At 34.3% G+C, this 72,089-nt stretch overlaps 2 protein-coding genes, 1 long non-coding RNA gene and 1 pseudogene across 8 annotated transcripts in view; 1 reads left to right on the forward strand and 3 right to left on the reverse strand.

Moving 5' to 3' along the window:
- Window positions 1–4,607, reverse strand: part of LOC110810737 (Gut esterase (DUF1350)) — a 13,887-nt gene extending 9,280 nt beyond the window's left edge. The window contains exons 1-7 of one of the 3 annotated variants that reach the window (XM_088210238.1): window positions 4,320–4,595; window positions 4,138–4,207; window positions 3,616–3,740; window positions 3,228–3,336; window positions 3,008–3,071; window positions 2,875–2,930; window positions 2,445–2,552 (exon numbers count right to left, since the gene is read on the reverse strand). In XM_088210238.1, coding sequence (XP_088066364.1) covers window positions 2,445–2,552; window positions 2,875–2,930; window positions 3,008–3,071; window positions 3,228–3,336; window positions 3,616–3,740; window positions 4,138–4,207; window positions 4,320–4,540 — 753 coding nt within the window. In that variant the 5' untranslated portion in view covers window positions 4,541–4,595. Of the gene's footprint in view, window positions 1–2,444; window positions 2,553–2,874; window positions 2,931–3,007; window positions 3,072–3,227; window positions 3,337–3,615; window positions 3,741–4,137; window positions 4,208–4,319 lie in introns of all 3 variants that reach the window. The other 2 variants (XM_022037008.2, XM_088210239.1) reach the window with 2 other exon arrangements.
- A 29,962-nt stretch (window positions 4,608–34,569) lies between these two features.
- Window positions 34,570–35,397, forward strand: LOC148241947 (uncharacterized). The gene is made up of 2 exons (XR_015813994.1): window positions 34,570–34,902; window positions 35,298–35,397. It is a non-coding gene; the product is annotated as an uncharacterized LOC148241947 (long non-coding RNA).
- Window positions 35,398–35,792: 395 nt separating this feature from the next.
- On the reverse strand, window positions 35,793–40,596 carry LOC110810749 (acyl-CoA-binding domain protein). 4 transcript variants are annotated; one of them, XM_022037031.2, is made up of 5 exons: window positions 40,141–40,596; window positions 39,234–39,466; window positions 38,666–38,777; window positions 36,961–37,026; window positions 35,793–36,293 (listed from the first exon to the last, which is right to left on the reverse strand). In XM_022037031.2, the coding sequence occupies exons 2-5, from the start codon at window positions 39,359–39,361 to the stop codon at window positions 36,195–36,197; spliced, it is 405 nt and encodes a 134-aa protein (XP_021892723.1). In that variant the 5' UTR covers window positions 39,362–39,466; window positions 40,141–40,596; the 3' UTR covers window positions 35,793–36,194. The 4 variants fall into 4 exon arrangements, with proteins under 4 accessions (XP_021892723.1, XP_021892722.1, XP_021892721.1 ...); XM_022037030.2 differs by having other exon boundaries at window positions 39,234–39,473; XM_022037029.2 differs by having other exon boundaries at window positions 39,234–39,922.
- Window positions 40,597–47,010: 6,414 nt separating this feature from the next.
- Window positions 47,011–48,120, reverse strand: LOC110810742 (protein S40-4 pseudogene; annotated as a pseudogene).
- Window positions 48,121–72,089: the final 23,969 nt, after the last annotated feature.

Here is a 72,089-nt window from a genome sequence, read left to right on the forward strand (position 1 = left end):
ACTAAATAATTGGTATTTAAGGAAAGAAGAATACACAAGAATTCAAATTTTGGGACTCTAATATTGAATATTTTCATCATTCTCCAACTAAACCTATTCAGTCTCTAGAAAACATAGATCGAGATGAGACATCTAGATTTGAATCTACTCACCACACTGAGAAACCTCAAGTTTACGTTTACACCAGAAGGAACAAGAACAGAAAGAGGCACAACACCTTATTAGAATCATGAATCCAATCCAAATTCAGATACGATATCATTGAATACTTCAGAAAATCAAGAGTTTTGAATATAATCAATGTCAAACAAATCATAATATATTTGTGAAGCATGATCCTTCAAAAAAAAGGAGAATCCTCATCTTTGTATATGATATAATAATTACAAGAAATGATAAAAAAGAAATACTCAGACTAAAAAACATCTTAGCTTAAGGATTTGAGATTAAATGCCTAAAAAATCTCAAGTACTTCTTGAGAATGAAAATTGTTATATCAAAGAAAGGAATTTCAGTTTCTCAGTAAAATATAGTTTGGATCTTTTAAAAGAGATTGAAATGTTTAGATATAAGTCCGCAAACACCCATGGAACCTAATATTGAACTGGGAAGTAACATTGACAATGCTCCAGTTGACAAAGAAAGATACCAACATTTAGTGATAAATTGATTAACCTCTCGCATATGAGAGCAAATATGAGTTTTGCTGTCAATATGGTAAGTCAATTCATGAAAAACCCAACTGAAGAACATATAAAAACAGTGTTTCGGATTCTCAAGTATTTAAAAATGACATTTGAACAAGGATTGTTTTTTCAAGAAAAATAGAAGCCAGGTAGAAATATATACTGATGGAGACTGGACTGGTTCTATAACTAATAGAAAATCCATCTCTGAATATTGTACATACATATAGGGAAATCTAATTCTTTGGAGAATGAGCATTCCATGGTCTCAAGAGTAGTGCTGAGGCTGAGTTTAGAGTTTTAATACGTGATTATCTGTGAAAGAATGTGGATACAAAAGGTATTGGGTGAATTGAGAATTTTCTATTTCGAGCCTATGAAGGAGTACGTGACAATCAATCTATAATAAAAGTAGCAAAAAACTCATTCATCATGGTCGAACTAAGCATGTGAGGATTGATAAACACTTTGTTGAAGAGAAGATAGAGTCAGGAGCATTATCCTTGTGACATATTTAGTCTTGCCATCAAATTGCAAATATTTTCATAAAGACATTACACAGGCGGGCTTTCAAAGAACTGAGTTCCAGGCTTAGTTTGCTCATGATTAGGGGGGAGCGTAGGAATCCATTTCTCACATAAGTCTAATTCTTATACAGACTGATATTTTTAGAGAAATCTTTTTATCAAGCAGAATTATAGTCGACTTCTATAACTGAATGTTCTTTTTCTTTTATGGGGACTAATTTGTATTTAGTTTTCTATTAAAACTCTCTTTAACATTCTTTCTATATATTCAATTGTTGCAAATAAGTATCATGAATAAAAATTCAATAAATAAAACATTTAATTAGAAATTTTCATATACAAATGCAAAGTGTAAAAGCCGAAACCCAGCTAGCTTAAAATTAGTGTTGATGGCTCGGTAGTTGGTGATCCAGGCAGGAACATGGATGAAGATGGGTGAAACTCATTTAGATATAGGTCACTGGTAATGTATATAAAACATGACCAGCTAAATTTTAAGCCATTTGCATTTTTTTTTTTTAATTTTTAAGCTTATAAGCTCTTAAAACATAAGCTGATCTATTTTGAAGTAATATCAAGAGTAAGAGCTCTGATTGAGTTAGCTTAATTTTTAGAAGTTATTAAGATAAAAGAAGGAAGCAGATAAAAGTAGCTTCTTGTTTGGGACTAATTTTCAGCTTATACACCAAAAGAACTTACTAAATACTTATAGCAGTCTATTTTTCTCAAACTCAGACTATAAGCTCCAAAAAGAAATAAATCCAACCAGGATATATATATTGGTTTAAGAGAAGAAAACATGTGCAAATTCGTTAGCAAATGCAGATTCATTAGCAAAAGGGAGCCAACATGTAAAACCAGGGGCTTTTAATCATGTAAAGATATCCAGTTCCAAAAAACTGTTTAGCAATATGATTTGATTTAATATGAATGGAGTACCACTTCAATAATAATAATAACAGATAGTTCTAGACATAGAGTATAATAGTGTTTGTTCACATAGCCTTGAACAGGAAACAGGAGGACTTCTATGCCATAATTAAACTCCATTTTGTGAAATGATCATATCTCCAAATAACCAGTACAGAATGAATGCATCATGATATGATGAACGGAGACCTGATGATCCAATAACAAGAGGTAGATGATTTTCATATGTGCAACTAAAGTACCATGCTTCAAAAATATTATTCTGCGAGTCATAAAAAGATGCTAGGGCCTTAAATCTCACCCCAAGGCGAACTGTTGGTGATGATGCAATCTGGGATAGAAGTGGTCCAATCCTTTGGGCCATTGGGACAATAACAGGTGAGAATAAAGGGATAGCTAAACTTGCTTCCTGTGCAATCATGATAGAGCATGATCATCCTCAAATCCATGGGGAAAATAAAGAGTCAAATGGATAAAATGAAAAACATAAAATTGCCTGATTTAATATAATAAGCTTCCCTGAGAAGAGGAAAACACAGAGAAAATTCAACGCGTTCGTATGAAAACAGGGTAAGGAGCAGATAGGACCTTCCCCACTTAACAAACTAGGTGTATACTCTACCTTAGTGTAGCATTTCATCTCACAAGAGACTCCATGCAAAACCTATTATGTGGCACACCACTAGAGGCAAACTTCTCTGTCTTTGAAATGTACATAAGAACTCAATTACCTTGTTGTTGAATGCCATGAACACATTCCCATTTCTTTGCACAGCATATCTTGATCCTGAACAATGAAGCCTTTAATCTAATAAAACCAGTGGCACCCTTAAAAGTAACAAAATATTTGAAGATTTCCAATACCAATCAAGAGGTGGATGACAGATCCCAAAGAATGGCCAATTCCAAAAGTAGGAAGATCTTGTACCTGTATAACGAAACAGTCTTTAGACTCCTATGTCTCTTTGTTCCTAGTTACACATAAACCATCAGTAAACTATTTTTCTATATATATTTTCCTCTTTTGTGAAAAAAGAATTCAATGCAGAAATGGCATTTTTGCATATTATATTTCCAAACTCACTGTTTCTTGCAGAAACCGGCAACATCTATCAAATTTAAACTGTACTTCATCTGCAATGAGGAAGTGGTCAAATCCACTTGCGTAAGGAGTTGCAATTACCAATATACCCCTGGTTGACCAAAAAAAATTAAATGGTTAATTTGTTCTGGTCTTAGCAACAAATGATTCTAACAGTCACTTTAAAACTAAACTTTCTAGGACACAACCAACAGCAAAATTGCAGCTTAAAGAATTAAAGGTCATAGTTCAAATTCTAATCCTAAATTATTGAAAAAGGAAATAGAGTTTGAGAACCGAACAAATACATCCATCTTGCATGCATACCAATGGACTGGTATCAGGTAACACAATAAATGGGCAATCACCCCTTCATACTATAACAACTCACTTTTCTGAAAGGCGCTCAAGGAACAAACGGTAGGTAAGCTGAGGCGCTGCTCCAACAAATATACCACCAATAAAATGAACAACTGACTTAGGACTCGAGCTTCTTGGCTTGAGGATCCATGCTCCCTATAAGAATTTGATGAGGAACTCATCAGAGAAGATTAGAAGGACCAACTTTTTTTTTCTCCAAACTGATAGATTACTAAAATGAAGAAAAATATATGCATCCAGATTCTATATGTTCACACATTAATCCTTGACAACAGAAATAACTCAACGTACACACGTTAATTCATCTCATGCCCTTCTAATTTGCCCCTGCTAAAACTAAGTAAATGACACTAGGTTCAAAATTCATTCTCAAAGAGAAAAATATGAACTTGTAGAAACAATGTTAAAACAATTCTTAGTTCCATAATAATGAGTCAGGAATTCTAACAGGAAAATACGACTGATGAGAAACAAACGGGGCATTACCCTAAAACAAAAAGGTAATCGAGAGAGAAGTTCTATCATAGATTACCTCAACCTCAGTCCAGTTTGTGGAAGGACCCCAAGGACCTTGGGATTGTTTTACAGTCTCCGTCAGTAATCTGAGAATTCACAGAGATACCTCTCAATCATAGAGTACCGGTTTTTAATTTATGGGTAACGATCAGTGATGAGAAATTGAAAAGCTTTAAGGGTTGCAGACGGGGGCCATACCTCTCAATCTCAGCATAAAGTTGAATACCCGTAGGTTGTGACTGTTTCTTATTCGTATCATCGTTGTTGCAGTAGATTCTGCCATTAAAATTCTTGGTCTTTACAGAACGAAGACAAGGAGGATGAAGGTGAGTAAAGTCAGAGGAAGCAAGAGCGTTGAAGAATGGAGTCAGGGGCTGAATAGACGTGGATGGTTTCCATAGATAACTTGAACTAGGCATCTTCCACTAACAAAATTTGAGATCCTGGTCTTGGTCTATTTATCCTTTAATTCGCAAGGAATATGCACATAACCACCTTGTTTGGACAGGAACAGGATAAATGGGATTAATTAATCTTAATTAATTATCCATGGAAGATAATTATTCTCTCCTTAAGTATTGGGCCCTTAATTAAGGAGACCCAATCTAAGTTCTTTTCGTCTACTTATTATTTGAGCCTAAGTTAAGATCCACCTAGAAAATTTAGGTAACTTCAATTAATTGGCCTATAAAACAATTGATTTTTTAGTTACTTTATCCTAAATACAAAGTAATTAATTAAATAATTTAACTAATTGATTTAAATTAAGGGATTTAATTAAGTTTATCATATTTACTTCAATTAGTTTCATTACTTAATGTTTATATGATAAACTTAATTAATCGTATAGACAACATATTAAAACTTAATTTGATTTTTCTTGATCTTCAATTGTGTATTATGATGTGCATGACACATGAAAAGTCTTAATGTATTGCATTGATATGTTGCATGTGACACATCGGTCGTGATAGATTTACATCTCTTATTGTATTGTGTTGAAATATTGTGCATGACACATCTATTGAGATACATGACATACTATATATTATGATGATATATAGTGTGTTACACACATTATTTCTTATATATAACACTATGTATTCCATGTAAAAATTTCCTGCAGAACATGAACTATTTTTCGTTACAGTAATATATTATATAGGACACATGCAATATGCCACATGATTTTCTTTTAAAAGAACTTCAATTCTTATTTTTTTATTTTTTTTAGAATTTTAAATTTATTTTTAAAATATTTTATGAAAACATCACAAAATTATTCGAAAATATTTTTCTTTAAAGATATCAAAATTTCATGTTTTAATAATTCTATAACTTAAACCAAATTATTTTATTAGAACTAAAAATTTTTTTATGAATATTTTAGCTTTATTAGAGTAACCATAGTTATCAAATTGTAGTTGGAAATTAATCATAATCAGTTGAATAGTTAACAATTAACTGTGGTTAGTTATAATTACTTTATTATTAAGATATTAGATGTAATTAGCCAGCTAATTAAGCACATTAATTGTGTATGTATAAATACCAAGATGTTATTAATGAAAATACAACTTTCATTCTGATCTCACCAAACCCAATGAGCTATTTCTCTTTGTGCTCTCACAACTGTTTCTTTTTTCTTTTGAGCATCTCTCCAATTTCTTCTTCTTGAGCTTCACATCTTATTTAGATTTTTTACAAATCTTTAATTGCTTCATGTTTCGTTTCGCAATATGGCATCAGAGCGATCTTTATATTCGATTGTTCAAGAATATTTTTGCTGATTCAAATATGGTTCAAAGAAATCTAGATTGATATATTTCCCGACACTTCAACAAATAAAGATCCATGGAAACGATATCTTTCGTTGCAGATTCCTCAAGGAATGAAGAAAACCTAGCCAACCCCTTATATCTCCACTCGAACAAAAACTTGTTGTTGCAGATCACATCGGTGCTGTTAATAGGAAAAAAAATTTCATTCATGGTCTAGATTAATGAAGATGATGCTAATTTCAAAAAACAAGCTCAAGTTTGTCGATGACACTATTCAAGTTCCAGACAAGAATGATCTTCTGTATGAGACCTGGGAGAGATGTAACACAATCGTCCTCTACTGGATCATGAGGTTGTTGTCTCCATTGATCGCTCAAAGCGTAATTCAGATCGATTACACCAAAGACTTATGGAAGAATCTTAACAATTGCTTCACACAAGGAGCTTCGGTAAGAGTATCTAACGATTTTGTAACTAAATACTATATAAAATTGAAAATATTATGGGCAAACTATTGAACTTGCGTCCAACCTGCATGTAAATGTTAATGTGTGAGTAGAAAATAATAAGAAGAAGATGAGGTTATTAGATTCCGTAAGGGATTGAACGATTTATTTTCTGTAGTTAAATCACTTACTTTAATTTTGGAGTCATTACCGCATCTATTGCACTTTTCCAACATGCAATTTCTGCTATTTATTTATAAGCAAAAAGTATGGAAATAGAGTCAAGATTATTAAGGTAGGTAGTGAAAAGCTCATATCATTCTAGAGAATAATCGTTTTGATTTGGAGGTTGCCTAAAATTAGAACGAGTGAATCGACGTGGTAGAGGTGAAGTAGGAGAAAGTGATGCTAGTGATTGAGGAGTCGGACCTGGGGAAAAATGATCAAATTGAGGCATTAAAGACTTATTTTTACTTGTCCCTGATAAATCAGTTTTTAAATTACTCTCAAGATGAATATAATCATTTGAAAATGAAGGCATAAAAAAAAATAGATTCACTATGGAAAGTTGTAGAAAAATGAGAAGAAAAATAATACACATTTTCAAAAAAGGTTACATGATGAGAAATGTTCATTCTTTTTGCTTCAAAATCATAAGAACTATAACCTTTATGTTTGTTACTATAACTAAAATGTTGGATTTTTTCTAATGTGTGGGATTAATGTGGACATTGGTATGCGTATTAAGTTATCAATTTAATGGGCTCATTTAAAGTATTCAAATATGGTTAAACAATATTAGGTCTTAATGCATCAGTTTTAAGTATGGGTTTGTAATATGCAAATATCATTTTTGTAATATTCTTATTTTATGATGAGTGAAATGAAAATTACAAAAGTTTGTCGATATAAAAGGCGATTATGGTTTCCGAATCACAAAGTTGTTATTTTATTTTTTTTAAATCCTGTCGTTAGAAAAAACTAGTTTTAAAGCGCCATGTTGATTCGGAAGATCCTACTGTTAGACGCAAACAAATCTTCTGCGATGAATTTTGGTACACTTCTGTTTATATTTTTAATTAATTCAGCACGAGACTGTATGTGTAATTTTTACAGATTTATGAATTTGAAAAGAATTTTTATTCCAACAATTGGTATCAGAGCAATTTTTGGATTTTATTTTTATTTAGTTGAATTCATATATATATGCAAATATATATATATATGTATAAGGATTAGGAATATATATATGAATATCAGAAATATATATATGCAGAAAATTAAGAAATATATATATGTATATATATCAAGAAGTTTAGTATTATATATGTATATATATATTTTAAGGATATATATATATATATATGAAAGCAGAAAAATAAGAAGGAAGAGCAGTGGCTAACCGCCATTACATAAGGAAGAAAGTTTGGCGGTTATGCAACTACTTCGGCTACCGAATTTCGTGCGTAACAACTAGAAATTTTCAATTGTTACTATATCAATTAGGAATGTAGTCGTTACAAGCTACATGAGAAAAGAAGGAGGGAAAAAAAGTAAAGGGTTTCGGGTTTGTTGGGTTTTTAATTTTTGTGTTTTAAAATTAATTTATATGGGCTTGGTCCACAAAAAGAGAAGAAAAAGAAGAAAAGAAAGAAAACGAAGAAAAGAAGGAAAAAGGGAGAGGTCAATTTAGCTGGGCCAAAACCTAGGCTGGTCTGGGCTAGGTCAACTTGGCCCAGACCCAACCCAGCTCGAATCTGACGGATGTTGACCCGACCTAGTCAACTAGTTAATCTGTCAACAGTCAACAGTCAACAGTTGACTAGTCAACGATCAACACTTACTTTGACCGGTCAACAGTTAGCTTTTGAAAAAAAAAATATTTTTTAAGGATATTTTTGGTTATTTTGTAATTGATTGTCTTTCTAATTCAGTTTAAATTTGGTTTTAATTTTAAATTTTAATATTGATATGTGCATACACATATTGAAATAAATTAATTTACATAACATATCTTTAAGTGACCTCTTTTATGGATAATTTATTTATTTCATAATGTAAACAGTTGTATGAGTGTAATTTATATGAATATTAATCAGCCCAAAGGAAGGTTAATGTTTAATATTATTGCATTCTATTTTTGTGGTAATGAATACGTGACAGTTATTCAGTATAATATGTGAACTTTAAATCGGATTAAAACTTTATTGTTTGATGTGTTTCTACTGTCTGTATTTAATTACTATTACAGGATACCACTTACAAGTTAATATTCTATCCAAAGATAAAATGTTAATGGAGTGCTCGATATCTTGATATGAAAATATACCTTTATTTAAAATTCATTATTAAATTTTATGATTTACAATTTTATGTGAGTATTACTTACTTTGTTTTTGTATGTTCTTTGTTAAGTTCATTTTACTGCTGAAAATATCACCGCGAATATTGATTACATCCCAATGTTGAAAGTTACAGTCTTTTTTACACTTTATTTTGACTCTTGTTTCGATGAAATATAACGGAGAAGGAAATATAAAAGAGTACATCAAGAAGATGTATGATATTCAAGTTAAGCTTAGGGAACTCAGTCTAGATATATCAGAAAAAATGTTGGTGCACATTATTTTGATCTCTCTTCCTCCACAATTCAATAATTTTAAGGAGAAATACTACGGTCAGCAGGAATCGTGGACTCTCAATTAGTTAATTTCACACTGTGTTGAGGAAGAGGAAAAACTAAAGTTTGATCACACAAAGAGTGCTAAGTTAGCAGTAATTTCAAAGGATAAGAAGAATAAGAAAAAGAAAACAAATAAATCTATTGCAGCTCCAGTACAATAGAAGAAGCAATATAAGGTTCAGACTAAAAATGTTTGTTTCTTCTGTAAAACTCCGGGACACCAAAAGAAACAATGCACTAACTATCATGCGTGGCATACAAAAAAATGTATGCTTCTTAATTTTGTTTGTTCTTAGATTAATTTAACTTCTGTACTGATACACACCTGGTGGATAATTCTTGTGCCATAACTCACATCAATGTGTCTATGCAGGGTTACCTCTATTACCACCAGCCAAGTGATTGTGTCATATTCATTTATGTGGGTGATGACAAACAGTCGAGGTGGAAGCAATTGACAAATTTAAATTGTTGTTAAGGAACATAGTTTATTTGGATTTAGAAGATACTTTTATTATATCGTTGTTTAGACAAAATATGATTTCTGTTTCTGTATTGGACAAATTTGGTTATTCACATTCATTTAGAAATGAAAAACTTAGTCTTTTTCTTAATTTAAATCTGGTTAGTTTTGGTTCTTTATCAAAGAATGATAATTTTTATTTTTTTGATACAATTGCTTTTTATAATAAATTCTTACATGTTGGTACAATAAGTATAAAGAAAAAATTAACTAAGGAGAATTTCACTTCATTATGACACAAGAGATTAGGTCACACCTTCCAAAGGAGAATTGAGAGACTTTTGTTAGAAGAAATTTTAGATTCCCTTGATTTTATAAATTTTGACATATGTGTCCATTGTATCAAGAAAAAATAGATAAATATTAAGAGATTAGGTGCTAACATGGCTATAGACATATTAGAATTTATTCATACAGATATTTGTGAACCGTTTCCTACAGCTTCTTAGAATGGTCAACGATATTTCATAACGTTCATAGATGATTATTCAAGATATGACTACCTACATCTCATTCATGAGAAGTCCAGTCCTTGTAAGTATTCAAGAGTTTTAAAGTAAAATTTGAGAATAAACTCAACAAAAGGATTAAGGCTATTAGATCTGACAGATAAGATGAACAATGTTTAGGGCCATTTACTCGATTTCTAGCGGACTGCGATATCATCTTATAGTACATCCCAGGTTCTCCTAGCATAAAAGGTGTTGCTGAAAGGCAAAACAGAACACTTAAAGATATAGTGAGGAGTATGATTAGTCATTCTACTTTACTTGAATCACTCTGGGGAGAAGCATTAAAGGTCACAACATATTTACTCAACATAGTTATAACTAAAGCAACTACAAAGATCCCTTATGAGTTTTGTACGAGCAAGAAACCTAGTTTTAGATATTTGCATATTTGAGGATGTCCAGCTGAGCCTAAGCCTTATAGACTATAGTAAAAGAAACTGGACTCCAGGATTGTTAGTTGCTATTTTGTTAGTTATTTTGTGCGATCCAGGGGTTACAAGTTTTATGATCTCACTGCTAAGATAATTTCTGAAACAGAAAATGTTAAGTTCTTTGAGGATATTGAGTTTACAGAGGGAGAAAGAGTTCGCAACCTTGTTTTTGAAGAAAAATGGGTTGATATTCTTATTCCCTTAGTTGCTCTTGACAATGATTAGGATTAGGTTCTTATACTTAACATTGTTCAAGAAGCAACTCCAGATCAAGACAATATCATAGTAGCTCCCATTCCTGTTCAAGAAACTATTCCTAAAGCACAAAATTCACACCCTCAAGAGCTTATGTCATTAAGGAGATTCATTAGAGAGAGGAGAAGTGAAATTTCATATAATTATATTATATATCTCCAAGAACATAAGTTTGACGTTGGCACGGTGGAAGATGATCCTATCAACTTTCATTAAGCCATGGAAAGTTATAACTCTCAAAAGTGGATTGATGCCATGAATGAAGAGATAAAGTCCATGAAGGACAATGATGTTTAGGACTTTGCCCATTGCCTAAGGATGCGAACCCCATTGGTTGCAACTAGATATTTAAAACCCAAATAGATTCGAAAGATAATGTGGAGAGGTACAAGGTCTGTCTTGTCGCTAAGGGCTTTACACAAAAAAAAGGTATGGGTTATAAAGAAACTTTCTCTCTGGTTTCATCGAAAGACTCTTTTAGGATTATAATAGCTTTAATGGCACATTTTGATCTTGAGTTACACTAAATAGATGTTAAGACAACATTTTTCAATGGTGACATTGATGAGACGATTTATATAGTGTAACCAGAAAACTTTGTATCTGGAGATGCACAACAAATGGTTTGCAAACTAAAGAAATCCATCTATGTACTTAAGTAGACTTTCCGTCAATGGTATTAAAAATTTCATCAAATCATCATCTCGTTTGGTTTTAAGATGAATTTAGTAGAAGATTGTGTATACCACAAGTTCAGTAGGAGTAAATATATTTTTCTAATTTTATATGTCGATGACATACTACTTGGCAGTAGTGATATAAGTTTATTGTATGAAATCAAGAGATTTTTAACAAAGAAATTTGAGATAAAAGATATTAGGGATGCCACTATTGTATTAGGGATCCAGATACACTGGAATCACTCTCAGAGTATTCTTAAATTATCACAAAAGATCTATATCGAAAAGGTTCTTAAAAGGCTTGACACGCAGGATTGTAAACCAGGTAACTCCCCTGGGTCTAAAGGAGACAAGTTTACTCTAAATCAATATCCTAATAATGGTTTAGAGACTACTAAGATGCAAAAGATTCCTTATGCTTCTGTTATAAGGAGTCTTATCTATGCACAGGTTTGTACACATGTAGATATTTCGTACATTGTTGGGATGTTAGGTAGATACTTAAGCAATCCAAGTATAGATAATTGAAAAATAACCAAACATGTCATGCGGTATCTATAGAGAACAAAAAGTTATATGCTCACATATAAGAGGTCAAATTAGTTGGAGATCATGGGTTATTTTGATTCTGATTTCGCCAGATGTCAAGATAGTAGAAAATCTACATCAGACTATATTTACTTAGTTGCTGGGGGAGCTATTTCCTGGAAGAGTGCTAAACAAACACTTGCAGTCTCTTCTATTATGGCAACAAAGATTGTAATTTGTTATGAGGCATCCAATTATGGAGTATGGCTATAAAATTTTGTCACTGGTCTGCGTATTATTGACGGCATGGAAAGACTATTAAAGTTATTTTATGACAATAAATCTTCAATTATATATTCCAACAATAATAGGAGCTCGACGAAATCAAAACATATAGATATCAAGTTTTTCATTGTTAAAGAAAGAGTTTATAGTAAATAGATATCAATAGAGTACATTAAAATAAACTCCATGATTGCAGATCCGCTCACTAAGAGATTACCACCTAAGATCTTTCATGAGCACACTACTCATGTGGGTATTGTATCTTTAGATGATATGTAGTTTCATTGGGAGTTTTGTACCATAGTTGCATTTATTTTATAAGACATGTTATAAACTTTGTACTATGATTTTGGTTATGTATATATATATGGTTTTATTCCAATTTTTGTGTTTTGGTGTTATTTATATATATTGTCTCTGAATTTTCTTACAGTTAATATCACTAAGGTTAAGGCAGGGCTAGTTGGAAATAAGCATGCTTAGATCACATAGCATATAACTTTCATGCTGCACATCCATATTTGATTCATGTCGTTTGCTTATACTGATATACATGACCATTAATGGGTTTAACTACGTTAGTTGTAGCAAAATCCGCTTTGATCTTATGTCTTTATGATCGATGGACGAGATTATTTGGTGATTCATTCAGGTATTGATAGCATAGTTCTGAGTACTCTTACGATTATTTAACGCATAGTTAAGATGTCACATAAAATTCAAGTAGGAGATTGTTGGATTTTTTTCTAACGTGTGGGCTTAATATAGACATTGGTATGCGCATGAGGCTATCAATTTAATTGACTCATTTAAAAGTAATCAAATATAGTTAAACAATATTGAGTTTAATACATCGGGTTTAAGTATGATATGTAGATATCATTTTTGTAATATTCTCATTTCATGATGGCGAAATAAAAATTGCAAAATTTTTTAGATATAAAAGGCGGTTATGGTCCCCAACTCATTTTATTTTTCTGAAAACTGATCACCAGAAAAAACTAGTTGATTTAGAAGATCCTACTGCTGGATGCGAACAATCTTATGCGATGGATTTAAGTACGCTTCCGCTTGTATTTATCATTAATTCAGTACGAGACTATATGTTTAATTTTTACAGATCTACAAATTTGAAAAATATTTTTATTCCAACATAAAAAACACATATTTAATAGGCTTGAGGGATAACTTTGTCCATTTATGCGGAGACATTAAGATAAAATAGACACAACCAAAGACTCTAAGATGTGAGTACTTTAGTGCTTTATTATACAAACAAAACCAAGATGTTTTATTTTTAAGTACTGGTGTAGGTTGTCAGTTGATAAGGAAAACAACAGTATAAATACCTTCCACACAAAAACTCTGTGAGACATGAGAATCAAGTAAGAGAGTACGGGTAGTTTTAACAACATGTCAGTGTTTTTATTCAACTACTTTATCCTATTTTGGAGTTTGACAACATGATAGTTTATGTAAAATTTCCTTTTCTTAGAAAACATAGTAAGTTGTGAACAACAAAATTCTCTCTCAGAGTCAGACCGAAAAGTCTTAATGAGTTTACCGAATTGTGTTTCAATCATATTGATGAAGGCTTTTGCTATATTTATAAGATGAGATTTAGCACGTAAGAAAAATACTCAACTAAAACATGTGTAATGATCAATAAATAAAATAAAATATCTATAACTCAACCTAGATAAAGATGGTGATGGTCCCAATAAATCAGATATGAATAAGATCAAAAAGTGTATCAACATTATAAGAACTAGGTGCAAAAGACAGCCTTATAGCCTTACGAAGAGAACAAATTTCATAACTAGACTTTAAAAAAATAATTGTCAACATCTAAATGAACATAAAGAAGACCTAAGTCAAACATATTTTAAAGTCTACTTGCATAAGAATTTACAAGGCATCGATGCCAAAGACACCACTTTTAAGCATCGTGTTTCGTCAAATTGATCATCTTCCACTCAACTCTCTCTCTCTTCACCAAATTTTGCCACTTCATGCAAATTCGACGTTTTCTATTTTTTATAAATAAGGACCTCTTTCTTCCATTTCCTTATCACTTCCATTTCATTCTTCCATCTTTCAAAAGCTTAGAGAGAGAGAGAGCGATCTAGAGCGAGAAGGAGAAAAGAAGAAGAAGAACTGTATAGGAAAACTTAGAGGTTTCAGTAAGGAATTTAGTATTTACTTAAACATCTTAAGAAGAAGAAGAATTGTCTTTATGTTTTGCATGTTCCTTGTTTAGTAGTTCTAATAAAGTGATTTGTTCTTGATTTCAAGTATGCTATGTGATTTTATAGAACTACATGTGTTTTTAGCATCTTCAAGTTCTTTAAGAAGATTGATTATCCAAGTTCAAGTAAAATAACTGTCCTTGTTTATGCCCCTTCCCAATCACCTTCCCATTGTGAAGGTCCTATATAGAACAACCAATAGGAGAAAAATTAATTGAACAATTTTGATCAACTAATTGACCATAGAAATTAAGTTCGTAGTTAAATTTGGGATATAAAGAGAATTAAAAACTAGAAAGGATTTATTTAATGAAAATGTTCCCATGCCCTTGACATGCCATTTTTCTCTATTAGCAGCAATAACAAATTGATTTGGTGGATAAGACTGAATTTTTGAAAAATTGTGTTATGGTTGGACATGTGGTTAAAGGCTGCAGAATTAAGGAACCAAAGAGATAAATGACTGGTAGTACCTAATAAAACAACAGTAGGAAAGGCAAAGGAAATAACATCTAGTAGAGTTGTTTGTAAGGTAGTTTTAATCATCTGTTGTATGGTTTCTTGAGTGATGTTCAAGTTTTTACTAAAGGAACCACCAGCCTTATCATGTTATTCAACCAAACCATTGGCGAAAAATGCAGATTGATTTTTTTGTTTTTTTGCAAGAATCGACAGTTAAGAATCACATGTCCTTTCTTCTTATAGTAGTTACATTCATTCATCTTCTTGCAATGAGATTGTTTGTGTCTAATACTATTACAAAATCGGCATTGAACTTTACTATAATCTCCATCTGATTGCTTAATTTGAGGTCTGCCATAAGAAGCTAAAAAAATAATATCAACAGAATTAGTTTTAGCATCCAAAACACTTTAAGTGCGTAATTTAGTTGCCTCACAAAAAAGATCAGCTAAAACTAAATCAATATATGTTACTCCTTAATTTATTATATTGGCTCTAGCATTCTCATACTCAAGTATGAGTTTCATGAGAAATTGTAGTACTCTACTCCTATCTCTTTCTTTCTTTAGCTTTTGATAGGCTGACTTTTCAACAAAGTTCAGAGACACCATACATAACTTTTTCCATAATAAAAAAAATTCAACATAAAAAGTTTTTATATCCCAATCATCTTGATTGAGTCTAGCAATAACATATTCAATTTCAAATTGTCTAGCTTGGTTTGTTTGTGAATACACTTTTTTAAGGTGATCTCATGTTGAACTACCAGTACAATAGAATCTCAAGCTCAAATCAATATCTTTCTCAACATAATTCAAAATCTAAGTAATAATTCTAGTATGATTTATTTCTACTTTGTCTTTTCTTTATTGTTAATAGGTTTTGACAATGATCCATCTAAAATTCCAAATGATTTTTTCCATTTTATGAACATTTGAAAATGAAACTCCTAAAGAAGATAGTTTTTTCCACTAAACTTAACAGAGATAGTATCAAAAATTTCAAAATCCATGAGGTGATAAGAGACAAAATATAGATTACACCTGAAAAATGATTGAAATTGAAGACAAGCACTGAAAAATACCGTATGATTGCCTGTAATAGTTTAGAAACCAAACCAAAAAAAAAATTATGATACAACAAAAAAATTCTAGATTATCACAACTCTGATACCATGATAATTTAAGGAGAAAATTGCATGTCTTTTTCATTTAGATTATTACATGTATATATACAAGACGGGGTCTGTTACAGTCAAATCTCCTAAATTAGGGGTCTTCTTAGTTTGGGTAAAATTAGATCTCATTGATTTATGCTCCTAACACTTTCTTAAATATGTGCAATCATATCTCTTTAATTTTATACAATCTTATCTCCTTAAGTATATGATTATAGGAACCTATTAAGGAACATAATCTATTATAAAATTAATATCACCACAATTATAGCTAATTATATTGACACCTTGTAGCAATTACATGCAAAATTCAATGGTTATAATATTTATGCAACAATTTGCAAATTTTTCCATCAACTATTGCACTTTATTGTGATAATCTTTCAGCAATCGAAATTGCAAAAAATCCAGTCTTTTACAAACGCATTAAGTATATAAAAATTGATTGCCACATTGTTAGACAAAAAGTATCTGATGGATTAATCCTCCTTCTGCCTGTACCATCAACCTGCCAACTTATAAATTGTTTCACAAAGGTATTACCATATTCTGTATTCCAATAAGCCATCAAAAAGCTGGGTATACAAAACTTACATACTCCACATTGAGGGGGATTATTAAAGTAATCATAATCAACAAATTGTAGTTTGAGATTAACCATAGTCAGTTGAGTGGTTAGCAATTAATTATGGTTAGTTATAATTACTTTGTAATTAAGAGATTAGGTATAATTAGTTAGTTAATTAAGCTTATTAATTGTGTATGTATAAATACCAAGATGTCATTAGTTAAAATACAACTTTCATTATGATCTCATCAAACTCGAAGAGCTCTCTCTCTCTGCCCTCACGACTGTCTCCCTTCTCTCTCGAATGTCTCTCCACTTTCTTCTTCTTGAGCTTCACAGGTCATCTAGATTTTCTACAAATCTTTAATTACTTCTCGTTTAGCTTTGCAATAAGCTTAAAAAAATATTTAAATCATATTTCAATTGTTTTATTATTTAAGCAACGTAATATTTTGTTTCGAAAGCTCCAAAATAGTTTTTGGACACTAAAAAATTCTTTTCAAGAGTATTTAATTTTTAAGTATTAAAGTCATCTAAACTTAAGCCAAAGTAAAATTTTTTAATTATATAATTACAAACATGGTGTTCGTTCCTTCTTCTAGTCCTTAAGCCAATCATCATTCTCTTTTATATTTAGTTGTAAGAGATAGCATGTTGTGTGATTTCTTCTTATAATGGTGCAGACCAAAGTTTGACAATAGAATTGAGTTTTAACAAAATTGAGAACTAGTGATACTAAACAAGAAAATAATTTAGGCACTAGTGTCATGTATGTATGTTTACTTGACATATATTATAACTCCTGTAAGTGTCTACTTTTTTAAATCAAATTAATAAATTTATTCTTGGAAATAAGTTCTTAAGTAAATATCATGGTACCTATCATAACAAAGTTTACTTATAAATAATACAATATTTACTAATCTATCAAGTTTAATTGCATTAAAGTCACATTAATCTTTTTAGTAGAAAGTTCTATATACTTTGTTTAAGTCTTATTATTATGATATCATTATAAACTTTGTTTAAGTTAAATGAACATTGGTACTTGGTATTTACAATAACATGATAAAATTTGACATTTATTTTTTTAATAATATAATAAATCATTACAATATTTAGTTAGTATGGAGGACGTATATATTACTATTGAAAACAATATTAGAAAATATAGACAGTTTGGAGCTCGGATTTTCACATAAAGAAATGAATAAGTTACAAGAACATAATTGTAATTAGATTATCAACTCATGATCATCTAATTACTAGAAGTTTTACTATAAAGTTTTGGGGCTACTAAAAACTTGTAAGTCGACTTAAAATTCAAAAAAAAAAAAAATCTCCATTGTTACATCGAGCAAAACTTATATTAGAGAAAAAAATATATGCTAAAATCAAGTCCTCTTTTGACAAAAGTAGATGTCTCTGGATATGCATTCCTTTGGATGACATTAGGATAAAATCAAAACAACTATCCGATAAACAAGGAACTATAAATTTATCAAATTCTATAACAATTTTTTCTTGTAACTTTCTAGTATCATTTCCTTAAGGAATGTCTATAAATATTATATAGTACAATTTCAAAGTGTAATTCAAATTTTTTTTTAAAGAGGATAAAATATCCAATAAAAATGTCGGTTATCAAAAATTGAATCCAAATTTCCATCATAAAACAAATTTCAATAAGCATTAATCTAATGGTTACATATATGTATATATACTGTATATATCTAAATCAAGATATTTCTTTTCATGCTTTGAATTGAATCTCATAACCCTTTATTAGAATTTGCAAACCATGCTTATCATTTAACAAACTCAAAGCTAGACTCCGCCATTGATTAAAATAATTTTTGAGTAAAATAATGATATATATACATCCTATATATTAGAAGCAAAATGTTGGTATCAAGCATTGCCCATGACAAATATCAAGGAGATAACTTATGTATATATATAGTAATATATATCATATTATAAATACAATTGCTTGTGTAATTATCTATTCCAATTATTAGTCAGATTTTACATGCATGTCATGTGTGACTGAGAAGATACGTAAATTCTTAACTCTCTATTCTCAACGACTACTTGGAGTCCAATTGACTATGACGACATTGGTTATCACAAGAATCACATTTGCTTGACATGCATAAATGAGAAGCATATGTATGTGTATATATATATATATATATATATATATGATAAACATATTTATACGTGTAAGCACACCATATATAACGGCTTCATCGTCTCTTCTTTTTGTTTTTCTTTAAAGAGGGCGGTTGGTAACGGTTATCTAAGATATTCTTGTTATTATAATAATAATAACCACTTTCCTGTTTTCTATAAATTAACTTCCAACTTTCCTCATCAAAAGAATTTATATCTACATAAACAAAGAGAAGAAAGATACTAAAGAAGAATGTCCAGAGAAGAAGATGATGAGAAAAGGCTTTATCAGTGTGTAAGGAAATATGAAATCGTTGTTAAGCAGGTTCTCTTTTCGATTTCAATGCCTTCTTTTATTTCAATTACTTAATTTTCATGAATTCATCTTCAACTAGGAAATTTTTCTATTCAAAATTTTTCAAATAAATTCTACAAGCATTCAAGAAGAATTGACTAGCTAGTTTAATAAACACTTCATTTGATTCATGTGTTTATTATTTCCTTTTAGCATGCGTGAAGTTTGAAATATTTTTTTAACCAAGTTAGTTCCGTATCGTATACATTTAAATCTTTAGAGTAAATATGTTGCACCTAACAAATTAAGTAATACACATGTTTAAGCTCATTTGTTAAGCACATGCATGCTCACAATCAGCCCTAATGATGTAGTGATTATCATCCAACAAGGTGTTTGTTAATTAGTATCTGTATTCAGCTAATTTTTCAATAGAAATCAAAATTAAGATAAGAGAAAAAAAAAAAGAATTAATGAGTTTTCTTGATTGGGGTTTCTTTCTTTAATCTTTTGAGTTCACAGTTTGATGAACTCGTGGAGATGATGAATGCTCGAAGCAGAATTACAAAGAGAAGAAGGGTAATTTCTGTAGGTTCTTATAGTCAAAGTAAAAGTTAAAAAAAAAATTTATCTAGTGAATGAGATAAACATCAATCTAAACTACAAAATCATCAAGTTTAATTAAAAAGAAATATATGTTATACCGATGAATATAAAATTATACATATATATATATCTATTTGTCGGTTACAGTTACTTCATTATTGTTAATCTGTGTTAACTATAATCAGAATGCTAAGGGAAACAGCAGTAGTTCTACAAGTGCAGCCGCCTCTTCAAATAAACTACCAGAAGAGGATGAAGCATTTGTCCAGACCATCACCAGATTTCTTCAGGAACTCAAATCACCAGATGCTGATTGTTCATCCAACACCCACCATCCCAAATAATTATATATACATACTACTTTTAACATATATATGTGTATATTGATGACAGCTAATTTGGCTTATTAACAAAACAGCTAAGTTATACATGTAATATCTACCTATATAGGGGTGCTATCTCCACTCTCTAACTACTGCTAAAAGGAACCGAGCGAATTAATTTTTAGGACTAAAGGAAGTTCCTTCGCTATGTATATATAGATGTTAATTTGTACTCCGTTTTGTATACATAGTATACACTTACATATAATATATTCCTAAGTATGAAAAAGAAAGTTTCTTTTAACTTTTTTAACTCACGTGATAATTAAAAAAACTAACCTTACAAATATATGTGTTTATTGCGTGTATATATTAACATTAACAGTCAATGAAAGTTTTGTTTATCTTTTTGAACAAAGGTTTTTGTAGGTTGACCAGCCATTCAAACTCACAATATATTGAAAGTGCTGGCCCCTGCCGCCTGTTGTAAATACTTATATCACTAATCTAGATATTACTTCTTTCTTCAAATATATATATATATATATATATATCACATTAACAGTATCAAGTTACAGACCGACATTGACAAAAGAAAAAATTACGGGTAATTTACAACAAACCCTCCTAACTCAAGGGTAGTTGCCCAAGTAATGCATTGTTTTATTTATTTCAAAAACGCCCTTATCCATGTATCTACTAAATTGGTGTAAAATAGTTGAGTATATTGTTTATACATTAAAAATTTAATTTTATCAGATAATAAATCAGAAAGTGCAAACACTACTAAAAAAATTTAAATCTTATTTATGCATTATTTTTCAATTTAAATATTTTTTATCATTAATAGCATGTTTAATTCTGTTAGACAAATAAATAATCACATGATACATGATGTTATTAAAATATTTAATTCAGTTTTTTTTTATGGTGAAGTATGACGGTAAAAATAAAGGTGGAACTGTAACAAATAAAAAAGAGAACGAAGAATCAAGAGAATGCGAGCAAAGGAAGAAGAAGAAAAAGAAATAACTGTGAATGTAGCAGACCGGCATATGGTGTTTGGGCCATGCAGTGAGGTGTGTGGGAGAAAAGAGAGATGTGCGTCGAGGAGGGAAAGAGAGATTGGGGCGTGAGGTGAAAACAAATTTGATTGAGATTTAATAAGGTAATGTATAATGAGTTTTAGAGTGTGAAATATTATTTTATGAGTCTTGTAAAAATTATGTTTTTTTAATTAATAAATTTTTTATTATTTATTTATAATAATTATAATAAATTTAAATTATCAACAATTGTAATAGAAATTCACAATCAAAATGACTTCAAGGTCAGTAATAGAAATTCAAATTTCAGCAAGTACAGTCTACAATTTTCAAGTTGGATGAAAAAAAATAGTTTTGCAACGAGGAAGCATTTAATGGAATTGTGGGGGGGGGGGGGGGGAGAAAAAAAAAAGGAAGTAGAAAAACTTTTTACTCTCTCATCTCTTCTCTCTCTCTCTCTCTCTCTCTCTCTCTCTCTCTCTCTCTCTCTCTCTCTCTCTCTCTCTCTCTCTCTCTCTCTCTCTTGGGGGGGGGGGGAGAAAAAAAAAAGGAAGTAGAAAAACTTTTTACTCTCTCTTCTCTCTCTCTCTCTCTGTCACTCTGTGTGTGTGTGTGTGTGTTATTGGTACATGAGTTTTTATCCTGCCACCAAGACAATTTCTGAAAAAATGAAGACCCCGAAATTTAAAAGACAAAAAGATATCTCCAAATTAAGTTAATGATTTGGAGAAAAAATTAACTCAAGAATAGAGAAAAGTGAAGCAACAGTTAATTAATCTGATTTAAAATCTTCTTGGGGTTGTATTAACAGAACCAAATAAGAATTTATTGCCACGTAAAGGTAAAAAGTTTGGAGACAACTCAAGTGCAATAGATTTAAAATATTAAAAAAATAATAATTTATCTGAATCAATTGTATTATTTGATAATAATTGTAGTTACGAGAGTTTCTAATTCTGTCTATCAATTGTTGTACTTAAACGTAATTTTATTAATAGAACAAGTACCATTTTGAGATCTAATTTCTTACTACCTTGTTGGGTAAGCACATACACAAATCATGCAACAATTGGTCACAGCAGTCCATCGCCACGTGACCTAAAACAGAACATGCATCTCAACTACGTCTAAAATTAATGCACCCCAGGTAAGGTTCACCCACCATTAAATTTCAGCCATATTATTTTGGCCTATATTAAGGGTTTTTGTTTGAAAAATTCTTTATACTTCTTATTTGTTTGTATAATTATTTTATTCTTGAGTTTAATTTGTATATTTATTTACGTTTTACATTTTCTATCAGGTTATTCATATTCTCAACGACTTATGACACTATTTTAATTCACACACCTTTATATCTCTTTGCCAAATACATATTCTATTCCATCACCTACCACATTTTCATTCTCAATGAATTTCACATTAACTCAGCTTTGTTTTGTGTTGTTAATTTACAAGTGTATGTCTTAAATATCCTATTTAATTTATTGTAATTATATATTTGTGTTAGTTTATTTTGTGTGTTCATTTGTGTTATAATTTTATTTTGAACTTTATAGATTTAATGTAAATTTATTTTATTTGTTGCTTAATTTTATTTTGTGATTTGTTATTTTTTTGTTTATCGTTTTATTCAATTTAATCCCATCTTCATCACATTTTACTATTTCTTTGATTTTTTAGTCTACTCAAAACACATCCAAAATTATCATCATCAAAATCATTATCGTTTCTCCAATCAATCAATATAACATGCCAAATTTGGCCGTGCATCACACATCATGAATGAATTCCCCATTTTACCATTTTTTACAATTATCGTAATCAATTTATTAACTACCGTTTTCCGATTTCTTAATTTCATTGAAAACTCTTTTAAACTTTTGATTTTGAAAAAATTTTGTTTTAAAAAAAGTGCAAGTGTGGCTTCAAGTTAGCTACTAGATATATTTACCTCCATTCGAAAAACTAAGGCTCGATTTACGCTCCATATCGCTTTTCCAATTCCCAAATGCCTACGAAAGCTATTCAAGTTTTAAATACAATTTTTCTAAAACTTAAAATCAAATTAATATACCAATTTACCTATGTTAATTCTAACTAACTAAAACACTAATCTAATTTACGCAACTTGACACTTGGAAACTAATTTTGAAGTATTACCTTGAACTGGATTCGAAATCCCAAAGGGCATCTAAATCTTGCACATAAAGTAAAAGTAGTTAATGGCTAAAATTTATCAAATAAAATTGAACCGGTCCAATAGAACCGATTAGGGTTCAGTTTAGACCGATCAAACCGATTGGATTTGGTTGGACCGATCAACTTGGTCAACCTATATAAAAAAATTTAGAGAACTTACCAGCAGCGCAGGAAGAAGTGTGGTTGGCAACCATAATGGATTTCCCCAACTATGTGCATTAGCCCGCGACCAGCCACCAAGAACTACCCCACTAGCACCTATTTGTGGAGGAATGCACATCCACCATGTGCAGAGATCATTGGCATCACTGTCATGGATCATAATCTGTCTTATAGGGTAATGATTGAAACATACTTATTTAAATTACGTAAACACGAGTTAAATAAAATAACTTGACTTCATTAATCATAACAGAATCGCAGAAACATTACATCCCTTAAATGTAAACTATAAATATATGTACAAGACTATAAATTTTCTTACTTATATTACTAAATAAAAGTATGAAACAGTAACTTTAATCTCATAGTCTAGCTTCAAACTTTTCTCTGTATTATCATTCACTCTACAGCGGTATCTTCGATATCTAGAGGATAATAGGAGGGGGTGAGATAAAATATCTCAATAAGTGATATTATAAAATAACAGTATAGTACATGTAATATATAATTTCTTTTACACACAACAAAACATATATCACATCATCTTTCCAAAAACAGATATACGAATCAGAAGATAAATGCACAAATCAGAAAACAAATTCACAATTGCTTCGTTGTATAATTCATTATTATTATAGAGGATCAATTAGTTATCATACATTATGCGTAGGCACATATACTTATCTGTAATAACTGAGAAAGAGAGAGATATATGTGTATATATATATAAAGAAACAAATAAATAAAGGAGAGAGAGAATAATAAAATGGAGAGTGTAGATTAGATTAGGGGAAAAGAAATGGATGGCTGGAATGCGTGCAGATGGGGAGAGGGGATGGACGGCCAGGATGCGTGCTAGGTGGAGTATAAAATGGGAAGGAAAAGAAGAAAAAAAAAAGAAAAAGGAAAGAAAACAGAGGATAGAAAAAGGGAGAACGGGAATGGGAAGAAGGAAACTAGTGATAGAAGATTCGAGAGAGAGGGAAGGAACGAGAAGAGCAAACGGAGAAGGAGGAAAGCGACGGTGTGAGCTACGGAAGTGCAGAAAAATGGAGACCAGAGGTATAGTGAATTTAAATTTCAAACATAGGTAATGTGAATTCAATCTTGCAAACTTTGAAATGGCAGTTGAGGTTCTATGATGTGGTTGAGACAGTATAAGAAATTGAAGGAGGAAATCGGTGCCTGACAAAATAAGAGAGCAAAGGAAGGAGGTCGATTACGGGGAGGTTCGATTAGGACTGTGAGTGAAGAGGAGTAAGGAAATTCGGGGGAGGAGAGATAAACAGGTACGGAAAAGGTGAGTCGGGAGAAAACGATATACGTATGAGAGAGTGGAAGGTGGACGAACACCATAAAGGGAAGAAACAAAATATGCGAGCATTAGGTGGAGAGGGAGGGTGTATGTGTGCTTTAGGTGATTATCCGAGAAAGGGGGAGATAGGGAAAGATACCGAAATTGGGTTGAAGGAAGGGAGATGAAATGTAGAGAGAGAGAGAAGCAAAAGAGAATATAGGGAATGGGTTCTGATGGACGCGTAGGGGTTTACGTGGTGGTTGATGGTGATAGAGAGAAAAGTGCTGTGAGGCGAGAAAGATAGAGGTGAAGGAAGAGAGGGACTGAGAGCAAGGGAAGTTTGAGAGAGGTGCAGGTGTGCCGATGAGAGGTGAACAATTGAGTGGAAGAGAAAGGGATTGTGGAAGTAGGATAGAGAACAGTAAGTGGGTGTATGTGTGTGTGTGTGTTTGTGTGTGCAATATAAGTATGATTGTGTATTTGAAAACTGCATAGAGATATTAATTATTTATCAGTATTTTAAATTGTAATGACTTGTATGTGGGTTAAGTATGCATGTATATGCAGTATATTGGGTATGAATGTGGTGATGATATATTAGCGGTGGTAGTGTTAGCATAGGGTTGGGGTGCTGATATTGGTTGTCATCACTCAAAAAGTTAAGCTGGTTGCCGATATTGGTGATGCTTGGGAGTTATCAGACTAGCAATGAGTTGAGTCACCGATATTGGTGACGGATGGGGGGTATTATCAGGGGGTAATAGTGTGGTTGAGTGGTCGGGTCAGGGTGGATGGAATGGTATTATGGGGTGATTACACTTAGTAGAGTTGACAATTTATCATCAAGGAGATGTGATAGTTACGGTAGAGTTAGATGAATAGTAGTGGGGGAGTGTGGGTAGAGAAGAAGGCGTGACCAATGCTATATTTGTGATTTAAGTTTACTGTGCTGAGTTGTATGTACTTATTCCCTATCAATTACAGATGAAATAAGACTGGAGACTGGATCAAAGTTGCAAATTTCCAAACCTAGAGTATAGAAGAGACGGAGTAGAAATTACGACTAGTAATACGGGATAATTACGTATTTGTTAGCAATATAACTCATGTTTAAAACAGAAATTTGTAAAATTTGTAAGCTACTATATTGATGCATATATAGTTGAGAAATTTTTAGAAATTGAGTAGTTAGTTTTCAGTACTTCCTTTATGTGTATGATTGGATTGGCTGATGGAATGGTATACGTGGGTCATGTATGCTAATATATTTTGAGATAACGCTACTGGAAAGAAGAAAAAAAAAACGGGGCATTACATTATCACTGGTTCCTCATGTACCTGAACACAGAATGACATACATGAGTACTTTAAAACACTGCTATCCCCTGAAGGTGGAACGGTTAGGACACGTAAATCAAACTGTTTTCACATACATGCGAATATAGAATGTTTATATGTGGGTACACACTTATCACTTTACTAATACACCAAAATACAGAATGGTTATATATGCCCACATTGAAGCCTAACATAATGCATGTGCTTTCGAAATACTTATTTTCATAATCAGTAATGCACACATATCAAAATCATATTTCAAAAATACAAAGCAAAATAATACTTATATCAAAGTAAAACTTTAATAAATATTTATATAAAAAATACGAAAGAAAAATTAAATATTTGCACATTTTTATACTAAAAATATATAAAATACTTTAAAGTTACTTAGGCTAATAAATTCATAATATCCACTTACCTTAGGTTCTTAGCAATCGTAATCTTAATTTCGATAGAGTTCCGTCTTTATTTATGATATTTTCATCTCAAAAATTTGGCATAGTTTCAAGATGATTTTTTGGTCACTTTTTTGACTCAAAAATATCAAACACAATACTCAAAAACTAATCCAAAAAATTAAAGAGAAATTGAAATTTAAAACTTAAGAAAAAGATTACATTTCTAACGGTTGATAACCTTATTTTGACCGTGAGCCTTCTTTCTCTTTTTTTCATCTTCTTTTACTTTCACGAACTTACTAGAGTTTTTCCAAAATTTTTATCTAAAATCTCACAATACTCTAAAAAATCACACACTTTGTACTCTTTCTTCTTTTCTCACCTCTATGTTTCTCACTATTTTTCTTTCATCCGGAATGTCTCTTCCTCCATTCTCTCATCCTCTATTTATAGGAGAGGGGAGCCACGAGAGAAAAGTTTTCACCATTCCGTCATGCCACTTCATCTAAAAGTTGCCACCTTTCATCATGTCGCTTCATCTAAAAATTGTCATATTTCATCATGTCATTTCATTTAAAAGGTTATCACTTTTCACATGTCGCTTTATCTAGAATGTAATCACTTTTTATATGTCACTTCATTTAAAAAGTTATCACTTTTTACATGTCACTTCATTTAAAAGATGTCACTTTCTGTTATGTCAATTTATATAAAAGTTATCACTTTTCACATGTCATTTCATATAAAAGTTGTCACTTTTTATTATATTACTTTATCTAAAAGTTATAATTTTTCATTATACCATTTTATCTAAAAAGTCCCTAACTTTTTCTCTGTCTCTTCATACTTATTTAGCTCTTTCATTCTTATCCATTCTTTTTTTCGTTTGATTTTAAACTATGTTATTAACCTTATTATAAATTTTAAAATATATATAAAGGCTAAATTAAATATATCAAACATAAAAATTAATTTGGAGGTATTTTCAAGCTATTACACTTACTGTTTCCCACGTCCCATGCTGAGATCCTACAAATTTTCTAGATCTAGCTTTTGTTGCTCGTGGCACAACCACGTGAACAACTAGCAACACATTAAGCCAGTAGCCCTGCATGTTCCCACCAACCACATGCACGCACACAGTGCGTTCATGTTGCACACATGTGGGCTTAGTTATTTGCACATCCAGGCACAATCGCCCATGAATGCGGGAGAAGCCTTCCGTGCATAACCCATTCCCACGATCAGCCTCACACACACGCGAGTATCCCCGTTCATAACATTCATTGCTCACAGCTCCAGTACGTACGTACAAACGACCATTTTCCCCCGCTCGTGGCCCATGCCGCTCGTGCACACTCCCTCTTCTCCATGCACTCGCATCCCATACCACTTGCACAAATAGCCCTCCCCTTCGCTCATGGCCCAAACCGCTTACAGGTACCCTTTTCTTCTTCTTCGCACGTGCGGCTTCAGCCACTCGCGCCCGTTCTTCTTTTCTTCTTCTCTTCTTTCCCTTCTCTCCCTTTTTTTTCCTTCTCCCTCGGTTCACCTTTCTCTCTCTCTCTCTCTTACCTTACACGCGGTACAACCACTACAAGTGTATCTCTCTCTTCTCTTTCTCTCTTACCACTTCCCTTTTTTCTCTCATTCTCTCTGATTCTCCCTCTTTCCCCGCTCACGGCCACCTATCGCGAGCAATGCCCTCTTCTCTCTCTCCTCTCTCTTCCCTTCTCTTTTTTTATTCCCTCTCCTTCATTCTCCTCTCTTATTCTTTTTCGGTAAGATCACCAATGACGATCCCCTCTCTCAGGCTCATTGTGGCTTCTCGAGCCACTCTCTCTCTGATGGAGATCACGCAAGGGAAATCTCCCTTCTTCTACCCATGACGGCACTAACTGCCCAAATGCGGGATACCTGATTACTCGCCTTCTGGTCGTAGGATCTCCATAGTGAGATTTAGGTTGTTTGATTAAGGCAGAGACAAAATCATTTTTTTAGGTTCAGAATTAAACCTCAACCGTTCAACTAGAGGCTCCTAAATCGTGACTGCACGATCTAGGGTTTCATTAATGGCCTTTTGGTCATTTTACATGCGTGAGATCTCAATCATCGGATCAGAATTTTGGCCATTCAATCGAATTGAGCGGGAAGTGTTCCTGGATGTTGGATCGTTCTCTGCATGAAGGTGAATCACAGTTGCATGATTGATGCAGATTATTAGCCGTTGAATCGGCATGCCCACGCGATCATGGTCATCCATCAAAAGCATAACAGGGATGGCTCATGGCCCTTGGGTCAGCTTGGGTAGGAAATGCCCACAAGCCGTCTGATTCATGTATACGCGGATCGCCACACATGCAAGCGTGAGTTGCATGTCTACCACACGGTGTGTGGCTATTGGTCACATGGCTACGTTACACACTGACGTGGCCGGACTTTTCAAAATTGCAGAAAACCCCTAATTTCTCTATTTTAATTTAATTAGGCCCCTAGGCCCTATTTTAGTGGCTAAAAGACCCCCAAACATTCTGATTTTATCATGTGAGTCCCTAAATTCCTATTTAATTTAATATTGGGTTTGAATATTATTTTTAAATTGTTGAAATATTTATTTTATGGTATTCAATTTATTTAATTTCCTATTCCTTTTAAAAATTCATTTTCAAATTCCCTAATTGTCTTAATAAATTATTTTTATTAGTTTACAAATAACATTCTAATTTCCTATATATTTTAGTGTTTATTAATTTAGGAATTCTAATATTTCCTAAACCATTTTGGTTAAACTAATTTTGCTATTTAATAGGGTTTAATTTTTTTTAAATTCTATCCCAATTTTTTTTTAATTTTTAATTTTCTTTCCAAATTTCAATAAGAAATTTGGGAATTCCTGGGTCGGACTGTTACATTGATCACTATGATTTTAATATGGAGTGGTCTTCTCTTATTGATAATGATTTCTAGATACTTTTAAGAATAAGGTCTTGCTACAAATCTCGACAGAGGCTTAAGAAACCTGGGATTGATGAAGGCTTTAAGCATATAAATTCAATCCAAAGTTTTCCACATGTAGCACTTTGTTGAAATTCTTTTAGGAATATCTTGTCATATAACAATTTTTATCCAATTAATCTAACTAGTTGTATAGATATAAATTTTAAGGGAGCACAAAAAAAAAAAAAAGAGTGAATGTTTTAGTTTCTATAAAACCTTTTACTTTGATTCATAAGCATCTTATATTCATTTTCCATATAAAGTAGAAGATGAATTTTAAGGGGGAGAATTGATGTGTGGAAAATATAATTGGATAGTTATAAAATAGAATTATAGAAGATGAATGGATTATCTTGTTACGACATTAATCAATAAAATCGAATGTCTTTTAATATGTTAAACTTATATATCTCTTTCTAGACTATCTCCCTCCTTTTTGTTATTCCCCCATCCTCTAATGTCTTTGAATCTTCCTATTTCAAATGTATACACAAACGTGATAAAGTACAAATATAATTATCTAAATAATAAATATTTTTCAAACTTAAATCATTATTATTTTGACATATATTTATATATAAATATGTGAATATAAAAAATAAAAGTATCTTTATGCACTAAATATAACTACAAAATTTTAAGGAGTAATATAAAAAAATTCACTCATATACTTTTGCATTTATATCAAATTTATAGCCCTATTTTAATTGTATCAAATTAATCTTTTTCTTTTTCTGAAAATTTTGTATATGCAGCATTGTGGCCAAATGAGAAAATGACTAGTCTTTAGGGATATTTTTGTAAAGGTCCAGAACTTAAAAAAAATAAATTCATGAATTAAATGCAGAAGTAATTAATAGAGTTATGTTTTACATTCTTTACATAATAATTTTGAATGCCCAATAAGATTACGAGAATGTCTCTTTTAAAAGACAAACATAAATTAAAGAAATAAAACGAAAAGTGAATAACTAAGCATCGTAAGACAACCTTCACTAGCACTTGAAGGGAGTTTGGATAGTGAACTACTCACAACTTTCTTACTGATCGGGATCAAGATCTTAGTTCTCTTGATTTGAAATAGTTAATAAAAGAGTGAGTTACACTAACCCGATAAGAATATTACACTAATCAAATACACGAAAAACTAAATATTGATAAAAAAATTAGAAAAATAACTAATGGAGCCCTTACTTTATTTAAATACATTTAAACTTGAAGATACTTATTTAATACTTACTATAACAAGTTTTTAAAACAACCTATGAAGACTCATATCCATATTACTTTTCACTTTCACGCATAAGAGAATGAGAAATAATAGCTTTCTCTCTTTTTTTACCTACTTACTGGTACCTTAGGGGGTCCATAGGGGTGTCCCCCCTTCCGTGAACCTAATATTCAATTTAAACAATTAACGGTCATTATCATACCCCATCCGGTAATGGGTGCCAAATATTTCATCACCTCGATACTCCGTCTAGTATGAGGGTGAGCCATATCTCCCAAACTTTTCTAGTAAGGGACTTCCCAGCCCCATTTGGATGAAATAACTTTCACGGTGGGGTTCCCTATGTACCGGGCCCATCTGCCCTTTTTCGGGTACGCAGTAAATCTTTTACATACAGATTTCCATCAACAAATAACCAATAAGTGTATACCAATATCTCATTATATATTCATAAATCAATCAAATAATATTTAAGCAAATAGTACGATTTCATACCTTAACAATTAAGAAACATAACTGGGGCCTTTATTTTAAATCAATAAATTAGATAAAGATCACGATCATACAATCAATAAATGAGAATGACAATTTAAAAGTAATAAATTTTAAATCATATGATGGATCAATGAAGCAAGTAAAACAATATAGAAAATAAATAAAAAATCAAGACAGTTGTGAACTAACCAGTTCTGGCTCCACTAGTAATCTGTAATTATTTTTAAGATTTTCTAATTTTCCATAAAATATGAAATTATACATCATTAAGTCTCAATTTACTGTAACAGAGAATAAAGTGAGAGATCCTTACCTGAATTAGTGTTTCGAGATGTCAAGCTATCTACTATGCATCTTAATGGTAACGGGTTTTTTAAATTTTTTCTATGAAATTCAAAACACTCGTCACATATATAAAAATATCCTAAAAATTCAAAATTAGTGTCCAAAACTCATTTTGGCACAATTTTGGAGTTTTGCATGGCAACTGTTCGCCTTAGCCTGACCGATTTTGGCTGGTTTTGGCCGTATCCCTACAAAAAAAACACATTAGGGGGCTCAGTTGGGCAGAAAATAACAAAAAAACCTAACCTACTGAAGGAGGGACTTCCGGGTGCGGCGGTTACACTGGTCCTCCTTCACAGCTGATGTTCTTTCTTCGACTATCCTGCATAGAAAAAGACGGTGAACATAATGATCGAAAAATCACATGAAATGGGAATCGGGAAAGGGCTTATCAGAGAGATTTTGGGGTTTTAGTCACAGCGGCTCCGCCATACTTTACTTGCATTTTTTTACTCACCCACCATTTCTCTTGCTCTGATTTGACTACAGTGGTACTCGAAATCGAATTCCGAGCGGATAGGGAGAATTTTTACCGTTTTTAGTTGTCGGCGGTGGCTCTAGTGTGGTGGCTCTAGTGCGGCGCCAGTTAGCGGTCGACCTCTTTCTCTGGCGTCTAATTATTTTTCTCCGGTGGGGGCTGACGGATAGGGTTTGGGTTCCTGTGTGATGTGAAGTATTTATACCCATCCCATGTTGATCTGAACCATCCATCGCGATCGATCTTGTTTGTCTGATCATGCCTAAGAGGAAACAAATCTGGACCGTTTATCGTGATTGATCTCGACCATCCGATAGTGACTATGAGAAAAACGAATCTGGGCCATCCACACGCGCGAGATCCATCTGGGTCGTCCGATCGCGAGGCACATGGATCGCCAGCGTGGCCTCCCACGTGGCACTGAGATCAGTGTGCCTTGCCACGCGGTGCGCTTCGGTTCGTTAAGGCTGCTGACTGGGCAGTCTTACGTGGTTGAACTTTCTTTATTTGTACTTTGACCATATATTTCTAATTTTTCTTTCAAAAACACCATCAGAACTTAAATTTTTACCAATTTTTTCTCAAAATTATTTTCAATCTCGTTCCTAATTTATTTTTCTCAGACTTTTACTTAAATAAAAATAAAATAAATTAATCATTTATTTTAAATTAATAATTAAAAATAAAAAATTTATCTCGGATCATTTTTCGGGTCTGAATATTACAATTTTCTTGCCTACAAATTATTTATGATTTTAAAATAAATATAAATGACCATTTTAATCTACATGTGTGCTGCGTTAGTTAAAGTGGTTAAAAAGGTCCCAAATTGGTCTATTTTTGGTTAAATGTATGTTTTTAATTCATATGCATGAAATAAATGTATGATTGCATGTTTATTAGTTATTTTGTATTGTGAATTAGAATTGATGAAAGGAAGAAATATAAAAATGAAGAAAAATGGAGAGGAACAGAAATTTGAGTTAAAAAATGTAAATTTTAGAAAATTTGGATGTTAAATTAGTAATAGGTGTTGCAGAATTAGAATAAACAGGAAATAAAAATGCAAATTAAATGAAACAATCTAAAAAAATTTAAAAATAATTTAAAAATAATTATATATAATAAAATAAAAATTAAGAAAATTAAAACAATAATGATTATAAATTAAAAATAAAATTTCAAAATATAAATCACCAAGAACTTAATAGAATCAAATTAGCATTAACAAATAAAATAACCTAATTAAAAATAGAAATATTGTGGTTAGTGAAAAAGGAGTAGAATGTGATATTGTGAAATAAAATAAATAAAAATATCAATCTTAATTAGAATAGAAAGAAAAAGAAAATAATACAAAAACTTGGAATAAGCAAAAACTTATAAACAACTTGTTTAAGATTGGTATGACTTAAATTTAACAGGTGGTGAATTCTATCCCTAGGTGGACGAAAGCCCTTCCAAACGTGGTTGAAATGCATGTTCTGTTTTGGGTCACTTAGTGACGAACTGCTGTGACCAATTTACATAATTTATGTGTGTGTATCTGCCCTTGTGATAATAGAAATCTTGATCTCATAATGATATCAATTACATAACGGATACAGTTGTTCAATTTCAAAGAAAATTTTAAATTTTAAGAAAATCATAATTAAATAATTATCTTGAGATAAATCAAGATTTAGGATGCCCATTGATGGGGTAAAGATGTCTTGATTATGTGAGAAATTATGATGAAATAATGATAAGTGGCAAATAGGTAGTATTTGGCTTAAAGGGAATTTGAGGAATAAAATTTGACTTAGGGAGATTTGGAGGGATAAAATTTGACGTACGAGATTTTGAGAGATAAAATTTGGCTTATGGGAATTTTAAGGGGTAAATTAGACTTACGGGATTTTGAGGGATAAATTTGACTTAGGCAGATTTTGAGGGATGAATACAATAGGGAGATTTTGAGGGATAATTGGAAAGGGGAAGAAAGAGGGAAAAAAAACTAGTTGGGTTAGGGGGAATATGAAAGACAAATTAGAAAAAAAAATGGATCTCTCTACATTTCTTAGTTTTCAGATAAAAAGATAAAGAACAATTTTAATATCTGATTGACTAATTACTTGTATGTCGCATGCCTAGGGCATAACTTATTTCTTATACTTATTAAGCGCACGGAAAGCTCACTCTATTAAATTTTAGTATTTTTTAGATCAAGAGGGTTTGATTTTGGATAAGGAGAATCCAATGTTTGAACCAAATCAGGAAGGAACTGTGTAAGCACCCACGACAAAATTTGATGTTCTATAATCGAACAAGTATTTATTTTATTTGACTCTATCTTACAAACCTCATATTTTGTAAAATGTAATATAATGTGGTAAAAAATAGATAATATATGGTTTTAATATGTAAATATTGTGCTTATTATTTTCTACTACATAGTTGGTAATTGAAAATAGTAATCCCTTTAAGGGAGAGTAGGGTCGTCACAAGACAAGAGAGGGAAGAAGCATCAACGACCGAAAGAGAAATAGAGAGAGAAAGAGTGGCCAAAGAAGAAGAAAGTGTTGTGGAGGCCGAAGGCCAGGGGAAGAAGAGGGAAGGAAGAAAAGGAACCTTAACTGAGATCGCTCGGGTCTTTGAAGCACTGATTTAGGTTTTGATCGGATGAATATTTGTGTGTGTATGCAGGACCTAGAAGCCAAAATCGTGCACCTAACTCGATAAGCTGAAGGGTCTTCCATCAAGTGTTGGAACCCGAACTTCACAGGGGTATTCTACAGGAGCCTCTTTAAAAACTGGAGTTGTGCTCGTCGGTGAGTTACCAGAAACCCGTGATTCTGGTCGCACCTTATTTAGTTTTAGTTTTACTTTTATTTTTATTTGGAATTAATTCATTTGTGCCCATGTATGTAGTGATTTTAAGGTCTTTCAAGCGAATAAGTGAAGCTCTTACATGTAGAATTTTTGTTAAGTATCCCTGAGTATTATGAACCTAAGTTGGATTTTGAATTCCGTGAATGAAATTGGCTAATTTTGTTTGCTTGAAAATAGAACATGTACCATTGAGTGAGTACTGCTAGGGGGAACAGAACCTGGACAATATCCAGGCAGTATGAGTCAGTCGGGATGGAGTTCATGACACTGGATTTGTGATTTGTGATATGTTTTAGATTTCCTGCTTTCTTATAAAAAAATTATGTAATTGCAGAAGTGTGTTGTTCTCTTGTATGAAGACGAATTGGTTGCTGGTTAGTAACCGGAGTTGTAGGATGCGCTGTGGTGATTGAATTTAAAGTTGTTCAAGCAAAGGAGGCAGTTAATTTTACATTAAGTTGCAGCCAGTGAAGGTCTTTCACTTGATTCCTTAATTAATAACGTTAATTTTATTGATTACGTATTAAAGGTTTTAAATTATTCTTATCAATGTTCTCAAATCTCATTGTCAAACTTCTTAAATTACATTGTAAACACTTTATATTACTAATTCTCATTTTTTATTAAAAATTTTTAATACTAAAATAAATTAATATAATAATATCTATAGTAGATAATTTATTCTTAATTATTTGAATTTATTATTTATTTTAATTTGTTAAATATAAAAACAAATTTTAATATAACACTTAATAATCTTTAATTTGATGAGTAATAAGTACAACATCATATGCAATATCCACTACAAAGAAAAATATAAGATTTACAGTGAATCAACACCAACTGTTTTATTCATGAATGAGTAATTTGTAATCATATTCATCACTTACATAGCAGGAATGAAAGAACAAGGCTTCATCATTTGTAAGTTCATATCTACACATCCTACAAGTTCACAAAAATTTTTAAGATGCGATAGCACTAGTACAAAATCTATAGCAGTGTGTGCTCGGTGGAAGAACAATGAGATCATTCGTGTGGTACAAAAATGTTGTGACTCTGGCAAAGTGTTTGCCTAAAGATTGATAAACTTTTAAACGTATATATATGAGAGTACCCTTTACCTGGCTGAATAACAACTAATTGGCCCCCATAATATTCATTCTGCAATAACTACACGAGAAAGAGATTTTCCTCAGAAACGCTGGGAAATCATGCTAACCTATCAAACTTATGCAGTCAGTTGATGCTTTAATGAGTGACACCTCAACTTCTCAGCTTCAAGCTCTTTTTTTAAGTCTTCAACTTCCTTAAGCAAGGCTTCCCTTTCCTGTGAAATAATCACAAGCATATGCTCCAGAATTAATAATGGAGTAACTCCTCAATGATCCTCAGGTTGTAAAACTAAGAGTTAATCTTCTATATGGTCACTCAACTTGCAAATGACTTTTCACATCATTCTTCTGTTACCATTCCATCAATCTCTGTTAAATGCCATAACCACTCATGTAGCGTATAATGCTGATGAAAAGAAAGATAAGCAGCGATATAATTCCACTCCGATTTATATATTTGCAGATTTTAGTTGTTGCAAATTTAGTGAATGGATAAACTAACTTTCATTTCTAGGATTGTCTATGCCCACGTTTATGTAGTAGTATCTTCTCTCTTTTCTAACACAAGCTACCAGATGAGTGGTATGTAACATTTAATACAGATACTGCAGAAATGATATTAAAATGATCAAAGACTTAACAAATTCAATAAGTCAAGCAGCTAAAATAAAAAGTCAAGAAACGAAATGAAAAATTACTGGAAAGTAAGTGATCATTGAATAGCCAAAATGTGAAGGGAGAGGGATTCTTGGGCTCATTTCATCATGGTCTTATCAGCATAATCTTGACCAACATAATTGCAGAAGATGTGATATAAACATTATTATCAAAGAAAATGTCAACAGCAACAAAAGGTAAGTATCAAAAGGAAAAATGCTCAACCTTTTGCAGCACTTTCAATTTCTGGTTTGCACCAGTGGGACCATCCCCCTCCATGGACTCCTTAATCTGTCAAAAGAGAAACATGCTAAGTAAGTTCCACAGAGCCTGCAACTTATAAACCTTTTTTTTAAAAAAATGGGTTCCCCATAATGAACATTTTGGGTGGACAAAAAAAGACATTTAACTGCTATACAGTCCCCAATGTGTTTTAGTTCTTAAAATTCCACTGACATATAAATGTGAGACAAAAGAAATTTTGTATAGATTTTTATCTATCTATTTGCTGAAAAAGTGATTTTTTTCTTTTTGCAAGCAGAAATGAAATTTCATATGAAAGAGCCCAAGAGAATGCCATCCATAAAATATACACACAAAGGTAACAGCCAAGAGTTTTTAAGGTCAACAGAACCCTTCTCAGATATAGAAGATGACGCTAAATAAATACCAAGGATCAAAAACCCAACAATATCTACACAGGGCAAAAACCCCTCTCAAAAAGCTCCCAATTGCTTTCTTAATAAATAACCCATAAAATAGATAAAAAGGAATGAATGAGCTGAATGACCCCTCTGCTACTCGCCCCATACCTGATGCCTTCCCAAGCGCATAACTAAGTCACCATCATCTTTCCCATTGCCCAATTCAAATTTAGAAAGACCATGAGACAACCCTTGGACCTTAGTCATTCACAATTTACTACCCATTTTAGAATAACCTAGGGAAAATTGTTGTAAGAGAAATGGGAAAAAGGGTGAATAGGGCAGAAGGGAAAAGGGTTAGGGCTAGCGTTAACAACTCAAGGGCAAAGAGGGAAAAACTACAGAGAGAAGAACAGAGAAAATTCAATCGACGATGCAATCATCATAATGTCTCAGCTGCAGCCCATATGCAGGTACATTGTAATATTTCTTTACATTGGTTTATTGTTTCCTCTAACTACCTAAAAATTATTAGGTAAAATGGTTATATTTCCTATTCATAACCGAACTACATCGGTTATTCCATAACAAGAACTAAAAGGAGTTTTAAAAATGATTTGCACTGATGTTGTTAAATAAAACATGGATATATAAACAAAATAAGAAAAATTATACAGTCTTCCAAACAAGAATCAAACTGCAAAAAATTTTCTAGGGTAGGGACCTCAGAAAGAACAATGCTTATGCAAGTTTTGTTTTAACTCTGCATATAAAGCTGCCAAATGAATAATCTAGAGGAAGGAAATGAAACAATTACCATAGTCAATATGATAAAGTTTCTGCCAGAGTCTACCCATTAAAAATCCCCAACTCAATTGATGTTTGATTGAACAAGCAAATCACTAAACATGAACAAAAACCATATATTAAACCAATGAGAGGAAATTAGCGACGTAGAATGACCTTCCAATTAAGACTAACAAAGTATCAAATATTTTGAATCCCAAAAGAGCTATCTTCCTGAAAAGGACTTTGTCTATATGTGGTAATATTGAAGAGTAACTACTCAAAAACACATAACATGTAGAGAAAGTCTAGATTGACTGAATTTAACAGAAACAGTGTTGAAATTTGAAAAAAGGGATAGCTAAAACAACCAGTTCATCCAGGAATAACAGCATGTATAGATAAGCAATATAATGAAATGATAAACAGAATCATGCACCACGAAACAATGAAACTTGAAGAGAAAACAAAATGCAAAACCTAAAGAACAACAGGAATACCTCCATCAATTCTTTAAGACAATTGGAAGCCCTCTCTGCCTCCACATCATATTTCAGTCTCCATTCAGCAGATTCCTCCATTGCCTCCCTGTTGGCTAAATCAAACTGTTTCCTATGCATTTTCATCCCATAAAGACAACCATCTAATTAGCAACTGAAGAGAAACAGAAACACAAATCCATTAAGCGAGCAAACACACACAGATCCTATACTATTTAATTAAAATGGGAAAAACCGAAAATATGAAAGAAACTTAAATGCATTTTGGAACCAAAATCATCACAAAGTGAATAACCTTAACGCAATAGAAATGGGAAATTTTCACTAACTGGACTCGATATCTGAAATTCAGAACAAATCACTATATTTTGTCACCAAAGAATTCAAAACTCAGAAAGCTTCACCAGTATATCAAATTAGGCGAAGTTTACATGATTTCGATGAGGACCCCGTCAGATAAGAAGGTCCATGCGTCTTGCACTTATTAAAAAAAGGGGTGTATTTAGGGAAAACCAGTCATGAATTTAAAAAGAAACCCGAATATTACCAAAACTATGATCGGACACACCTTATCATCTCAGCTTCATTAGACGAAATGGAGTAATCGATAGTCCAAAGCCTCAAGTAAACGGCTATACCTAAACACATAACCAGCACCAAACCCACCAGTATTTTCCTCCTCCCTCCCCCTACCATTAGCTTCTTCTCTGTATACTCGGAAGCTAATCTCTTTTATTTTGTTCTTGTTGTTCTTGATTTTTTCTTATTGATATCTGTCAAACAAAGCGCTCCTTTCTTCACCTGCAAACTAACACAACATGCTGAAGTCACGGAACTTTGGACTCAGAGACAGACCAGGACAAGGAAGGCCTCGCCGGCTCGGCCACCCGGTCAGTTGGTGGACCCGGTCCGGTTAGGATAATTATGGGGCCAGCGAAGGCCCGGTTCAGTGAACAAATTTGGCTGGGTTAAGGGTTCAACAAGTGCGTTTCATCAGTCTTACCTGGTCCGGTTTGAGAGAGACAACTGTTTAGCCTAGGGAGTGTCATTCTCCATATTACTCCCGGTTAAAGTATAGAAGTATTCGGGAGGGATAATAAATTTTTTATCCGTCACTGAGATTATCCGCTTTGAGATTGACAATTGTTAGCCGTCAATTGCAGGTTTTTACTCATCCCGTCTACGACAGATGGGAGCATATTAGCGGGCAATTTACCTCAGTGTTGAAAGCTTCCTCTGCTATGACCAAAGCTTTCTCTGCTACGATATTCAATAAAATAGAATTTCACTTTAGAGTTTGGGTTTGGGTTTGGGTTGTTGAGACTAAAATGAAGACTATAAGTTGCCAGTAGGGTTTAGGTTCATTACTAAACACTAGTTTTTCTCTTTTAAACTCTTTTTTTTTTTTATTCTTTCTTCTTCCTCTCGGTTACTCACGCAAACGATTTACAGAATTTTTTAAGGAAGATTCTCACCTCCAAACAGTGCCCTTCTTTTATTTTTTAAGCCCCTTTTTATAGCCGAGGAGCTTCACTAAGCGCCTGTTCTCCTCGTGTTATGAAGTTCTGCACGCTCCGTCATGCAATCACCAATTTCACCTGTTTCTGGTTTCTTCTTTCTTCAACTCGTGCTGAGTCAACATCATCATCATTTGCCTGCAACTCTCCTTTCTTTTCTCAACTTCTGGTTCTGCCGTCGTTTTGTCATCTCCATGATCGCCAACTATCTTCATTCATCGTTACAATGCCCTGGCCTCACCTACTCCGGTTTGCCCTGTGCTTCTCTGCAAAAAGAAATAGAACAAAACCTAAACCCCCTTCCCACAACGGCGACGTTTTGCTCACGGCTTTAATTTCTTTCACCAAAACACAGCCGTTTTGGGGAAGAAAAGGGCTCCGGCTGGACTCCGAAGAAAAATGCAAGGGAATGGAGGCTGGTGGTTTTGGGCTTGATTTCTAGTTTTAAAAGGTGGGCTCCATTTCCTCTCTGCTCTTTTTCTTTCTCTTTTGTTTTTTTTTATTCTTTTCTTTTTATTTTTTGTTTACATTTTCTTACTTTTCTTTCTCTTTTTTTTTTCTTTTGTTTTACGAAAATAATGGTTAATACATAAATTAAGAATAATTAAGTTTTCTTCTTTTTGGCTGCGTCACCCTTTTTGTTATCATTATTATTTTTTTCAAATAATTAAAATAGAAATTAGGATAATAATAACAATACAAATTCCTGACTAATACTAATAATTAAGATGATAGAGAATCGGAATGGGAGTTTAATAAATATTAGATTTTATTTTATTTACTATCAAAATTATTTGTTATATTTGGACTAGATAAAAATTGTGGGTATGATACATTGAACTTGTAGAAATAGGTGTATACTATAATACCCCGCTCATCACTATGCTAAAATAATTTAGAAACCTTATTTATTCGAGTCTTCGGCCGCGTTAAATTTAATTAATTTATGCTACTTAATATTTATCTTATTCTGTAATTTTAGTTGATTTTTATTTATTTAATTTTATTTTAATTAATTTTATTTTATTTTATTTTAAATAATTTTATTCTAACCCATTTAAATGAAATATGAAAATTGAGGAAAAAAAATCCAAAAATGACGAATCAGGAAGAAAATCCCGAGGGAAAAATCCCGCATGAAGTCTGGTTGCCCGCGCGGTTGCTAAACACTGTGCACACGCACATGCACGCACAGTGGACGTGGGACGTGCGCACAACGTGCACGTCCCATCCACGCGCACGACATGGGGTCAGTTACTGCACGCATCCTGTCGCGCCAGGCAGGCCGTCCGCCGGTCACCTCATGCACGAACAGGCGTCACACACTGTGCGCGCGTTGTCCCTGCAGTAGGCTTGCGCTGATAGACCTTATGTGCCTGGAGCCTACACGCGCAGCAGGAGGCTTGTGCTCCTGCAGCGCGCTAGTCGAGGCACTGCCACCTCGAGTAGTGTATCGCTGCTGCCTTGGGCAACACGCCACCGTCGGTGAAGGAGGCCTTTCTCTCTCGTTTTTCATGTCGAGCATCTTTTTTTCCTCTTTTTTCACTGAATTTTCTTACTTAGCGCGAATCTTACGATTCCAAACTCTATAAATTGCCCTCTCCCTTGCCTTCATCTCCACACTTCCATTCTTCCATTTTTCAAAGGTTTAGAAAGATATATATATATATATATATAGTAGTCTAGTGAGAGAAGAAGAGAAAGAAAAGATAACAGTGAATGAGAAAACATCAAAATTTCAATAAGAAATCTAGTATTTCTTTCAATGTCTTAAGAAGTATTTTTAGATAAACTAAATTAATATGATTGTTGTTTTACTTGTTTTGTAAACCTCTATGTTCAAATAAGTCGAATTATTATTGTTTTCAAACATGTTATGTGAATTGCAGATACTTGATGAATTTGTATGTAATAAACATAATATGTAATCAGTAACAGTAAAAAGTATAAAAAAGAAAAAAGTGGAATGAAGCTTGTATGGTTCGAAGTGTATCTATATTGACATATATATTGCATCAAGTATCTCGTTAGACTTTTTATCTCTGAGGGGTATATGTTCTCCTTACCCTTCAGGGTATTTGTTTTCCCCTCCAATATCTAATATGGAAAGACATAAGAGTATTACTCTTGGTGGATGACAGCGTACCCTCTTACAAGAGTGGTATTACACTATCTGTAAGGGTCACCAGTGACTAAGTAATGTCGTGACTATAAATATCTGTTAGGACTACTATGACTGGTACGATCATGGTTATAGATCGTACTATGGTCTGGCCAGCCGAAAATGGGTTTGAGTAAATTGTCGTACTTGTATCTGATCTACTCATTCCACTTGGGTAGTTAGAAATCTGTATCTGTCCTTAGAAATGAAAGTTGTAACGACTTCACGAAACATGACACGAAAATCTGAGTATTTCATGATTTTTTGATTTTTTTTATTATCTGACATGATGTATATTTGATTTTCTGTATTAATATATCATTTTCTTAACAATAAATGATTTTTCATAATGTGAGATAGGTAAACGAGGAAGTTAAATGATAAAATAAAATAATTAACTTTTGAAATCTTACGATATTAATTTAATATTATTTTCGTTACTATGGTTCTTGGGGTATTTTTGAAAGAAAAATCGAAAACTGAGGGTCAAAACGTAATTTAAAAAAATTACGCCACGTTAAACGCTCGGTCAGCAGCTCCGACCAACCAGGATGCGCCAAGTGGCAGAGGCGTTGACGCGGGAGGCCACGTGGGCAATCCGCGTGCGCGTAATCGAACGGCTGGGGTCCATTCCCGCGCGCACGGACGACCTAGATTGAATCGCGCACGGACGTCCCAGATTGAATCGCGATGAACGGTCTAGATTCACTCCCTATTTAATCGCGATCAGACGGTACAGATCAAAAGCGATGGACGACCTAGATCAAAAACGGATGGGTATAAATAACCCCATTGGCACCCAAACCCTAACCCTAGCCGCCAGAACCCCTCACCAGAGAAGACAACCCAGCCGCCGGGGAGCCGACCGCCGTCACCCGTTGGTGCACCGGAACCTTTTACGACTGCAAAAAAAGGTAAAATTTTTTTTTTTTGCACAAAATTCAATTTGAAACCAATGTATGGTCAAATCGGAGTAAAAGAACCGGTCAATTGGCCGGAAAACACCGCCGAAGCCCTGCGGCGCCGCGGGGAATTTCACAAACCGCCTCCGATGAGGCCCTTCCCGATTCCCGTTTCGTATAATTTTTTCACCGTTGTGATCACCGTTTTCTCCTCTACAGGTTGACCGAAGCGAAACACTTAACCGCAACGTGAACCGGAGGAGCCCCCGCACCGGAGAGCCCTCCCCACCGGTGAGTTTCGGGTTTTCATATTTTTTTGACCCACCGAGGCCCTTTAGCGTGTGTGCTCTCAGGAATCGATATAAAATTGACTGAAAACGATGACCCGAGGCAGACCGCCGCCGCCAAAGCACAGCGAAACTGCTGTGTCGGATTTCTGAAATTGGGCGAGTAGGTCCTGAAACTGATTTTTGGATTTATTTGAGACATTTGTAGGTATCATAAGTGCGTTTTAGTTCCCGAATAAAAATTCAAGGAACCTAGGGACTGCCCGTAGGCGCAGTAAGCCATTTAACTTTTCAGCGTCAAATCAAATAAGGACCCCTCACCCTATTTTCTATCATAGAATTGAAGTTTGAATAAATAATAATGCGGTATTTTGTACAAATTAAATAAATGTGTATAATTAATTATAAATTGCTAATGGAGTTCGAACCGGACATTGTTCTCTGTTGATTTACTTTGCAGTCTAAAAGCATGATGGTATCTGATTTATTTATTTTATGGTTTAAATGCATGTATTACTGCCTTACTTGACCACTGTTTGATTTTGGAATTTAAGATATGATTGCATTACCGGATGCATGTTCATTTGTTTGTGTGATTATGTTTGATTTGGTAACGGAAACTAAGGGAAAACAAGAAAGAGAGAGACAAATTTTAGGAACCAAATTTTTTTTAAGAAGGGGAGAGAGAGAGTTGTAACACCCAACCAAAAAAAAATTATTTTTTTATTTTTATTTTTAAAAGACATTACTAATTCAATTTATTGTTTGAGTCAATTTTGTTTTAACTCACTACATCTTTTTAGTCACTTTGAACACTGAAAACTCCTATGGAAGATTCATTTACTCCCTATACATAAATTCCTATGCTAGTGAATCTTTCATAAGAGCTTACCAAGTATGTCAAATATCGATATTTTTATCTCATAATTTGTATTATGGGTTCTGTGACCTATATAGAGAGCAGACAATATATAACACATGCTTTTAGAATGTTCATTGGACGAGAGTATTACGGTATGTCTCTCCATAGGGCATCAAGATAATAGATCTACCTTCATGCATACTCACATAATGATTTTGTTTCTACTCCTAAATCAAAAGCACAGGTGCATTCATATGCACAAATATTTAAAAATATTTTTATTATGAATATAAATTATCTTTATTACTAGTGAAACAAATATTTACAAAAAGATATAAATCGTAAATAAGTATACAAAAAATTAGAGTCACATTTTGCATCAACGAAATATTTAGAGACAACAATAGTTGTACAATGTGAGCATGTGCATTCAAAGAAAAAGCTCAGGAAGCAACTGTTATATGTGTCTTCTAGAGTAGACGGTGATCGATATTTCATTTGTATCATCCTCCAAACAACTAGCTTTATGTTTGTTTTTTACCTCTTCACCTTGCATATTAAAAAGCCGTGACAAGCTGCTGCACGATATAGATGCTAAAGTTGCATGTATATGAAGTGCTCCCCTCAACAATGGGTTGCCCGTCCCCCGTCCGTAAGTGAGACCTTTTCTGATTTATATAAACTAAGTTTAAACATGACCCATTTTAATTTTATGTAGTATTGAAAAATCTGGACAAACATTGTTGACCCCAAAGTGTTTTAACATGCGCTCTTCCATTTGTATTTGTTGGACCAACTTTTGCCTTGATAAATTTCTATCTTCAATCACATATTTCACTTCCCCTAAACTTACCAAAACTCTTGTTTCTTGTTTCTTGTTTCTTTTTTCTATTTTAAGTCTCATTGTATTTACCGTAGTTTTAATGAAATGTAACAATTTTTTTTTTTTACTGTTTTAAACTTGCACTAGCAGTAATTATGTGTCGTGGACCAAAAAATTAATAAATATCTCGACAAGCCAAATGACACTAGATCTATACGTTTATGTACATGTGTAAAGTGAAGTTCATTAAAACACAAACAACAAAAACTTCCTTGATTCAGTAAACTACAAATCCAGCAGCGCCTGTTGTTTGTTGATTTAACATCAGCAGCTGCCACAGTTAAGGGCGTGTTTGGATAATAAACCTTTTAAAAAAAAAAAAAAAAAAAAAAAACATCGTTGTTGAATCAGTTTCCAGTTTGGTTCCCTGGTTAAATTAATCCTGTCTTGAACTTATGCCTCGTTTAGTCAAAATCCAAACATGGGATAATCCATTTTTTCATGTGGGCTCTTGGGATTTTCTCTCATTTTTTCTTCTCCAGTTTTGTAAAGTTTTCCTCGTAGAAGTTTCAGTTGTGCGTATGTGCGTGTGTGTGTGTGTGTCTACATTCAAGAGATCCACTAATGTGAAAGTATATGACCAATTTATTAAATATATTTTTATTATAAAATATGATTCTATAACTTGTTTTTTGTGATCATTATTTTTAGTTTTAAAAAAGAAAAAAAATTCAATGAACCTGTGAATTGCACAATGCATAATGATTTCTCCCTTTTAAAATTTTCATCCAACTCTCAAATTTTATTTCTCCGTACTTATATATATATATATATATATTTGTTGCATTATTACGTGATTAGACATGATTATACTTTTTTGTAGTAAAATCAAAACTTAATTCTGTATTTACCTCTCATAAAAAGCAAGGTGAAATATGTTTTACTAAATTTTCATCATTATCTTATCCAAACAATGTAATATTTCATTAATTTTCTACCCATTTTGTTGACTTTTGTACCTTAATCCCTATTTGTTATGACCATCTTGGTCAACAAAAGTACATAACTAATTTTAAAGGACACATATATAAGAAAAATAATAAATTCACTTTGTTTACAACCAAAAAAATAATAGTAAAAACAACAACATGACGACACGTTTAATGCTAAATTTACATTATGAATAAACCAATAAACTTTTACAAACCATTATCTACATTTTTGTTTATTATCTTCTAAAGTTTTAATTTCGACTGTTACCTAAAAATAAAATAAATATATATTATAATAATAAATAAAAAAAACATTGTACATAAATTATGTACAAATGGGTATGCACCAATTATATTAATCTACAAAATCAACAAACCACAACCGACAAGTCCCATGTATTATTGGTTCTTATTTATTTATTTATTCATTTTTACATGCTGCAAAATCTCTAAACAAATATAAGATGTTAAGAACCATGTTATATATACATATAACTTTAACTTTGAATTTCAATTATTTAACATTGTTATTGACACTAGAGAGAATTGTTTGGCAACATAATGTAAAATTTAATTTTGTTGGTGAGAATAAAACAAAATAGAAAGGGTTAGAATAAAGCTTTGATTGAAGTAACGTGAACAATTAATTTTACTTCAAAGTGTTGTTTTAGCCAGCTAACTAGCTAGTGTGTACCTTTCAAGCCAACCACCCAACATAAAACCAATACAAACTCAACATCAACAATTTATATTGAAGAACATAATTAAAAGATTCAGACGCAGAAAACAGAGCTACCCATCTAACAAAAAATTGGAATTTCATAAGTTAATTATAATAATAACAAAATGGGATCATCTGGTTTGATCTCAAAACATCCAAAACCAGATGATTTCCCTGTAAGATTTCAGTAATTTACCTTCTAGAGAAGATTACAACAAACACGATACAAAACCAGAGATGATCAACAGAGAAATCAAGAGAGAGAGAGGAAGATGGTGTGGCTGGCTTAAAATCTGGCCCCTCAAAATTCCCCTTTAAAACTCTGAATCTAATGTGTTTGTGTATATATATGTGTGTGTGTATATATATTACTTTCTCTCTCTTTCTCAGGCTCTGACCCAGTCTCTGCTAATCTTCAAACCCAGTTTTCTTCCAAATTGCATTTCTGACCCGACGCAAATCCCTACCCTTGAGTGTACGGCCAATCCCTTCATGAACAGAAAACGAAGCTCCTCTCCTCCTCGCTAAATACTCATGGGGAGGGATTCTACTTGCCAGACCATCACCGCTGATGCAGTCGTCATTTTCATCATCATCATCTTCGTCGCTCTCTCTCTTTCCACCTCCCCTGTATTCATCCTTCAGAATCTTTGACCAGTCGGGTATCTTGAGAGGCAATGAAGCAGACACCATTGATGCAACTTCCGTCTTCTTCGACGACGACGACGAACTCTTCTTCGATGAACGCGAATTGGGTAGCGGTTTGAACTTGGCAGATGCATCGAGTGAAGCAGAAAACTCGTTGAAATTCCAGAGATCGGCTTCGTCGAACTCCAACTGAGAATCGGCGGGAGTGCCGATTGGATTGTGGGAATCTGTCGTTGGGTAGATGTATTTGGGTAATCTTGCAGGGAAAATCTTCCTTGCAGCCATTGATAAAAGGGTTAACTACAGGGAGACAGAGAAAATGGATTTTGAAATTTGATGTACTCTTTGGTCTTCTTCTTGCCTTGTTAATCTCTTACAATTATTTATAATGGTGTAATGGATAAGCTCTCTATTCGTAAACCACTTCAATACTTTTTATTAATTAAAAAAATTCAAGAGAAGGATTATAATAAATTAATAAAAGGGCGAAAAATATAGGGTGCGGCTGCTCTCATGCTTTTCACGTGAGCCTCCATTCTATTCTTCCACCCAAACGCAACTTTGATTTTCACCTTTATCTATATATACAAGAAAATATGTTATACTTTTTTTAAAAAATTAATTACTTGGATATGAAATAGGATAAGGTTCTTGAATTCAAACTTATCGCATGGATAAAACATGCATACATGTATATATTATTTTGTAAATAATAATATATAACCCAAGTGTATTAAACTTTTTATTTATATCATACGTGATTAATTTGACTTTTACCTTCGACCCTCAACTTTTTTGACCACCCTCGAATGTTTTTTAATATACAAAAAAAAAAAATTATGAGCAATTTGTTGTGAGGAATTTTTATTATATGTATAGATTAAAGCAAGTGACACGTGGTACATATTTGAATAATATATTTTTGGGTGTTAAAAAAAAGGATCAATTACTTGTAGTACAACTTCAAGTGAGATTGCTCAATGACACGTAGGATCATGTTATTGTAGTAGGAAATTTATTGTTCAGTGTGTGGATGATGTGATAAAATTGGATTTATCCAATTGGACACGTGGACCAATGAAAAGATCTCGATGAAACGACGAACAATTCCTCGTTTTATTTATGTCTCGCGGCAGTCTCTCCTCTACCTACCCGAGGTCCAAGCAGGTGGGTCCCACAACTGTTGAATAATGATCTGAACGGCCATATCCTGCCACGTCATGTACGGAGCTATCTTGTCTCGACGTGTAATGACGTGGCAGGTTGAGATGGAGACGTCAATTTATTTTGTGTGACTGACGTGACACGTGGCACGTCCTGGTACAAACCATATTTGAGTATGAAAGTAACTTTCTCGGAAAAAAAAAAAAAAAACAAGCAAAATTTACCAAAAAAAAATGGTGCAATTATCTTTTTTTTTTTTTTTTTTTTTTTCTTTTAAATAAAAAAGAAAATTTAAATCCACAGCAAATGAATGGTGTTCTTCGTTAAAAATTATATCATGGTTGATATGAATCCACGTATCAAAAGAACTTTTGTTCTAGTTGGCTAAAATTTATATAAAAAAAAAACTTGTGTAAGTTATAACTTTGTAAAAAATAAATGCTCACAAAATTTGTGTGCTTTTAAATAAAATCTATGTCCTATAAAATTTATGTATATTATGTTCACGTGGGCTATTTTGTTTAATATTTTGCATTTTGGGGATTGATTATATTAACAAAACCATATTGTATTTTAAAGAATTGAAGCATTGGATGCATCTTCTTGTGACCATTATAACGCCACACGTTACAACACTATCGGTTATGGTCTTTTATCAAATTCTTTACATTGCAATACAAGTTTTTTTTTTAAAAAAAAAGTAAAGGTGAGTAAAATTAACTATTAACTAAGTATTGAACAAACCAAACAGATTAAAGAAATCAGTTCATGCATAAGAAACTATTGATTTCATAGTTGCAATCAATGATTGAATGCTTATTTTTCTTCTTCACCAATTTCAAAAATCCAATACCATCTTTCTCTCTTCATTTTCCAACTCGAATAATATGAGTTCAGAATATAGATGGAGAACATCATATATAGACGCACACCTGTTAACACACAAAATATTTAAATATATATATATATATATATATATAGAAATGTTTGTTTCTCTTCCTACCCAATAAAACGTTATAAAGTTGATTGTCATTTAAAAACTACTAATCAGTCTTGTTATAAACTTGAGATGATAGTAATTAATTAAACAAAATAATATTATTTTTTCATAATCTATGTAGTTATTCATGTTTTTAGCAAAAGTGTTATAGTCAAGTAGGCATTAACACGATATTTATACACAAAAATATGTACACATTATATCCATACACATATATTGTATATTCTTTTTTATTTTATTCTCAAACCATTTAAGTTTTTGCATTAGAGGTGTGGAAGTGTTACAGATGTATGTTTAATTTATTGTTAAGTTTATGTTATTGCAAAGAGTATATAAAATGTAAAAGCCCAAAATTTAATTGAATAATAATATTAAATTTTACAAAATATTAGCGAAAGCAATTAAAAATTTAAGATTTACATTCTTTGCACAATTTTATCAGAATGTTCAATAGAGTTACGAGAATATCCCTTAAAAGAAATTAAAATAATAGAAAGAAAAGTGTAACTAGAAATTTATGGGATCGACCTCTGCTGCGCAACTGGTAGGAGACGGGAGACAACCTTTAATTACTAACTTTCTTACTGCTGAGGATTCGAATCTTGATCATCCTGATATGAAATGGTTAATAAAGGGATAGATGAGCTACACTACCCCAATAAGAATATCAACACTTTACTATCAATATAGAAAACAAAAGGGTTTAAAATTTTTTTGTATGGCCAATTTTAGTCAATCTTGTGCAAAAACTTGCAAAACTCAAGGTTAGTTGGCCCTATTGGCAGAAAAAGGGCAAAAAAAACCAAGACTTACCGGTGGGTGGAGTTTCTGGTGCGACGACTCCACTATTACTCCCTCGCGGTCAGAGTTTTTCTTCGGTCACCATGCACCAGAAACGAGTAAGGAATTCAATGGTTAAAAAATGGAAGGGAAGGGGAAGGGGATTCAGGCTCACCGGTGGGGTTTTGGGTCGCGGGTGCGACGACTCGACCGAGCTCCACCATATGTTTCTGGCTTTTTTTTTTTAGTTTTTCAGCGCCAATATGTGTTTGGAGTGACTTAAAATCGAAATGCAAATCGAAAGGGAAGAAAAACCTCACATTCCGGCATCGGGGAGGGTTCCGGTGCGGTAGTGACGGCGGTCGGCTTCTCTTCTGACCGCACTTTTTCTTCTTCTCCAGCAAGCTGGTTGCGGCTAAGGTTAAGATTTCGATGGAGGATGAGTTTAAATACTCTTTCTCCATTAATTAGGGTCGTCCATTCGAGGATACGTGGCCTAATCTCTGTCGTTAGATCCATCTTATTTGGAAAATGAATCAAGACCGCACGATCGAATGCATCAGGACTGCTTGATCACGCTTGAAGGGGAAACGAATTTGGGTCGTTCATGCGCGAAGGAGTGAATTTGGGCCATTAGATTGGTTAGCATGCGAATTGCCCGCGTGGCTTTCCGTGTGGACGTGCATCTGCGTGTCTGCCACGCTACTGACATAGCGGTTCTACGTGGTAACTTTTCTATTTTTTTCACTTTTGCCCCAGTTTTTCAATTTTTTTTCAAATAAGTCCTTTCTTATTTGCAGTTTGGCTCTAATTTTTGAAAATTATTTTCAAATACACCCAAAATATATATTTCTTCAAATTTCAAAGAAGAATTAAAATATAAAATTTTCAAATTTATTATTTATAAAATTTTGATTATCTCGAGCCTAAATCCCAGGCTCGGATGTTACATAAAATATTTGTTAGTTGCATTTAAATAAAATTATTATAAGAAATTGTACATGTAACACCCTGCCTATCATTGTACCAAAATGATTTAGAAATCCTATTTATTTGGGCCTTTGGCCGCGTTAAACTTAATTTATTTACGTTGTTTAATAATTATCGTAATTCGTAATTTTGATTGATTTTTATTTATTAATTTCTATTTGATTTATTTTAATTAATTGTACCTAACTCATTTAATTTAAATATAAAAATTAAGAAAAAAATCGAAAAACTGAGAATCGGAAAGAAAATCCCGCGAGTAGTCTGGTTGCCCGCGCGGGTGCCGAGCACTGTGCACGTGGGTATGCTCGCACATGGGCTGCGAGACGTGCGCATAGCTCACCCATCCCTCCGCATGCACGCATGGGACGTGCGTACTACGTAGAGTCAGGACCTGCGTGCGTCCTGTTGCGCGCAGGCAGGCCATCCATGCCTCACCTCGTGCATGGATAGGCGCCGCACACTGTTCGCGCGCCGTCTGCGTAGCAGGCCCACGCAGATAGGCCCTGTGCACCAAGGGCCTGCGCGCGCGGCCACCAGCATGCCAAGGCCCAGTGGGCGTAGGCTAGCCCCTACGCGCGCGGTAGGAGGCTTGCGCGCTTGCAATGCATCCTCACTGCCTTAGGCGGCGCACCACTGCCGTCGGTGGAGGAGGCCCTCCTCTCTCGTTTTTCGTGCCAAACATCTTTTTCTCCTCTATTTTCACTGGATTTTTCCACTTGGCTCGAATATGATAGTTCTAAAATTTTTTAAATTGCTTTCCCCCTTCCTTTCCTCTCTACACTTCCATTCTTTCATTTTTCAAAGGTTTAGAGAGAGAAAGATAGAGAGAGAGAGAGATAGTAGTATAGTGAGAGAAGAAGAGAAAAAAAAGATAACAACGAAGGAGAAAATATCGGGGTTTCGGTAAGTAATCTATTATTTCTTTCAATATTTTAAGCAGTATTTTTAGATAAACTAATTTAATATGATTGTTATGTTGTCTGTTTTGTATGTTTTTATGTTCAGATGAGTCGAATTATTCTTATTTTTAAGCATGCTATGTAAATTGCAAATACTTGATGAATTTGCTTGTAATAAATATAATATGTAATCGGTAAAAGTAAAAAATATAAAAGAAAAGAAAAAGAGAAAAGTGAAATGAAGCCTGTATGGTCCGAAGTGTATCCGTTTTGACATGCATATTGCATCAAATGTCTCGTTAGATTTTTTATCTTTGAGGGGTATCTGTTTTTCTTTCCCTTCGGGGTATCTGTTGCCCCCTCCCCTATCTGGTCTGGAAAGACATAAGAGGATCAGTCCCAGTGGATGACGGCGTACTCTCTAACGAGAGTGGTGTCGTACTATCTGTAGGAGTCACCTATGGCTAAGTAATATCGTGACTATAGATATTTGTTAAAGCCATATGGCTGGTCAACAGTGGTAATAGATCGTACAATGGTTTGGTTAGCCGGAAATGGGTTTGAGTAAATTGTCGTATCAGTATCTTATCTGATCATTTCACTTGGGTAGTTTAAAATCTATATCTACCTTCAAAGATGGAAGTTATAACAACTTCATGAAATAAACATGAAAATCTGAGTATTTCATAATTTATTCGATTTTCTCTATTATCTAGCATGATTTTTATTTGATTTTCTGTATTAACCTATCGTTTTCTTAATAAACCATAATGTGAGATAGATAAACAAAAAAATTAAATGGTAAGATAAAATAATTAATTTTTGAAATCTTACAATATTAATTTAATGCTGTTTTCTTACTGAGCATATGAAACTCACTCTTTTCATGCCTCTTTTAGATGAGGAAGAAAGTGAGGAACCGCAAGCTGACCTACCCTTGGAAGTTTATAAGGATCCCGTGGATCCACAAGTCTGAGTGCATGACTGTTCTGGCACTCTGATGAGTCCAATAACATAGTGAAAAAAGTGACCATAATGTTTTGTTTTGTATTTTACAGCTACTTCTGGACTCAGTATATGTATGTATTGGAACTCATATATATTTGTAAGGGATTTGTAATGATTTTATTTCGTTATAAGAATTTTATCATACACTCGTTATTTTGAATCTATATCTGACACCCATTTACCTTAATTGCTACTTGGGATGTCACAATACATCAGAAAATTATCATCACTTTCGTTGATGGGAAGAGAAGAGTGTTTTTAGCTCAGGGTCTATTATTAGGGGAGATTTTGTTTTCTTTAATTTCATTTAATATTCTGATCAATTTTTTTTTTCCAATAAATATCTTTATGTTTTTTTTTGGGGTTTCTTTTGCAAACTGATTTTCTTGGAGAATTTATTCGATTACCATTTTTGATCCTCAAAGATTCCCAACCGGAGAGTTCGCTTGCTTAGTGTACTAATTTTTGTTTTATTATATATGTGTGTATATATATGATTTATACTATTAATTTTTGTTTTGTTATATATAATGATGAGTAGTTTAGCAAACATGGTGAACATGATTTCATCATTTTCATTTTCATTTCAATCATGATGAGTAGTTTAGCAAATGGATGGTTGATGATAATTAAGGGCATTTTGGCTTTGAGGATTGGATTATGCTGCTGCTGCTGATCACCACTAGGGCTTGGGGGATATCTGTAACAACCCCGGAAATTCATAATGGAATGTATATTAAAAATATCAAATGCGGAAGCGAAGTCAAAAATTCGATTAACATCCCTTACACCAAAACCAAAAACGTGCTCACAAAATATAAAAAATCAAACTACCTAAAGGAGAAACTTGAAAGTAAAAGCTACGAATATGACTATGGAGTCTTTAGGCGTCCCCTTCGTCGTCCTCCTGCAGAACCGGCTCGGGAACGATGTCCTCTTGATCTGAAATGATTAAATAGGGAATGAGCTACACTAGCCCAGTAAAGACATCACGATATCTCACCGTCACGGAGGTAAAGGTGGGTAGAAAACACAAAAAGACCAATGGAGCATAATTTACAACAAATCCTTTTATTAATAATAAAACCTTTACCATTCACTTACCTCGATAGAATCCATAAAATAGTGTACGAAAGCAATAACATCATCATCATCATGAAATCATATATAAACTATATAACATAATACTTATCAAGCTTTTCGTAATTCAATCGTTACACAACATATTTTCCTCATTTACCAGCCCACTAGTATCCATGGGGATCCATAGGGGTCCCGCTACCCGTTAACCCTTAACACTTGAAATCATTTTTCCAGGGCCGTCCCCATACCCCGTCCGGTATGGGCGCCAAAACTATAGACCTCATTACCCCGTCCGGTATGAGGGTGAAACGGGTCGTCCCCATACCCCGTCCGGTATGGGCGCCAAAACACATAAGATCTCCATACCCCGTCCGGTATGGGAGACCACAATCCCGGTAGGGTTCCCTACGGACCCGGTCCGTCCACCATCTCCCAGGATATCTAGTCAGGCTGACCACATTATGCAATTACCCATTTACATAATCTATCATTCTCTTTTCCCTCAGTCAACATCATCAATCCATATACAAACAAGCAAAACAGTAATTTATGCCAAACAGACAATATACAACATCAATATCCCAGTCATTCAATCCATAATCAATAAAACAGTACAATATGCACACGAAACTATAAAATAAAAACATCAAACCTCATACTGCATTTAAAACTGTAAAACAGGCCAAATAACAGTTAACTGACAAACACACTAGACTCGGGCTCCATTAGCGACCTTAAGTAATTTCACACATTCGTTGATTCATGAAATACCGTTTTATCATTTATTGAACTTTAAAACCGTGATAGGAAATAGGGTGAGGGGTCCTTACTTGTTTCGGGGTCCGAACACGGCTTCACAGTGCGCTTGCAGGCTGTCCCTAATTTTTCCTGAATTTTTTCCGGGGAACTGAAACGCACTACTGGTACCTGCACGTGTTCCAAAAAAAAATCCCAAATTAGGCCCAGGACCCCTTTCGGCCAATATCGCAACTCCGGCATGGCGACTCCGCCGCTTGCGGCGGCGGTTTGCCTCGGGTTGGCCGTTTTCGGCCGTTTCCGGCCGAATTCAGCCACACTCGCATTGGTTCCTGCGATAAAACAACCCTACGGCCCTCGGGGGGCCGAAAATTTACGGAAAACCGAAGCTTATCGGCGGCAGTGCTCTTGGGTGCGGCGGCTCTCCGGTGAAGTTCGTGTTTTGGTGATTCAGCTCTGACCAACCTGTAGAGAAAAGAATGGTGATCACGGTGATATAAAAATTGCATTAAACGGAGGCCGGGAAGGGAATCTGGGATCCCTGTCGGATACTACTGTTACTAGAACTCTATGCAGTCTGACTATCTCCCGGATATACATTCTTGCCAACTTGTCCAAAGGATCAGTCATTCTGATGGCCAGGAAGTGGGAAGACTTAGTGAGTCGGTCAACAATTACCCATATAACATCATGTCCTGATCGTGCCTTGGGTAGTCCCGATACGAAGTCCATGGTGATGTGTTCCCACTTCCACTCTAGAATCGGTAAGGGCTGAAGTAACCTGTCTGGGCGTTGATGTTCTGCTTTGACCTGCTGACATACCAAGCACTTAGATACAAAGTCGGCTATATCTCTCTTAATCCCATTCCACCAGAACCGAGGTCGCATAGTTTGGTACATTTTCGTACTTCCTGGATGCATGGCGAACCTTGAACTATGGGACTTTGTCATGATGTCTCTTTTTAACTCACTGTCGTCTGGGATACACACTCTGTCCTTGAAACGAATCAATCCGTCAGCAGAGATCTGAAATTCTGAGCTCACTCCCTGTTCTGCATCCTTCTTGCGGGTTATTAGGGCGGGGTCGACTGACTGGGCTTCCTTTATTCTTTGGATTAACTCGGGTTGGACTGCTAGGTGGCCCAAACATGTGACTCTCTTCAGATCTCGCAGGCGAACCTGCTGTGTAGCCCCAATGGACCTACACTCGGAAACCATCAGATGGGCTAGGGTGCCTGCACTTTTTCTGCTGAGGGCATCGGCCACTACGTTGCCCTTACCTGGATGGTATAGGATGTCACAATCATAGTCCTTGAGGAGTTCCATCCACCTTCTCTGACGCATGTTGAGATCCTTCTGAGTGAAGATGTGCTTCAAACTCTTATGATCGGTGTAGATCTGAAAGGTCTCTCTATACAAATAATGGCGCCAGGTTTTCAAGGCGTGTATGATTGCGGCAAGCTCCAAGTCATGGGTAGGATAGTTCTTCTCATGATTATTTAGCTGTCTAGACCCATATGCTATAACCTTTCCATGCTGCATTAGGACACAACCCAGGCCCAGATAGGAGGCATCACTATAAACTGTGTACCCTCCTGATCCACTCGGTAGAGCCAGCACTGGTGCAGTAGTCAGTCGCTTCTTCAACTCTGAAAAACTCCTTTCGCAGTTCTCATTCCATTCAAACTTTGCATTCTTCTTTGTGAGTCGGGTTAGAAGAGCTACTAGACTAGAGAACCCTTCGACAAACCGGCGGTAATAACCTGCCATCCCTAGGAAACTGCGAATTTTCTTAACTGTTGTCAGCCTTTCCCAACCAAGTACCGCTTCAACCTTTTCGGGGTTCACCGACACCCCTTCCTTCGATATAACATGTCTTAGGAAGGCGGTTTGCTCGAGCCAAAATCCACACTTGCTCAACTTCGCATACAACTTCTTTTCCCTAAGTACCTGTAGGACTTGGGCAAGATGATGAGCATGTTCTTCCCTACTTTTTGAGTAGACTAAGATATCATCAATGAACACGATGACAAATTGGTCCAAGAATGCTCTGAAGATCCTGTTCATTAGATCCATAAAGATGGCCGGGGCGTTGGTTAGCCCAAACGGCATAACCAGGAACTCATAGTGTCCGTACCTGGTTCGGAAAGTCGTCTTGGGGATGTCTTCTGCTCTCACTTTTACCTAATGGTAACCTGATCGTAGATCTATTTTAGAAAAGACCTGTGCACCCTGCAACTGATCGAAAAGGTCATCAATCCGGGGAAGAGGGTATTTGTTCTTAATTGTTACCTTGTTTATCCTTTTGTAATCAATGCACAGTCTCAACGTTCCATCTCATTTCTTTGCAAAAGCAACCCCGGCACCCCATGGGGAAACGCTGTGTCTAATGAAGCCACTGTTTTGTAACTCAGTGATCTGTTTCCTTAGTTCTTCCATCTCGATGCGGCTCATTCGGTAAGGAGCTACCGAGATGGGCTGGGTTCCTGGCTGTAAGTCTATGGTGAACTCGACCTCTCTGTCCCCTGGTAGACTGGACAGTTCATCCAGAAATACGTCTGGAAAGTCTCGGACTACTGGAATCTCTTGGATACAAACTTCTTTCTTGGGTTTACCTAGTTAGAGAAAATACAAGATTAAGGCACTGGGAATTAAGAAGAAAAGAATTTGCCATTAGGGGAAATCAGTACCGAATAATTTTATTAACTTGTAAATGGCTCCTCGTTGGGAGGATTAAATACAATCTTTTTGTTAAAGCAGTCTATGGTGGCGTGATACGCCGCTAGCCAATCCATTCCTAGAATTACATCAAAATCCCCTGTGTCTAAACCTATCAGGTCTACCCTCTATTTCCTATCTGCTATCTCCACAGCACATGCCCTGTAGACAACCTCTCCTAGCAATGTCTCCCCCCTAGCGGTAGATACAAGCACTAATGAATCAAGTCTATCAGGTGATACACAAATTTTGGAAGCAAGAACATGTGAAATAAAAGAATGTGATGCACCAGTATCAAACAAAACATGAGCAATGTGGCCAGAGATAGTATACATACCATGTACCACATCCAGGTCTGCGTCGGCATCCTTCTGGGTAAGGTTGTAAACTCTGCCCTGGATTGGGGGCCTCCCTTGATTCTGGTTCCTAGGGCACTCCCTTGCATAATGCTGGGTACTGTCGCATATGCGACAGGTGTTGTTGAGGCGGTAGCAAGGTCGGTCCCCATGATCCCTGCCGCAGTACTGGCAGATCTTCCCACGTGCTGCCCCCGTAGCCTGAGGAGGGGACTGGACGGCAGGTCTGGGCCTCTTACTGGGTTGGACAGACATGGTAGGCGCTGGCCTGCGGAGCGGGGTTGAGGGTCGGGAACTTCTCGCTAGCTGAGGGCGGGTGTCGAAGCTCCTTTCTATGATCTGCGCCTTTGCCAGGACTGCCGAATATGTCTCGAGCTCCATCACCAGTAAGTGCTGTCTGATCTCCGGGCGGAGACCCCACTGGAATTTCCTGGCCTTTCGGCCCTCATCCAACAATGTCTCCGGGGCATGTCGGCCCAGCTCCAGGAACTTACGGGCATACTCCGACACTGTCATATTTCCCTGGACCAATTGAGCAAATTCTATTTCCTTTAGATGTTGGATGTATTTAGGGAGATACTCCGCATGGAAGGCCGCTAGGAACTGCTCCCAAGTAACTGGTGCAGGCAGGGTGGCCCGCTTGAGCTCCCACCAGCGTACTGCTTCCCCTACCAGCATGTAGGAGGCAATGGCAGCCCTCTGCTCAGGAACTACTCCCAAGGTCTCGAAAGCTCTCTCAGTCTCTGCCAGCCAGTATTGGGCCTCTTCGAAAGAGGATCCCCCTGAAAAAGTAGAAGGATTCAGTCTTCTGTACCTCTCTATGAAGCCGGGGTCGATCAAGGAAGGAGCGGGGTCCCGAGGTAGAGGGACTGGGGCCGGCTGAGGGTGAACTGGGGGACCCTGTGGTGGCGCCCGCTGATGTGGTGGGGGCACTGGAATGTGCTGTGGCGGCACCTGTTGGTACTGTGGCTGTGGTACCGGGTCGTACCGTGGCTGTGGTGCCGGGTGGTACTGTGGAGGAACAGGCTCCTGCCGGGGTGGCTCGGGATCAGCCTGCTGTAGCGGGGGCTCAACCTGCGCTAGCGGAGGAGGTCCCGGTAACTCCCTTCTCTCCTCTTGCCTTCGCTGGGCAGCTGGGAGAGCCTCCACCATCTCGAATAGTCTATCTAAATCCTCCCGAAGTGAATTATCTGGGGCCACTCGGTTTAGTGGGGGCCTTCCTCTCCTCATTCCCGTGTACTTGCATTCACAAGGAATGATTGAGTAACAATATATCGGTGAGTATTTCTCTAAGGCACTATTGTGTAAGGGATGGGTCCGATGAAATGCGGCTCTGATACCAACTGTAACAGCCCCGGAAATTCATAATGGAATGTATATTAAAAATATCAAATGCGGAAGCGAAGTCAAAAATTCGATTAACATCCCTTACACCAAAACCAAAAACGTGCTCACAAAATATAAAAAAATCAAACTACCTAAAGGAGAAACTTGAAAGTAAAAGCTACGAATATAACTATGGAGTCTTTAGGCGTCCCCTTCGTCGTCCTCCTGCGGAATCGGCTCGGGAACGATGTCCTCTTGATCTGAAATGATTAAATAGGGAATGAGCTACACTAGCCCAGTAAAGACATCACGATATCTCACCGTCACGGAGGTAAAGGTGGGTAGAAAACACAAAAAGACCAATGGAGCATAATTTACAACAAATCCTTTTATTAATAATAAAACCTTTACCATTCACTTACCTCGATAGAATCCATAAAATAGTGTATGAAAGCAATAACATCATCATCATCATGAAATCATATATAAACTGTATAGCATAATACTTATCAAGCTTTTCGTAATTCAATCGTTACACAACATATTTTTCTCATTTACCAGCCCACTAGTATCCATGGGGATCCATAGGGGTCCCGCTACCCGTTAACCCTTAACACTTGAAATTATTTTTCCAGGGTCGTCCCCATACCCCGTCCGGTATGAGGGTGAAACGGATCGTCCCCATACCCCGTCTGGTATGGGCGCCAAAACACATAAGATCTCCATACCCCGTCCAGTATGGGAGACCACAATCCCGGTAGGGTTCCCTACGGACCCGGTCCGTCCACCATCTCCCAGGATATCTAGTCAGGCTGACCACATTATGCAATTACCCATTTACATAATCTATCATTCTCTTTTCCCTCAGTCAGCATCATCAATCCATATACAAACAAGCAAAACAGTAATTTATGCCAAACAGACAATATACAGCATCAATATCCCAGTCATTCAATCCATAATCAATAAAACAGTACAATATGCACACGAAACTATAAAATGAAAACATCAAACCTCATACTGCATTTAAAACTGTAAAACAGGCCAAATAACAGTTAACCGACAAACACACTAGACTCGGGCTCCATTAGCGACCTTAAGTAATTTCACACATTCGTTGATTCATGAAATACCGTTTTATCATTTACTGAACTTTAAAACCGTGATAGGAAATAGGGTGAGGGGTCCTTACTCGTTTCGGGGTCCGAACACGGCTTCACAGTGCGCTTGCAGGCTGTCCCTAATTTTCCTTGAATTTTTCCCGGGGAACTGAAACGCACTACTGGTACCTGCACGTGTTCCAAAAAAATCCCAAATTAGGCCGAGGGCCCCTTTCGGCCAATATCGCAACTCTGGCACGGCGGCTCCGCCGTGATCCGGCGACGGCGCCGCCGCTTGCGGCGGCGGTTTGCCTCGAATTTGCCGTTTTTGGCCGTTTCCGGCCGAATTCGGCCACACTCGCATTGGTTCCTGCGATAAAACAACCCTACGGCCCTCGGGGGGCCGAAAATTTACGAAAAACCAAAGCTTACTGGTGGCGGTGCTCTCGGGTGCGGCGACTCTCCGGTGAAGTTCTTGTTTTGGTGATTCGGCTCTGACCAACCTGTAGAGAAAAGAATGGTGATCACGGTGATATAAAAATTGCATTAAACGGAGGTCGGGAAGAGCCTCATCGGAGGCAAAAACCGAGAAGGGGCGCGGCGGCGCCGCTAGCTTTCGGCCGTGTTTTCCGGCCGTTTGGCCTGGATTTTGGCTCCGATTTGGCCACTGGGGAAATCAGCGTGGAAAAACGAGTCGGAGATATGAAATTTACCTCGATCGGCGGTCGAAAATCCCTCCGGTGCGGCGGCGGGTGGCGGCCGGCTTCTGGTTCGTCTTCTCCGGCGCATGGATAGGCGCCGCACACTGTTCGCGCGCCGTCTGCGTAGCAGGCCCACGCGGATAGGCCCTGTGCACCAAGAGCCTGCGCGCGCGGCCACCAGCATGCCAAGGCCCAGTGGGCGTAGGCTAGCCCCTACGCGCTCGATAGGAGGCTTGCGCGCTTGCAATGCATCCTCACTGCCTTAGGCGGCGCACCACTGCCGTCGGTGGAGGAGGCCCTCCTCTCTCGTTTTTCGTGCCAAACATCTTTTTCTCCTCTAGTTTCACTGGATTTTTCCACTTGGCTCGAATATGATAGTTCTAAAATTTTTTAAATTGCTTTCCCCCTTCCTTTCCTCTCTACACTTCCATTCTTTCATTTTTCAAAGGTTTAGAGAGAGAAAGATAGAGAGAGAGAGATATAGTAGTATAGTGAGAGAAGAAGAGAAAAAAAAGAGAACAACGAAGGAGAAAATATCGGGGTTTCGGTAAGTAATCTATTATTTCTTTCAATATTTTAAGCAGTATTTTTAGATAAACTAATTTAATATGATTGTTATGTTGTCTATTTTGTATGTTTTTATGTTCAGATGAGTCGAATTATTCTTATTTTTAAGCATGCTATGTAAATTGCAAATACTTGATGAATTTGCTTGTAATAAATATAATATGTAATCGGTAAAAGTAAAAAATATAAAAGAAAAGAAAAAGAGAAAAGTGAAATGAAGCCTGTATGGTCCGAAGTGTATCCGTTTTGACATGCATATTGCATCAAATGTCTCGTTAGATTTTTTATCTTTGAGGGGTATCTGTTTTTCTTTCCCTTCGGGGTATCTGTTGCCCCCTCCCCTATCTGGTCTGGAAAGACATAAGAGGATCAGTCCCAGTGGATGACGGCGTACTCTCTAACGAGAGTGGTGTCGTACTATCTGTAGGAGTCACCTATGGCTAAGTAATATCGTGACTATAGATATTTGTTAAAGCCATATGGCTGGTCAACAGTGGTAATAGATCGTACAATGGTTTGGTCAGCCAGAAATGGGTTTGAGTAAATTGTCGTATCAGTATCTTATCTAATCATTTCACTTGGGTAGTTTAAAATCTATATCTACCTTCAAAGATGGAAGTTATAACAACTTCATGAAATAAACATGAAAATCTGAGTATTTCATAATTTATTTGATTTTCTCTATTATCTAGCATGATTTTTATTTGATTTTCTGTATTAACCTATCTTTTTCTTAATAAACCATAATGTGAGATAGATAAACAAAAAAATTAAATGGTAAGATAAAATAATTAATTTTTGAAATCTTACAATATTAATTTAATACTGTTTTTCTTATTGAGCATATGAAACTCACTCTTTTCATGCCCCCTTTAGATGAGGAAGAAAGTGAGGAACCGCAAGCTGATCTATCCTTGGAAGTTTATAAGGATCTCGTGGATCCACAAGTCTGAGTGCATGACTGTTCTGACACTCTGATGAGTCCAATAACATAGTGAAGAAGTGACCCTAATGTTTTGTTTTATATTTTGCAGCTATTTCTGGACTCAGTATATGTATGTATTGGAACTCATATATATTTATAAGGGATTTGTAATAATTTTATTTCGTTATAAGAATTTTATCATACACTCGCTATTTTGAATCTGTATCTGACACCCATTTACCTTAATTGCTACTTGGGATGTCACAGTACATCAGAAAATTATAATCGCTTTCGTTGATGGGAAGAGAAGAGTGTTTTTAGCTCAGGGTCTATTATTAGGGGAGATTTTGTTTTCTTTAATTTCATTTAATATTCTTATCAATCTTCTTTTTTTTTTTCCAATAAATATCTTTATGTTTTTTTTTTGGGGTTTCTTTTGCAAACTGATTTTCTTGGAGAATTTATTCGATTACCATTTTCGATCCTCAAAGATTCCCAACCGGAGAGTTCCCTTGCGTAGTGTACTAATTTTTGTTTTATTATATATGTGTGTATATATATGATTTATACTATTAATTTTTGTTTTGTTATATATAATGATGAGTAGTTTAGCAAACATGGTGAACATGATTTCATCATTTTCATTTTCATTTTCATTTCAATCATGATGAGTAGTTTAGCAAATGGATGGTTGATGATAATTAAGGGCATTTTGGCTTTGAGGATTGGATTATGCTGCTGCTGCTGATCACCACTAGGGCTTGGGGGATATCTGAAATGAATAACTTCTATTTCTTAAAAGTATACGTACATAGTGATAAAGCTTTATTCATTACTAATGGAGGCGCTTACACGGATGTTATATTGGTTAATATTTAAATAATATCTTTAAAATGTCAAGTTAATAATCACGTGGTATAAAGTTTACTTGTGACCAAAAAAAAAAAAAAGAACATACGTGATAATAACTAATTAGAAATAAATTGTTAAAAGTAAATATTTCATTTGAATACAAAAATTTTACTTGTGTCGGTTTGGGAAAGTCTCAAATATATAATAGTTGTATATATGTTTTTCTCTATTTTAATTTATAAACTATTGTTATCTGCATAGTTGAAATAGGGTAATTCTAAAACCATATATATATATATATATATATATATATATATATATATATATAAAAGATATTCTTTTATAAAATGAAAATTTTATATTTTAAATTAAAATGAACAATTATTTTAGTCTTAAAATTAGAATCATATACAACATTTCAATTTGACCTCAAAATTTTATTTCATTTAATTTCTTAATTTACAAAAATGAATAAATAAATAAATCCTCTTTTTCTTGCACGTTTTTCTTCTTTTTTTTTTTTTCACTTCCATTCCCTAACAGACAAGCGGATAAGAAAAGTTAATGAAAAGTCAAGCTGATTGAGAACTCAGTTTTCCATCTACGCCAATATTTGCAGAAAAAGTCAACTTCAAAAATTGAAGCCTGGGGAGACCTTATGGGCAAACAAAATGGTTTCAGCAGCAATATCAATGGCGAAGAACATAATTTATAGGGAAAATAAATATATATATATATATATATATATAAGCATGTTACAGGCTAACACTTCCCAACTGTGGGATTCATCCGTACAACAATTGAAGTTAATATATATCTAAATTTATGATTTGGGAAGAACTTGTCTATGGCTTGTGTGTGGAAAGTGAAGAATAACAATCAAGAAAAAAGATAGAGGTTTGAAGGGGTTCAAACAAAGCTGATAAAATATTTTCAAAGCTCAAGAAGCTTATGCAGGCAGACTTTAATTTGCTCATGGCAAAAGCATCACAAAATATTACAAAATATAAATATTTTTCAATAAAAAAGATCGGTCTTAAATTTTTTGTAAAGCAAAAAATTAAAATTTCAAATTTTGATAAATGATTTGTACTATATAAGATATATAATAATTTTAATTAGTTAAATATATTAACTTTATTTTTTACTAATTTACTGTTTTTACAATAAAATTATGGTAGCTGTTTGTTATTAATATCTTTATATCCATTCTTGTTAGCCCAAAAAGTTTATAGCAATTGAAAAGGAGTCAATTAGGTTTTCAAACTTTTTATTTTCTTACAATTATCTCAGAAGTTTAAAGATAAAAGTCAATTGCACAATCAAACATATTCAATTTCAAAAAGATCACAAGCAGCATATAACAAAAAGTTAAGAAAAAAAAGAGAATGTAAACTAGATTTATAGAAGCTCAATCACCGATATGGGTTTAAATCCTCCCTCAAGCTCTCTCTTTAAAATTTTTCACTTTCTATATCAACACTTACATGTAACAACCCGTATTCTCTTACTGAGAAATGAGCATTACCACGCATATAAATCTGATAAATATTACATAACATTATGCTAAAATTTATAAATCAACGATATATCTCTTGTATGGAGTCACAACCTATGAAGCTCACAAAATCTTTCAAAATTATATCACAATATACATCTAAATCTACTTTATGGCAAATATTCAAAATAGTTAAAAGATTTTTTAGAGTCTTCCTTTGATCTTGAACTCACTCATGAACTGAACTAATATTCATTAGTAGGTGTGAATTGGGATAAGTTTGACGAACTTAGTAAGAATAGAGTAGTGTTCAAAACAAAAATATACAAACTCACATTCATACATGTTTATTAAAAAAAAAATGCAAATTTTATTAAATAAAATTCAAAACTGAACAACAATCATAACCATCATCCTTTTTCTTTTTATTGAAAAATATTATTATTTCTTTCTCTTACTAGCAATCTTCCAAACACAATACACTAAGATATAATCAGAATAATAATTACTTACTATTTTCAGTTCTATCACATATTGTCATTTCCATTACTGGTATCACTGGGGGCCTATAGATTCCGCTACACGTGGATGTACAAAATATTTCTTTTACAATTCACCGGTTGTCTTCATACTCCATCTGGTAATAGGCACCACAGTTATAAACTGTCTCAATACGTTGTCCGGTATGAGCATAATTAAATCAATTCTCAATCTCGTCTGGTATGAGTGTAATTAAATCAATTCTTTACCCCGTCCGTTATGGGACTTCTCATCCCCGTACAACTGATGGCACATCTACGGTATGATTCACCCTATGTATCAAGTCCTTACACTCTCTTCCATGATATCTGGTAAACTTTTTCCTCTTCAAAGATTATTTCTATTTCATATTCAAACTTCAGAAACTCAAATACCAACTACAAACATACATATTCTCATGTTTCTACACTTACATACTTGTTCGTGTATCCATTATATACATAATTTATATACAGATAGCACACTTCAAATTATATATATATATATATACACGCACAACATCATATATCATAACTACACTTACACATATTTTGAATATAATCATATCTACCAATCACACAATTTTAAGAACTTACAGATTTACACCCACACACATACAACAGCTTTAATCACTTACCGATACATATATTGTATTATATATGCTCACACATACACATCGCTTATCTACATGTTCTTATATGTATATACACAAATTTAATATATATATGTTTGTACTCATTATCACCACATACAACACATTTTAAAAACTTATATACACCTATACACATCCAAACACTCATAAATTTGCATGTTAAGACACCCATGCACTTCACTCTCATTCGCATATGCACTTATGTCTATATAATAGTATTTATATATATATATATACTTGTGCTTGCATAGTTTATAAGTTATATACATACACACACTACTACATGATTTTCATTACATATAAGTTAACACACACACACAAATGCATATAAACCTAATTTATATATATACCATCCTACACACATGTATTCATATTACCTATATATTATATATATTTAACATATATCACATATACACATTCGAAATCATATACTACTCATTCAAAATAATTCACCTATATAATCATATGTATATATATATATATATATATATCAAGACATACAGTTTATAGACATACACTCCCACCTATTATCTTCTATATGTGTATTTATAGGCACACCCACATACATTCAAACACACTCAGCTATTTATTCATACAACTTCAACATTATTTATAATTTACTTAACATATACTTTACACTTTTTCTTCATACATATCTCACCACGTGCACCATCTTATGCACTGTTGTATACACGTGCACAATGAATTACCACACAAGGCATATTTGAACCTCTATCAGTATACATACATAATTGTAGGAAGTCATTCACACACTTTCACATATAGATGATAGTTTGTAAGAAAACACATTTTAAAATCATCCATTAAACTTGAGTTCATTATTTTGAAATCAATAAATTATTTTACGAAAACATAAAATTTTTGGATGAAAACTAACTCAAGTCTTACCAGAATCTCCAATGAAAAAACATTTGAAATCAATAAATTATTTTACGAAAACATAAAATTTTCGGATAAAAACTAACTTAAGTCTTACTAGAATCCCCAACGAAAGAAGAAATTAGAAAGTTTTCGAACAACTTTAGTTTCATACAATCGGCCCTCTTTTCAGTTTTCTATTCCCAATTTCTCTACATGGGATTAAGGATTTAATTTAAAAGAGGAATAACCAGATGTAAGGTAGAAGAAAATTTACCAAACTCAGTATTAGATTCGGGCTTTCGGCCTGAAGGAGTGCGATTCGGTTTCTCTCTCTGGTTCTCTGATTTTTTGGCCTCGCACAGATCTTGAACAGATCTAGAATGTTGCACCACAATCTGCCTCACACGGATTAGGTTCACCCAACATCACGTGTGGCTTCTTCTCTAGCAACACACATCGCGCGCTTGACACCACATGCAACTCTTCTTTTCTGACTATGTTTGTCGCATGCCATGCTTCATTCTTTCTCTTTCTTCTTTTAATTTTTTTTTTCTTCTTCTTCTTTGCTTCCTTGCCCCGATCCCCCTTTTTGTTAGGGCTTCTCTTTATTTATTTATTATGTATTTTTTATTTTGGCTTGGGCTAGGTTTCCTCTTCTCTCTTGGGCCTTGTTGTTACAACATAACTTGGTTTTTGGTCCGAATTCATCAAGGATGAAGTTTCTTAACTCGAAACCTTTTCATACCTAGTTGATATTAGTGTCTAAATTACTGCTCAAGGAGTTTTCTCATGGAAAACTCATCTAGGAGGTTTTTCCGCATCTTTTATAAATCTCTTGAAATTTTATAAAAAAAAAAATAGATGAATAACTTCGCAAACAATTGATGAGACAAGAGCAAACACAACTGTAGATCAAAGTTTTGACTTGAGGAAGATAAGAAATACTTTTTATATTTCTACAAATTTTTTTAAATTCCTTTTTAACTCCTCTTACTTTATGTTAAAAACCTAAAAAAATATTTTAGTCACGGACAAAATAATTAACTAGCTGTTGGAACTAATGAAAGATATATTTATGGTGTAATAAATGCAAATTGAAATTTAGAAAATACATTTGAGATAAAAATATGAGATGGAGCGTAAAACGCACTCATAAGGAAAGAAATTATGAGAAGAAAAAAAATAGTAAATAGAGTTAAGTTCACTTCTTTGGTTGAAGTAGCAACTAGCTAAAATTAAATAAAGCATAATTTACGAAATAAAGGTAAAGACTTAGAGAGAGAATTTATATGTTGAAATTATGTAAATCTTGTTGATAGATATAAGAGGTAATAGTCTATTTATATTTTGTAGCATTTTAAATTTTCAACTAACTAATAATTGTAAGAAATGAATAGAATTTCAACACTTTCAAGCCAAACAGATGAACATAGTATAAAATTATGCTCTTAAGTGTTTCTTTTCAGTCTTTTACTTGAGGTGAAACAAAAAATTAGTTTGAGATCTATCAAATTAACCTTTTAGTTTTGGTTAGCTGTTGACTAAGTTGCTCTTTAAGAAAGTTTCTTTAACTTTCTTGTTGAATTGAGAATTAGTCTACTTATCAAGATAACTTGTAGTATTTTCATTAATTTCTTTTCTTAAGTTGATTTTAACTTAATATTATATTTTTAATTTTTTTTTATATTAGAAATATTAAAAATTAATTTTGATACGCCAAATACACGTGACATCTGTTGATTTTTTTGAATAACAAATAGTTATAATGTTCAACTTGCTATTACATACCAATTCTTGAACAGTGTTAATAGTATTTAACAAATCAATACATATTTTTTGAAAGTAAAAGAACTAAAAGAGAAAAAAATTAGTATAAAAACCAATCAGAATATTTAAAATAGCAGAAAAATTAATTTAGTATTTAAGATTTTATTATTATATTTCACGTAATTAATATAACAAAATTTGAACATTGTTTTCGCAGTGATAACTATCTTACTAGTGAAAAGAATCGGTAGGTGGTGTAAAATATTTTATAGTAATTTTCTACGTAAAGAAAATAACAAAAATCAATTTCCGAGGGAATCTCAAGGTATTTTTTACTATGTTATATATATATATATATATATATATATTGTAACGACCCCGAAAATTTAAAAAGAAAATGTATATAAAAATTTTAAGTGCGGAAGCGAAATAAAAAGTTCTGATTAATATCCCTTACATAATAACCGAAACTAACAAACAATATGAAAGAATAAGTTAACTAAAGAAAATACTAGAAATGAAATACTATAAGGAAAACTATAAAATACTTAGGCATCTACTCGCCGTCTTCCTGCGAAATGGGCTCGGGAACCAAGTCCTCCTGATTTAAAATGGTTAAGTAAGGAATGAGCTACACTAGCCCAGTAAAGACGTCACACTATATCACTGTCACAGAAGTAAAGGTTGGTAGAAGAACAAAAACAGCCAATGGAGCACAATTTTTAACAAATTTATTAATCAATAATAAAATTATTTATTGTCCACTTACCTCGGTGAGATTTATGAAAACGACCCATAGAAACAACAACATTAAAGATATCATGAATTCATACATACTCTGTAACATAGCACATATCATACTTTTATATTTTAATCATCAAACAACAATTTTCCTCTTTTATCAGCCTACCAGTATCCATGGGGATCCATAGAGGTCCCCACTATACGTGAACCATTAACTTTAACATCTTAATTCCAGGGCCGTCCCCATACCCCATCCGGCATGAGCGCCAAAACATTTAAAGTCTCCATTCCCCATCCGGTATGAGACAACGTTCTCAGTAGGGTTCCCTATGGATCCGGTCCGTCCACCATCTCACAGGATATCTAGTAAGGCTCTTAACTTATCCATTTATCAATTCACATACCTTTTCTATTTTTCCTTAGTTTTTCTGTTTCTCACATAATCATGAATACTTAAACAAGTAACGAGCATCCAGCAAGGTAAGCATATCATCGGATTCACAAAATCAAACAGTAAAGAAATAAACAGTGATTCATGCATTCAAAGCCATAGAATAATTAAATCAGATACTATACTGCATTTAGACTGTAAAATAAATCAAACAGAAACTAACAGAGAAATATGTCCGGTTCAGGGCTCCATTAGCAACCGTAATAATTATGTATATCTATTTAATTCATAAAATACAGTTTTATCATTTATTAAACTTTAATCCCATGTAGGAAATAAGGTGAAGGGTCCTTACTTGATTCGAAGCTGAAAACAGAATTTTCATTGCACCTACGGGTAGTCCCTTTGTTCCCTGAATTTTTTTTAGGAACTGAAACGCGCTTACGGTACCTACACATGTTCCAAATAATTCAAAAATCAGACCTATGGCCTATTCGGCCAATTTCAAAATTCTGGTACGGCGGCGATCTACCTCAGGTTGGCCGTTTCCAGCCATATTCGGCTAAACTTGTATTGGTTCCTATGAGAAAACACCCCTAGGGCCCTCAGTGGGCCGAAAATCGAAACTTACCGGCGGCAGGGCTCTTCGGTACGACGACTTTTTCAGCTCGAGTCGCGATTTGGTGTTTTGCTCCAGTCAACCTATAGAGGAAGAAACGGTGGTCACAATGGTTAAAAAATTACATCGAACAGGAATCGGGAAGGGCTTCATCGGAGGCAAAAATTGAGAAAACTCGCGGCGGCGCTGCTGGAATACGGCGGCATTTTCTAACCAATTGGCCGGTGTTTTGGCTCCGATTTGGCCACAGGTGGGTTTAGAATCAAATTTCGAGCCAAGGGGAGAATTTTTACCTCGTTTGGCGGTTGGAAGGTGCTCCGGTACGGCGGCGAGTTGCGACGGTCGGTTCTCCGGTGGCTGGGCTGTCTTCTCCGACGAGGGCTCTGGAGGCTAGGGTTAGGGTTTGGGTGTGGATGAGATTATTTATAACCTTTCGCTTTTAATATGAGCCATCCATCGCGATTTATTCTGGGTCGTCCGATCGCGATCAAATAGGAAATGAATCTGGGCTGTTCATCGCGATGAAATCTGGGCCGTCCGTGCACGATTCAATCTGGGCCGTTTGTACGCGTGCAATCTGGGCCATCCGTACGCGCTTTTGATCTGGGTCGTCCGTGTGCGCGGGAACGGATCTCAGTCGTTCGATCGCGTGCATGCGGATCGCCCACGTGGCTCCTTTTCGCGTGGCCTCCCGCGTTAGTGTGTCTGCCACGTGGCGTGTCCTGGTTGGCCGGGGCTACTAATGTGGTTGCAAGTTTTTTAAATTGCGTTTTGACCATCGGTTTTTGATTTTCTTTTCAAAAAAACCCGCATAACCCAAATTTTCACCTCTTTTTTCCAAAATTATTTTCAATTAAATCCCAAAAATATTTTATCCCTTATTATTATTATTATTTCTATTTAATTAAATTAAACTAAATTAAAAACATATATTATTACATAATAAATTATTATATTCATCTAAAAATTACAAAAAAATCTAAAATACAATAAAATAATATTAATAAAAATAATAATAATTTGGGGTGTTACAACTCTCCCCCCTTAAAAAAATTTGGTCCCTCAAATTTGCCTCTTACTCTTGATCGAACAAATGGGGATACTGGGTTCTAAAGTTTTATTCTAGCTCCTAGGTAGCCTCCCTTGGCGTGTGGTTCTGCCATACGACCTTTACAAAGGATGTTTCCCGATTGCGAAGTATTATGCTCTTTCGG

This window comes from Carica papaya, chromosome 8, assembly GCF_054855325.1.
Source record: "Carica papaya isolate Zhongbai chromosome 8, ASM5485532v1, whole genome shotgun sequence".
Lineage (NCBI taxonomy): Eukaryota > Viridiplantae > Streptophyta > Magnoliopsida > Brassicales > Caricaceae > Carica > Carica papaya.

Bases quoted from the DNA above. Each gene is read 5' to 3' on its own strand.
- LOC110810749 (XM_022037031.2), bottom strand. From the start codon at position 39,361: ATGGTAGGGGGAGGGAGGAGGAAAATACTGGTGGGTTTGGTGCTGGTT. The intron at 38,778-39,233 runs GTGTGTCCGATC...GAAAATGCATAG, and splicing joins AATGAAGCTGAGATGATAAG to GAAACAGTTTGATTTAGCCA. The intron at 37,027-38,665 runs GTATTCCTGTTG...CTCTTTTGACAG, and splicing joins GTCTTAAAGAATTGATGGAG to ATTAAGGAGTCCATGGAGGG.